The sequence below is a fragment of the Pyricularia pennisetigena genome, chromosome 6 (genome assembly GCF_004337985.1).
Source record: "Pyricularia pennisetigena strain Br36 chromosome 6, whole genome shotgun sequence".
Classification (NCBI taxonomy): domain Eukaryota; kingdom Fungi; phylum Ascomycota; class Sordariomycetes; order Magnaporthales; family Pyriculariaceae; genus Pyricularia; species Pyricularia pennisetigena.
The window spans coordinates 6443682-6515770 of NC_043744.1; the positions used below are offsets into that span (position 1 = coordinate 6443682).

General features: G+C 38.7%; 9 protein-coding genes across 9 annotated transcripts; 6 read left to right on the forward strand and 3 right to left on the reverse strand.

Annotated features, from left to right (window-relative positions):
* Nucleotides 1–22063: 22063 nt before the first annotated feature.
* Nucleotides 22064–22822, reverse strand: PpBr36_05564 (uncharacterized protein; the record flags this gene model as incomplete). The annotated part of the gene is made up of 1 exon (XM_029892718.1): nt 22064–22822. The coding sequence occupies one exon, from the start codon at nt 22820–22822 to the stop codon at nt 22064–22066; it is 759 nt and encodes a 252-aa protein (XP_029750036.1).
* An 830-nt stretch (nt 22823–23652) lies between these two features.
* Nucleotides 23653–24024, forward strand: PpBr36_05565 (uncharacterized protein; the record flags this gene model as incomplete). The annotated part of the gene is made up of 1 exon (XM_029892719.1): nt 23653–24024. The coding sequence occupies one exon, from the start codon at nt 23653–23655 to the stop codon at nt 24022–24024; it is 372 nt and encodes a 123-aa protein (XP_029750037.1).
* A 416-nt stretch (nt 24025–24440) lies between these two features.
* PpBr36_05566 (uncharacterized protein) lies at nt 24441–27000 on the forward strand (the record flags this gene model as incomplete). The annotated part of the gene is made up of 2 exons (XM_029892720.1): nt 24441–24485; nt 25825–27000. 2 exons carry the CDS (start codon nt 24441–24443, stop codon nt 26998–27000), a joined length of 1221 nt encoding a protein of 406 aa, XP_029750034.1.
* A 385-nt stretch (nt 27001–27385) lies between these two features.
* On the reverse strand, nt 27386–29291 carry PpBr36_05567 (uncharacterized protein; the record flags this gene model as incomplete). Its single annotated transcript, XM_029892721.1, has 4 exons — nt 27386–27770; nt 27870–28413; nt 28556–28952; nt 29028–29291. The coding sequence occupies 4 exons, from the start codon at nt 29289–29291 to the stop codon at nt 27386–27388; spliced, it is 1590 nt and encodes a 529-aa protein (XP_029750035.1).
* Nucleotides 29292–30718: 1427 nt separating this feature from the next.
* Nucleotides 30719–33036, forward strand: PpBr36_05568 (uncharacterized protein; the record flags this gene model as incomplete). Its single annotated transcript, XM_029892722.1, has 4 exons — nt 30719–30942; nt 31039–31468; nt 31537–31798; nt 32561–33036. The coding sequence occupies 4 exons, from the start codon at nt 30719–30721 to the stop codon at nt 33034–33036; spliced, it is 1392 nt and encodes a 463-aa protein (XP_029750038.1).
* Nucleotides 33037–35701: 2665 nt separating this feature from the next.
* PpBr36_05569 (uncharacterized protein) lies at nt 35702–36805 on the forward strand (the record flags this gene model as incomplete). Its single annotated transcript, XM_029892723.1, has 1 exon — nt 35702–36805. The coding sequence occupies one exon, from the start codon at nt 35702–35704 to the stop codon at nt 36803–36805; it is 1104 nt and encodes a 367-aa protein (XP_029750039.1).
* A 1026-nt stretch (nt 36806–37831) lies between these two features.
* Nucleotides 37832–39485, reverse strand: PpBr36_05570 (uncharacterized protein; the record flags this gene model as incomplete). The annotated part of the gene is made up of 4 exons (XM_029892724.1): nt 37832–38344; nt 38440–38757; nt 38842–39345; nt 39462–39485. 4 exons carry the CDS (start codon nt 39483–39485, stop codon nt 37832–37834), a joined length of 1359 nt encoding a protein of 452 aa, XP_029749257.1.
* Nucleotides 39486–40256: 771 nt separating this feature from the next.
* On the forward strand, nt 40257–41996 carry PpBr36_05571 (uncharacterized protein; the record flags this gene model as incomplete). Its single annotated transcript, XM_029892725.1, has 1 exon — nt 40257–41996. The coding sequence occupies one exon, from the start codon at nt 40257–40259 to the stop codon at nt 41994–41996; it is 1740 nt and encodes a 579-aa protein (XP_029749256.1).
* A 5325-nt stretch (nt 41997–47321) lies between these two features.
* PpBr36_05572 (uncharacterized protein) lies at nt 47322–48579 on the forward strand (the record flags this gene model as incomplete). The annotated part of the gene is made up of 4 exons (XM_029892726.1): nt 47322–47422; nt 47527–47680; nt 47759–48339; nt 48432–48579. The coding sequence occupies 4 exons, from the start codon at nt 47322–47324 to the stop codon at nt 48577–48579; spliced, it is 984 nt and encodes a 327-aa protein (XP_029749259.1).
* Between the last annotated feature and the right edge of the window lie 23510 nt (nt 48580–72089).

A 72089-nucleotide genomic window follows, 5' to 3' on the forward strand; every position in this document is an offset into this window, starting at 1 on the left:
AAAGGAAAGGCTTAAACGCCTATTTTGGTTCCATTAAAGTTAATATATAAAGGAAATATTAGCAACGTTCGGATTAGCTAATTGCAAACCTATACTTGTTTTTTTACAACCGGGTGTGTTAAAATATAGCGGGGGTAAGCCCGTAAATGCGTTAAAAATTCAATTATTACAGCGTATTATTGGCACTTTTATGTATTTAATGCTATTAACGCGCCCGTATATTGGTTTTATGGTTAAATGGTTTTGACGTTTTTTAATAAAAACTATTCTAATCCATTTAACGGCAGTTAAAAGCTTATTACGTTGATTAGCGGGTATTAGAGATTTATTTGTTACGGAAATAAAGTATTTAAAGCCGAATTACTACCAAATTTATTAGTAAAGGGTTTTAAGAACCTAAAATTATTGGGTTTTAATAATGACGATTCTGCCGGGGCTAGGGAAAATTTGAAATCCATTTACGGATAATTGTATACCTTATTTGGGGGCCTTATAACGTGGAAATGCAAAAAGGTTAGTATTATAGTTTTAAATGTTCCAAAAGCCGAAACCCAATGCTTTAACGGAAGTCCTGCGTAAAATACAATGGTTTACGAACTTAGTTATGAAAAATTGGACTATGTATAAATGGTTTTATTGCAATATTTGGAAATAAGACAGGTTTTATAATTAACGTATATAACCCTACGCACCACTAACGTACTAAATATACGTTATTAAATCTCACTACGTACGGGAGTTAATTACAAAAGGATTAGTGACTTGAAAATACCTTGAATCCAAACAAATGCCCGTTAATGGCCTAATAAAACCCCAAACGCTTCCAATTTATAAGGTTTTTATAGAATTTATAGAGATTATACTCTTAAAAGCTTAGTTCTTACCTATCAAATCTTAGGGTATTTAATTAATTCGTTAATTAGTTACCTAGTATAATTTTTTTATTTGCAAACATTGGATTTTTATTAGCCTGATATTGGCCGTATTACCCGAGCTCACCCTGTACAGGTTAATTAATAAACAGTTTATACCGACCTTATACCAAAAGTTGAATTAAAATTGAAAAAGCTCGTGTTTTGGGCGATTCACGCATTCGAAATACCTTATGTAATATATTTAATCTGGATTATTACCAACGAACAGCCAAATTAGCTACCTGGTTTAAGAGTTAATTCCGTGGGTTAATATTATATAAGTCAGGGGTTCGAATCCGGGGGTTATTATAAGTTTGGGGGCTTTTTCCAACTCGGGGGTTCGTCCATTTCGGGGGTTATAGGTCGGTATAAAAGGTTTAATCATTTAGGGGGTTTATATTGGGACATAAGGGGGATTTTCTTTGGGGGTTTTATTTTTTATTTTTTATGTATTTCTTTGTCGATTTTATATAAGTAATAGCAGAAAAAAGGGGGTGTTAGTTATATGCGTTATTAAGAATATAATAGGTCCATTTTTATTTGTATATAAATTATAGTAAATAATACCGTAATGAGGCTGTTGGGGCTGTCGGATTTTCTATTATATTTTGTATATTGCAGGAATTGCGATTTAAAATTAGCGAATGGGGTTTCTCCCTGTACCGGGTTTAATACCTATTTTGCATTCACGAATCAATTACCCTATACTGGGTTGAAATTTTCACCAAATTAGCAAATTAGTGCGAACCTAGAAATGGTTTGTATGGAAATGAGGGTGTTTTTTCAATAACGCACACAAAATAATTTTTCGGAAAATCGCGTACGGTACCGGAACCTTTTGCGGGGTGCGGACCCCCATTTCAATGTGGGAAAATATGTAAGGGAAATAAAGCAAAGTTTCCCCCACCAATAAATTAAATTTATTAATCCCAAAATTAGTGAACCATTTTAATGATCTTGAGTGTATTTAAGCCCTGTAATTACAGGTTTTTACAGCGCAATTAGCACTACGCCGCACCTAAGTTAATACCTTAACCCCCGTACCAACCCATATTGTTAATAACCGGTGATCCGGTTTTCACCCGGTTAAATTTCGTTGCAACGATTTTAGTAAATGGTTTTCAATTTACAGGTTAATTTGGCGGTAAATTAATATATTTTTATTTGTTTTAACGGTATTGGTAAATGGTTTTTACGATTAGCTACGTAATAAAGGGTTTCCAAAATATAGGTTTATTTCCTGTCGACGGTATGAGAATATTCGCTAAATTATGTGGTTACGCCGCAGCAACGAATACACCGCATTGTCCGGACTGTTTTCCTACCGTTACCCGATTTTTGCGGGTTAAATATGCTGTAAACCGTATAATAGTTAAAACGCATTATTTTAATTTAAATATTATTAGTGCTATTTTTAATTTATAAACCGTTACCAATAAGGCGATAATCTTACGCTAACGTATTGCCAAGAAACAAAAAAGTAAAGAAAAACGACTTAAACGCATTTTACGGTATAAAATTAAAATAATTTTGAAATGAAAAAAACAAGTAACTCCAAACCGTTAATACGTTAAAAAAGATGCGGGCCGTATAGGAAATTAATCAAATGTAAGTCGAAAAAACAATTTAATATTGGTAAAAACAATTCGTTAAAAATATATAATATGGGGATAAAAATTAGGTTATATAACGTTGGCGAAAAACGCAGGGTATATTTTATGGGATTAAAATATTAAAAAAAGATTTCAAAGGATTTTGGTTTTACGTCGGGAAACCTTCCGGTGGTTAGGGAACGTTTTAAAAAAAGAAAAAAAACCAATTTACAAATTTTATAACCATAATTCGTTAATAAAGGGCCAATTTCAATTAGAATTATTATTATTTAAATTAATATTACCGTAAATACCGATTTTATAAATTTTTTCCATATTGACGTGTTAATAAAATGGGTTGCTAATAGGGGCTTAGATTTTAGCTTCAGTGCGGCGTGGTGCTAATTGCGTTATGAAAACCTGTAATTACAGGGTTAAAATACACTAAATTCATTAAAATGGTTCACGAATTTTGGGATTAATAAATTTAATTCATTGGTGGGGGAAACTTTGCTTTATTTCCCTTACATATTTTCCGACATCGAAATGGGGGTCCGCACCACGCAAAGGGTTCCGGTACCGCACACGATTTTCCGAAAAATTATTTTATATACGTTGTTGAAAAAACACCCTTATTTCTATACAAACCATTTTTGGGTTCGCACTTATTTGCTAATTTGGTGAAAACTTTAACCCTGTATAAATTAATTAACTGGTAAGTGCAAGGTGGGTATTAAACCCGGTACAGGGTAAAACCTTATTCGCTAATTTCAAATCGCAATTCTGTAATATATAAAATATAATAGAAAGTCCGACAGCCCCAATAGCCCCATTTCGGCACTATTTATTGTAATTAATAAGTAAATAAACGTGGACCCATTATATGCTAAGTAACGCAAATAATTAATACCCCCTTGTTTTTGCTACTATTTACATGAAGTCGGAAAAGAAAAATATATAAAAAATAAAAAAAAAAACCCCCAAAAAAAAGATCCTTTTTATATCCCAAGCCGACTCGAACTCCCAATTCAAACCCCCTGGATAATTAAGTCTTTTATACCGACTTATAACCCCCGAAATGGACGAACCCCCGAATTGGAAAAAACCCCCAAAATTGTAAGAACCCCCGGATTCGACCCCCCGATTTACATGATATTAACCCACGGGATTAATTATTAAACCAAATAACTAATTTAACTGTTCGTTGGTAACCGTCCAAATTAAACATATTTTATAAAGTATTTCGAATGCGTAAATCGCCCAAAATACGAGGTTTTTCAATTTTAATTAAATTTCTGGTATCAAATCGGTATAAATTGCTGATTAATTAACCTATAAAGGGTAGATTCGGGTAATACGGCTGGTATTGGGCTAGCAAAAATCCAATATTTCCTAATAAAGGAAGTGTAATAAATAATTAGCGAACGAATTAATTAAATGCCCTAGAATTCAGTAGGTAAAGAGTAAGCTTTTTAGGGCTTAAACCTTATAAATTCTAAAAAACCCTTGTGAATTGGAAGCGTTAGGGACTTTATTAGGCGATTAACGGGTTTTTGTTGAAACTCCAGGTATGTTAGGGTTATTAATCGTTTTGTAATTAATTCCCGTACGTAATGAAATTTTAGTAACCTATATTTAACACGTTAATGGTACGTAAAGTTATATACGTTAGTTATAAAACCTGTATTATTTCCAAATGTTGCAATAAGGCTTTTTATAGGTGATCCAATTTTTATAAATAGGTTTTTAAACCAATGTGCTTTACGCAGGGTTTCCGCTAAAATATCGGTTTCGGTTTTTGGAATGCTTAAAACTATAATATTAACCTTGTTACATTTCCACGTTATAGGGCCCCCAAATAAGGTATACAAATATCCGAAAATGGATTTTGAATTTTCCCTAACCCCGGCAAAATCGCTATCATTGAAACCCAGTAATTTTAGGTTTTTAAAACCCCCTATTAATAAAATGGGTGGTAATTCGGCTTTAAATATTTTATTTCCGTAATAAATATATAAGGACTTAATACCCGTTAAGTAACGTAGTAGGTTTTTAACTGCCGTGAAATAAATTATAATAGCTTTTATTTAAAAACGTGAAAGCTATTAAACCGTAAAACCAATATCCCTGTGCGTTAATAGCATTAAATATATAAAGGTACCGATAAACGCTGTAATAATTTGATTTTTAGCGCATTTACGGGTTTACCCCCGCTATATTTTAGTATACCCGGTTATAAAGGAACAAATATAAGTTTGCAATTAGTTAGTCCGAACGTTGCGCATATTTCCTTTATATATTAATTTTAATGGAGCCAAAATAGGCGTTTGGACCAATCCTTTATGATTTGAGCCTTTAAAAAATAAATTATAGGGCCCTTGTTTTTAAACGCGTATACCTTATTGAAACGGGTTTTTAAATCCTGAATATATTGCAATTTAGGACCTATTAGCAGGCAATCGTTTACGAAAGTAACGATAAAATGTTTGGATTGCACGTTATACAAAATAGTGGGATTAGAGATTAATGGTTTAAACCCTTTTTCAAAAAGTAGGGGTTTGAATTTGTTTTACCATTTTTTTTGGACCCTGTTTCAAACCGTATAGCGCCTTTTCCAACTGTATAACCTGCAGTCTTTTCGGACTATAACCCATTTCCACTAAGATTTTAGCGGTGGTAAAGTTACAAATTTTAGCCCATTCGTTAAAACCGTTTGGAATTTGCAAATATATATTTACGTCGGTAAACTCAGTTTTTAGAAACGCACGGATAAAATCGATTTGTTTTATTTCCCAATTTTATGCTTTAGCTATAATTAAAAATATACGCCAGGTAAATGGTATATTAATATTCGCAAAGATTTCCATATGATTCAAGCCTTTAACCTGTAAAAAAAACCCCTAACAACAAACCTAATTTTATATTTTATAGGTTTATTATTTTTATCCTTTTTTAATTTAAATATCGGCCGGGTAAAAATGAATCACGGCCTTTAGGCATTTTAATTTTAGGGATAAAACCAAACGTTCTTGCAGTAACGATTCGGTCGAATTTAAACGTTAAAACAGTTAACCATTTAGCATTTTTAGGGTTATTTAAGGCCTGTTGATAGCTATTTAGTTTACCGTTTTTAGTGGGTTTTTCTTTATTTTTTGGGTTTAAAAACAAAAATAATGCACGTTATTTATTTCTATTAAATTTGGTTTTTCGAATTGCGAATTTAACTCCATGCTCTGTGTTTCAAATGCTGAAAACACCGGAATTTCCGTTATTTTAGGTACTGGATTAGGTACCGCTACCGTTATAAGCTCTGGAGGGCGAACAGTAGGTTATACAGGCTTAGCGGGCACTGTATTCTTAGGGTTTAAATACCCTATAACGGGTGGTAATTGCCCTATAATAGGTAATAAATACCCTATATTTTCAGGGTTTTTTAGGGGATAATTATCCGTTGGAACGCTGTTAGTTTCGTTTTCAGGTTCAAAATTAAAATCCCCTTTTAAATTTGTATTTTCCCCCTTTAAAATTTGTAGCGTTTCCCCTTAAATAGCCAAATCTTTAGCGGTTATTCCCTTTATGATTTTTACGGTAAAGGTTTTTGTAAGCAATATGGGTTGCTAACAGGGGGTTAGGTATTAGCCTAGGTGCGGCGTGGTGCTAGTTGCGTTGTAAAAATCTATAATTACAGGGTTTAAATATATTAAAATCACTAGTTTGACATTTATAAATTTAATTCATTGGTGGGGAAAATTTTGCTTTATCTCCTTTGTATATTTGCCGACATCGAAATGGGGGTCCGCACCACCCAAAGGGTTCCGGTACCGCACACGATTTTCCGAAAATTTATTTTATATACGTTGTTGAAAAAACACCCTTATTTCCATACAAACCATCTCTGGGTTCGCACTGACTTGCTAACTTGGTGATAATTTCAGCCCGGTACAGGGTAGCTGACTTGTAAGTGCAGGGTGGGTATTAAACCCGGTACAGGGTGAAACCCCATTCGCTGACTTTGAATCGCAACTCCTGCAACACACAAAATATAACAGAAAATTTGACAACCTCAACAGCCCCACTTCGGCACTATCTCTTGTGGCTTATATACAAATAAACCTGGACCCATTACATGCTAAATAACGTACATAATTAACAGTTTTATATACGGCCCGTTTAACGGGTGCGTAAACCAACGCTGTAAAATTTGATAAATGGGTTGAAGATTTCACCGTTTCGGTGCGGGGAACCAATTTATTAAATTTTTGGCGTTTTTCCAGCGGTATAATAACCTGGTATACAGTACCAATAAGCCGAAAATACCCTACCTTGGGCTTGTGCGGTATTCCAAATTCGAATTCGGAATAGAATTCCTTGTAAAATGTTAAGTCCCTATTAATTACCGCTGTACGGTTAATTAAATTAGTTACGGTAAGTACTAAATAAAATTATAAATGTAATAGTAAACCCGCCGCTATAATGGTAGTCCAAAACTTATCTAAAATAACCATAACGGACCGTTCCGTTAATCCGTTTTGGCCGTGGTTATAAGGATTCGAATTACTAAAATTAATACTTTTGCTTCTAAACCAATTTTAACATGTTAATTAGATGCGTTATTTAGCATATAATGGGTCCAGTTATATTTGTATATAAGCCACAATAAGTAATGCCGAAGTGGGGCTGTTGGGGCTGTCGGATTTTCTATTATATTTTATATATTACAGGAATTCCGATTCAAAATTAGCGAGTGCGGTTTCACCCTATACCGGGTTTAATACCCACCCTGCACTTACGAATTAACAACCCTATACCGGGTTGAAATTTTCACCAAATTAGCAAATTAGTGCGAACCCAAAAATGGTTTATATCGAAATAAGGGTGTTTTTTCAATAACGTATACAAAATAATTTTTCGGAAAATCGTATACGGTACCAGAACCTTTTACGGGGTGCGGACCCCCATTTCAGTATCGGAAAATATGTAAGGGAGACAAAGCAAAATCTCCCCCACCAATAAACAAAATTTATTAATCCCAAATTTAGTAAATAATTTAATGTATTTAAACCCTGTAATTACAGGTTTTTGTAACGTAATCAGCATTACGCCGCATTTAAGCTAATGCTTTAAACCCCCGTTAGCAACCAATATTACTAACAAATTATAAACCCGGAAAGGCTTTAGTTTGTGTATTAAAATGCATTTTGAATCGCTGGAAAACCTGAAATTTAGGTTTTATTTTAATTATTATCGCATTTTTATACCACGTATATTAACGAAAATATTGCTGTTTTTGTGCGAAATTGTTGGTTTTAGGCGCTAATTCAGCATTTACCTCCCTGTAGTTACAATGGGGATCCCTAAAAATTAGCGTTCGATTTAGGCCCTTTTAAATATTGCAGCGATCGTTTGCATTGTAAATCCAAAATTTTTGGTGTGGTTTTTATAAATCGTGCACGTTATTATAATTGGTCCAAATTTTTAACAGGGCTTACGCTAGCGAATGAGGGCCAAAAACCCCTGTATTCGTTCGCTAATAGCCCATTAAATTTTAATAGGTTTAATAAAATTTACAATAACTCATAAACCCATTGACGGAATTACGTTAGTGGTTATTTTATTTTGCACGATACCCCGCAATTTACCCTGCACGATATCCTGCAATTTACCTGGCACGATACTCTGCAGTCTACCCTGCACGATATCCTGCAATTTACCTTGCACGATACCCTGCAGTCTACCCTAATTAATTATCGCTGTACGGTTAATTAAATCAATTACGGTAAGTAGTAAATAATTGCAAATTCATATTTATTCCTTTACAACCGGGTATATTAAAATATAGCGGGGGTAAACCCGTAAATGCGTTGAAAGGTAACTCATTTTAACGAATTATCGGCACTTTTATGTATTTAATGCTATTAACGAGCCCGGATATCGGTTTTACGGTTTAATGGTTTTCACGTTTTTTAACAAAAGCTATTATAATTTATTTAACGGCAATTAACAGCTTACTACGTTATTTAACGGGTATTAAATCCTTATTTATTTGTTACGGAAATAAAGTATTCAAAACCGAATTATTACCCAGTTTTTTAATAAAGGGTTTTAAAGGCCTTAAATTACTGGGTTTTAATAATAGCGATTTTGCCGGGGCTAGGGAAGATTCAAAATCCATTCACGGATATTTGTATACCTTATTTGGGGGCCCTATAACGTGGAAATGCAAAAAAGTTAATAACATAGTTTTAAGTATTCTAAAAACCGAAACCAATGTTTTAACGGAAACCCTGCGTGAAGCAAAATGGTTTAAAGACTTATTTATAAAAATTGGACTATTTATAAAAGGCTTTATTGCAATATTTGGAAGTAATACAGGCTTTATAGCTAACGCATATAATTTTACGCACCATTAACGTGTTAAATATACGTTATTAAAATTTTATTACGTACGGGAATTAATTATAAAAGAATTAATAGCCTTAAAATACCTAAATTCCAAACAAATACCCGCTAATAGCCTAATAAAACCCCAAACGCTTCCAATTTACAAAAACTTTTTAAAGTTTATAAGGTTTAAACTCCTAAAAATTTAGTTTTTACCTATTAAATTTTAGGGTATTCAATTAGTTCGCTAATCAATTACCCATTATAGTTCCTTTATTAGCAAATACTGGACTTTTGTCAGCCTAATACCGGCCGTATTACCCGAATTTACCCTGCACAGGTTAATTAATAAGCATTTTATACACACTTTATACCAAAAGTTGAATTAAAATTGAAAAGGCTCGTGTTTTGGGCGATTTACGCATTCGGTATACCCTATATAATATGCTTAATTTGGACTGTTACCAACGAATAATCAAATTAGCTACCTGGTTTAATAGTTAATTCCGTGGGTTAATATTATGTATATCGGGGGTTTAAATCCGGGGGTTATTATAATTTTGGGGGTTTTTTCCAATTCGGGGGTTCGTCCATTTTGGGTGTTATAGGTCGGTATAACAGGTTTAATTATCCAGGGGGTTTATATTGGGAGTTCGAGTCGGGTTAGGACAACAGGGGGATCTTTTTTTTGGGGGTTTTATTTTTTTCATTCTTTTTTTTATATACTTTTCTTTTCCGATTGTATGTAAATAAGAGCAAAAAAAGGGAGTATTAATCATATACGTCATTTAGCATATAATATGCCCACTTTTATTTATACATAAAGCATAATAAATAGTGCCGAAATGGGGCTATTAGGGCTGTTAAATTTTCTATTATATTTTGTATATTACAGGAATTGCGATTTAAAGTTAGCGGATGGGGTTTCACCGTATACCGGGTTTCATACCCACCCTGCATTTACAAATCAATCACCTTATACCGGGTTGAAATTTTCACCAAATTAACAAATTATTGCGAACCCAAAAATGGTTTATATGGAATCAAGGGTGTTTTTTCAACAACGTATACAAAATAATTCTTCGGAAAATCGTATGCGGTACCGGAACCTTTTGCGGGGTGCGGACCCCCATTTCGATGTCGGAGAGTATGTAAGGGAAATAAAGCAAAACTTCCCCCACCAATGAATTAAATCTATTAATCCCAAATTTAGTGAACAATTTAGCGCATTTAAGCCCTGTAATTACAGGTTTTTACAGCGTAACTAGCACCACGCCGCACCTAGGCTAATGCCTAAACCCCTGTTAGCAACCAATATTGTTAATATAAAGGTTTGTATTAACCTCGTGCCCCCCGTCGAAGTGAGAATTTAGGGGGTAGCGCCCGTACGTAGCTTTTAAAACCCTAAAAAAGCTTTTAATAACCACTTAAACCGTAGGTCCGGTTTTACTTTTTTAATGGGATAAACCACTGAAAACGTGATTTTCGGTCCACTAATAGTAAAAATACGGGCTTTTTATTGTAAGGATTAGGTTTAAAGGTCACTGTATTACATTTTATAAAATCGAAAATATTAGAGGGTGTAAAAAGTGCGACTTTATTTGTACGCTTAACAAAAATAGCTTTAACGCAAGCAATACAGGTAATTGCCCTAATTTTGTCAAAGTTAGGTAAATTCTTTATAATTTTAGCGGTTTCTTTTAGCAATAATAACGCTATATGCCCCAATCGCCTGTGCTATAACAGGGTTTTTTGGGCCTGGATTTCGTTATAATTACTTATAATTCTGTTTCCTTCAAGGGTTAACCAGCCGTCCGTAATTCGTTTAAACCCTAAAAAAAGGTAATTTTCAGCGGTTTGCTCTAAATCCGATAATCAAAGAGGTTTTAACAACGGATTTCTTGTACTGGAGACCCCTTTTTTTTCGGAAATAGTCCCTTTTATATTAGGTTATACAAAAGGGTCACCTAGCGGTGTACCGGGTTTACGGGGCCCCATTTTACGTGGATTTTCGGGGTTTTTACCGTTAAATTTCTGCGTTACAGGTGAATTCACGGATTTTTCCGTATTTTGTTCGGGATTTAGCTTTTCCGTTACCCTATTTTCTTCCCGTCCCGAATCGGTGTAAATTTTATAATCTTCGTAATTTTCGGGTTTTATATTATTTAATTTTACTTCCAACGGGGCTGCGTAGTCCTTTGTAACCCCTTATAAGGTCATGTTAAAAGCGGTGCTATATTTACCTATTATACAGGCGTAATTCGAAATTGTTAATATATTTCGAATAAGGATATCGCATTTTTCAACCTTCAAATACAACGAATGTTTAACGGTATTTAAACGTCCCCACGCTTTGCGATCTTTGTCGAACAGGGTATTTTTTAATAATACGCCCTTTATATTATAATGTATAAAACCAATAACGATATTTATTCCAAACGAGGGGATATATAAAACGTTATTTAACGTAAACTTTTTAAGTTCGTCAGTTTTTTAACCGTAACGGACCTGTATTTTCACAGTCCTGGTATTTACAAGCCTAATAGGGCCACCTCCTGTACAGGTTTCGATTGTAAAACCGGGGGTATAATCGGTAAAAAATTGCTTATTTGCAAAAATATAGTGCGTATTACCTGTATCGCACAGGATAAGGTAACCTAATTTCCAAAGTTTAGGGGTCTTTTTTACGCCGCGTCTAGGTTTCGTTTTAACTTTAAAATTAGCTGCTAAAACCTGTGGTTTTAGCGTTTTACCGGTATCGGTTTCCGAATCCGAATCCGAACGTAATTTTATAATTCCGCTAATAACGGAATTAACCTCCTGTTCCAGGGCGTTATACGTTGCGCATTTGTTAACGTTACCTGGAATTGAACCCGTAAATAGCTCGAAATTTATAAAAATTATAAACGTTCCAGCGGTTAATTCGCTGGAATTGGAGGATTTAGTATTTTTTGCAAAAGCAGAATCCGAATTAAAGTTTTTACTTTTTTTTCGTGATTTAAAGGTGTTTTCCTGCCCATTATTTTCCTTTCTAGCGCCTTTTTTAGCGTTTATTTTACCCTTTTTTGCTTTCAAACTTATAATCAGCGGTTTCAACCGTTGTGGAGTTTAAAATCGAATTTTCGGATATAAAGTCCGTTATAAGGTATTGCAAATTTAACTTTTCCAAATTTCGGCCTATTACCTGCAGGTCCAATTGGGTATTGCGTTGGCGTTCGGTCCAAAAAGGGAATATCCCCTCCAGGGCCCGTAAATACTAATATCGTACATTTACGGGGTTAATTTGTACGTTAATATTCGTTAATTTAGCTTCCAATAAATTAAAACGGTTGTTGAATTCAGGTATCAATCCTATAAATTTCGAGAAATTTAAAGCGTGGAATTCCCGATATAGTAAATTTCGATTAAATTCGGGTGCAACGGAATAGCTATTTTCCAAGGTTTTATAAACCGTTACAGGGTTGGAATGCCATATAATAGATTTTAAAGGTTTTTCAATTCAATTGTTTTTTATAAGTAATAATAGGATTAGTTGCTTTTGTTCCGGTAGGGTATAACCAATTTAGGGTTGGAAATAAATTCCGCTGCTTTTTAAGCCTTAAATTGTACTATTAACGCCTGTTTCCACATATTATAATTGCTAACCTTTATTAATTTACAATTTTTGGGGAAGGAAAATACCCGTTTCGATGGTTTTTTACCTATCTCGTCACCTAAAATTAGGTTACCGGGTGGATTAGGGGGTGCGGTAGCGGGTCTATTTTCCAAATTACCATTAAAATTAGAGGATTTACCGCTTTTTAGGGCCAATAGGGCAATTAACTGTTAAATTATCCTTTAAGATTAATCCATTTGCGTAATTAACGCTTTTAATTGCAGGTTTTGGGCCTGTAATCTAGCGGTTAGAACTTCGTTTGGGCTGGGTTCAGTGTTACGACCAGACAAGATGGGTCGGTACCAATGAGGCCAGGCGGGGTCACACCCCTCCTAACGACACTCGACCAGAGAAAACACCGACCGACAGGAAACAGAATAACATAAGAGATCACGTAACCCCACGTAATCGCCAAAAAAACGATATAATTAATATATCACATATTAATTATAGCAAAACAAATAATATGCGGGCTATGGGATATATTAAGTATATTACACCCAGGACAACGGATTATATAAAATACGCTTATTACCATGTAAATAAATTCGATTTTAAGATTGTTTAGCAGCAATTAAACTTTAATTAACCTTAATATTTACTTAAAAACGATTATAATTTTACCCCAATTATTAAAAACCCCAATTACCCAATTAAAACGCTCAATTGCTTTAACCCACTATATTTTACCCTAAAAACAGGTTACCCGATACCTTAATCGTAATATTTTAATTGTTTTTATTTAATATTTTACCTTAAAATATACCGAATAATATCGCCGAAATAATGTTTTCCAACAAAACCACCCTTTAAACCCCCTTTACTATTAACGCTCCGGCCAGCGTTAACGCTTTACGTTAAATAATCGCGACGTTTTAAACAAAAAATCGACAATTCCAGGAACAAATGACCGAATAAATTAATCGGGCCAATAGGAATTATATTAAATACTTTTTACTATTACCCTATAATAACACCCCAGGTATTTTGTAGGGATTTTTTACGGGAACCCGGGTTTATTTTCACTTTAACGAGGATAATTTCGATAATAACGCAGAAAAGGTTATTTACGCAGTTTCGCTGTTAAAAGGCGATACGTTTACCTGGTTCGAACCAATTTTACGAAATTATTTGGACCACAATAAGGAAAAAAACCGTAAAACCGAAATTAACCGCATTTTCGACGATTACAAAAATTTCGAAAAATATTTTAGGGGAGCATTCGGTAGCCCAAACGAGGAACGCATAATTAAACGTAAATTGGTACGCCTTATTTAAACCAAATCGGTATCCAAATATACCAGTAAATTTCGACAAATTACCGTTAAACTATTATGGGGCCCCGAAACCCTAATAGCACGTTTTTATGCGGGATTTAAAAAAAAAGTTAAAAACAAATTTGTTAAAGAAAAACGACCCGACACCTTAACCGAATACGTAAAGCTAGCAGTTAAAATCGATAACCGATTTTACGTACGGAAATTGGAACGACGCGAAAAACGCAGCGTATGGGGGCCAACTTTGCGATAAACCAATACGGGACGCAAATATTAATACCCCAAACCGTTTCGCTAATATAATATTTTTTACGGAATATATAACGGATTTATGGACTTTAACGCGACCTAATATAAAAAACCGCGTAAAGATCCTAAAAATGGTAAATGCTTTAAATGCGAAAAATTAGGATATATAACCAAATTTTATCCCCAAAGCACTCCGGATTTATACCCCGATTTTAAAAAACCACGAAAATTAAATACCACCACCCACTAATAAATACCACCGGATTAATATAGTTTGAAAAATTGGACCATATGTTACGACGATAATTATATAATCCATAATAACGCAAAAATGGACGCAGGATAATACTTACAAAAATTTAAAGGCATTTGGACCCTAATAGTAGGAAACCGTATATTTATTAAAACCAAACCACCGGTATAATTACGCAGGTAAAACGCCAAATTACCCGAACCTACGGAATTAAATACTTTAAAAAAATCCGAATTAAAATTAGAATTATTGGGACAAACCCACCGTATCCGGATAATCTAATAAGCCCCAACGAACGAATTTAATAACGAGTTAAAAAACGAATTTAGCGAAAAAAAAACTATATTTTCAGATTTATACAATGCAGTAAAGGAAAATAACCCCTATATATATAAGAAGAAATTTATCGATTTATACCGAAACGACCAATTAGTGCAATTTCCCGGAATATTATTTCGAATACAAATATAAAATTTTATAGGATTAATCGATCCAATTTTCGGAAATTACCCAATTTTGGATACCAAATATCCCAAATATACAGAAATTTTTTGGGTAAAATATTTTCGAAATAATTGCGGATTACATTTTAGTAAAAAAATAATCCACGATTTTTTTCCACGACGACGTAAAACAATAGGTATCCACGAAATATATATTACCATTAAATTACCCAATTGGGAAATTAAAATAAGATTTAATACTGAGCCAGCGGTAATTTTTACCCTTTGTGACGATTACCCTATGGTATGTTATAACCAAAGATAATTCCTATGGTATAAATGCACCCGAAATATTTGCAAAATATATATATTAATTAAAGTACAAATATAGTACGAAACGAAGTTACGATAACCAGGACCCGCACCTATAACCAAAATTGTATGGAACCTTAACGTTAAAAATAACGAAATACCCATAAACGCACGAAAAACGCCTGCACCAACAGGGTACCGATTTAATAAAATTAACGTTAAAAACAGTTATACGCCCCGAAATAAAAAGAATAAAAACCCACGACGCGAATCCAGTAAATTAAAAAATTAGGACAGCCAAACGGTACAGGGTATTAAACGGTAATAATAAAAACGGAATAAAGAACCTTAAACGCCACGTAAACCACGAAAATAGCACACAAACATATATTCCTAAATATACGATTTAATGGAAAACCTATACAAGCGCTCCTTAATAGCGGAGCATAAAGTAATTACATTTTTCCAAAAATCGTGAAAAAACGACGAATATTTTAGCGATAAAAGGAAAAACTATATCGATTATAAACCGTAAAAGGAAAGGCAGTTTTATACGGGAACGGTATTATCGAAATAGAAACCGTATATTTTTAAATGGAAAGCTATGGACGAAAAAAACAAATTACTTTGGATATTACGGAAATAGGGAACAAAAACATAATTTTAAAAATTCCCTGGTTTAAAAGGAATAACCCCCGGATAAATTGGATTACAGGCCAAATTTAATGGGAAAAGCACCTAATTATTAAACGACCTCCAGCACAGTAGGGTTTATATAGGAAATATAGGGTACGGAAGGATTAAATAAAACAAATAGCGTACCTATAGGAAGGACGATTAACCCCGGAGCTAATATCGGAAAAAAAGCGATTATTTATAGGTTAAAACCGATCCAATTATATAATATAAACCACGAAGGAACAGACTAAAAACGGCAAAATCCTAGAAAAATACCAAAATTATATACGATTATTTAACCAAAAATTCGAGATAGGATTACCCGAATACAGTCCGTTCGACCACGAAATACCATTAAAAAAAGGAACCCAACCAAAATTCCATAAAATATACGGTTTAAATCCGACACAAATGGAGGTTTTAGACGAATATTTCGCGGAAAATTTTAAAAAAAGCTATATTAAATTATCGATATTACCAGCAGGATACCCAATCCTTTTCGTACCAAAAAAGAACGGAAAATTACGATTATGCGTGGATTACAGACAATTAAACGACATTATAATAAAAAATTGCTACCCGCTCCCACTAATAGGAAAATTTCGAAACATGCTTTACTAAATATAATGGTTTACGACATTAAACCTTAAAAAAATATATAATTTAATCCGTATAAAGGAAGGCGAGGAATGGAAAACAGTATTTCGCACCAGACGAAAATATTACGAATACCTGGTAATATTTTTCGGTTTTATTAACGCCCCCGTAACCTTTTAAACCATAATTAACCACGTTTTTAAGGAATGTTTAAACATTTTTATCGTTATTTACCTGGACGATATTTTTATTTTTTCTAAAACGTTGGAAAAATATAAGAAATACGTTTATATAGTTTTATAAAAGCTACAAAACGTTAACCTTTTAATTAAGCCCGAAAAATGCATTTTTTACAGCAAATAAATCAATTTCCTAGGATATATTATCGCCTTTGGAGAAATTAGGATGGAAAAATCGAAGATCCAAGCAGTAAAGGAATGGCCCCAACCATAAAACGTAAAAAACGTTCGGGCATTTTTTGGATTCGTGAACTTTTACAAAAAATTTATTAAAAATTACGGCGCGATTGCCACCCTATTAACCAATATAATTAAAAAGGATTTAAAATTCCAATAAACGGAACAAATACAGCAAGTTTTCGAACAATTACGAAAGGTAATAGTATAAAAACCGATTTTTAAAATATTAAACCCAACGAAATTTTTCGAAATCGAAACCGACGTATCCGATTACGCAATCGGAGGATAATTTAACCAACGAAACGAAAAAAAACGCCTGCACTTTTGCGCCTTTTTTTTACAAAAGTTATATGGACCAGAATTTAATTACCAAATCCACGATAAAAAATTTATGGCTATTATCCGAGTATTTGAAAAATGGAAACCACAATTATCCGGAATTAAATACGAAGTATTAGTTTATACGGATTATAAAAACTTAACCTATTTTACCATTAGTAAGGTGTTAAATAAACGATAAATTAAATGGGCAAAATTCCTATTAAAATTCCATTTTAAAATTATTTACCGAAAAGGAATAAAAAATGGTAAGGCCGACGCCTTTAATAAAAAACCAGACCATGAAAATATAATATCCGAGGAAATACGGAAAATCTTTACGGTAAACGACAACGGAAACCTTTTACCAATTTACCGAAGTTTTATAACGACCAATACGGTAATTAAACCAGAAAAAATACGGAAAATCCACGAAAGTAAAGCTTACGGACACCAAAGGATTTCCAAAATATGGAAACGGCTAAAACAGCATTATAATTTTAAAGGAATACGACAAAAAGTACGAAAAGCTATTAAAAACTGCGAATTTTGCGCAAAAAGCAAATCCGCCAAACATAAGCCTTACGGGCTTTTACAGCGTTTACCAGCCCCTAATAAGGCCTGGCAAACCATTATAATGGATTTTATCGTCAAATTACCACTTTCCGAAAAATTATTTACTAAAATTAAATATAACAATATATTAATTATAATGGACAAATTTACTAAATACGCCTATTTCCTATTTTATAAGGAAAGTAGCAACGCCGAAAAAATCGTTTATACATTTTTACGAATAATTATTAGTAACCACGGACTTCCAAAAAACATTATTACGGATAAAAATAAATTTTTTACATTAAAATTCTGGAAATTTTTAATAAAATAGCTAAAAACCGATTATAAATTATTTATAACATTCCACCCACAAATAAATGGATAAACAAAACGAACAAATTAAATATTAAAACAATACCTAAAATGTTATGTAAACTATAAATAGGATAATTGGGTACGGTTATTATCCACAGTATAATTCGCATATAACAGTTTAGAAAATGAAAATATTAAAATAACCCCGTTTTATACCAATTACGGATTTAACCCTACGGTATATAAAGAATTAAAAACCACGATTACGGCCCTACGAACCGATAAATAAACAAACGAATTACGAAAATTCCACCAAAAACTCCAACAGGAATTGGAATTCGTACGAAAAAAAAATGACCAAATACGTTAACCAATATCGGATAAAAGGACCATTTTTCCAGGAGGGAAATAGCGTTTATTTTATTCGACGCAATATTAAAATACAACGACCAAATAGCAAATTTAATTATAAAAAGTTTGGATTTTTTAAAATCGATAAAAAAATTAACGAAATTAATTACAAATTATTATTACCAGGAAATATAAAAATCCACCCAACGTTCCACGTATTACTATTGGAACCAGCATTACCCGGTTCCAATATATAAAAAATAATCGAAATTAACGAGGAAAAAACATACGACGTCGAACGAATATTGGACCATAAACGCAACCACGGTAAAACAAAATATTTTGTTAAATGGGAAAACTACGGATACGAAAAAAATATTTGGGAATTTTTTAACCATTTCCAAAATTGCCAGGAATTACTCCGTTAATATTACCAGGAATTGAATTTGCAAACAAATTAGCCAAAAAAAAAGGACGATTTAAAAAAGCACCACCTACCATTCCCAAAAACTAAAAATCGACCAGGATTCGAAATTATATTATTAAACGAATTTATAAAAAAACGATTAACACATATTAACAAATTAAAATATACGGATAAAAACAATTTACCGACCGAATACTGCGTAAAAACATTTATTTTATCCAGCAAAAAAGGATTTAAAAAATTTATTGGGAAAGATAAATTTTAAACGAAATTGGAATCCGGAAAAAGCGATTTTAGAGACATTTTAGGAAAAATTTCGGTTAATCGCCGCCGTTTTTCCTGTTCCGCCTCCTCGCGTTTTACCCGATCCAATTCCTCCAGGCTGTCGATACCGCGACGAACCGCTTTTATTATTTTTTTAAACCACATTTCTTTTTATTTATATAATCGAAAAACTTTTTCCTCCGCCGTTTCCAATTTAAATTTAAATTTTAAATATTGGGCCGCGATTTTATACAATTATTTTCGGGAAATATTTATAATATCGCATCGCGAGCGACCCAGGCGAATATATTCGATACAACGAAAGAAATCCCGAGGCGATATAGCGCATTTCGCGATCCCCTGCGATTCGTAAATAAAATAAAAAAATATTTCGACCGCCGAAAAAAAAAGTATAAAAAATAAGTCGTTACGACGAACGGTGGACGTGCGACCACGGGTTTTAATTACGCGATTGGATATAGCGTAAAAAGGTTAGCAAGGAAGGAATATGGAAATAAAAACAAAAATTAAAAAAATATAAACTATTTAAAAGCCAAAGGGATTTGGTTAAAAAAGGGGAAATTTAATATTACAACCAAATAAAATGGGTCGGTACCAACCCAAGGCCAGGCGGGGTTACACCCCTCCTAACGATATTCGACCAGAAAAAACACCGACCGATAGGAAATCGAATAATATAAAAAATTACGTAACCCCACGTAATCGCCAAAAAAACGATATAATTGATATATTATATATTAATTATAGCAGAATAAGTGATATGCGGGTTATGGGATATATTAAGTATATTATACCCAGGATAACGGATTATATAAAATACGTTTATTATTATGTAAATAAATTCGATTTTAGGATTGTTTAGCAGCAATTAAATTTTAGTTAACCTTAATATTTATTTGAAAACGATTATAATTTCACCCCAATTATTAAGAACCCCAGTTACCCAGTTAAGACGTTCAGTTGCTTTAACCCACTGTATTTTACCCTAAGAACAGGTTACCCGATACCTTGATCGTAATATTCAGGCCCCCTATTTGTTGGAATTGGGCCTGGAAGGCCCGATATAGGGTTGTTTTCCATGGTAGGGTAACCTGAATTATTGTTGCAATTCGCTAATTTATAGCTATAATCAATTAACCTAATTGTTTAAAGGTATATAAATACCCTATTAAATCTAGGATTTGCTATACCGTTTGCCTTTTAACGGGTATAAGCCTGTAATTGCCAATTACAGGGTTTATTGCTATTTTTAATGGTTAAAATCCATTAAAATACAGGGTTGGAATCGTTAAAATCCGCAATCAATGGGTGCCCTGGTATTTGTACCAATCCAGGTGCACGTAACGAATTTAATTCGTTAAGTGGGTGCAGGGTAAATTGCAGGGTATCGTGCAGGGTAGATTGCAGGGTATTGTGCGGAGTAAATTAACCATTAACGTAATTCCGCTAATGGGTTTGTGGGTTATTTTAAACCCTATTAAATGCACTAGGATTTAGTGGGTTTGTGGGCTATCGTAAACCCTATTAAACGCATTAAAAGAATTTAGTGGGCTATTAGCGAACGAATACAGCGGGTTTTTAGCCCTGATTCGCTAGCGTAAACCCTATTAAAATTTGAGCCAATTACAGTGGCGTGCACGATCCACAAAAACCATACCAAAAACTTTGGATTTGCAATGCAAGCGATCGCTGCAATATTTAAAAGCGCCTAAATCGAACGCTAATTTTTAGCGATCCCCATTGTAAATACAATGGGTTAAATGTTAAATTAGCGTTTAAAACCAACATTTTCGCACAAAAACAGCAATATTTTCGTCAATGTACGTGCTGTAAAAATGCGATAATAATTAAAATAAAACTTAAATTTTAAGCTTTCCAGCGATGCAAAATGCATTTTAATGCACAAGCTAAAACCTTTCCGGGCTTATAATTTGTTAACAAAATGGGTTATTAACAGGGGTTTAGGTATTAGCTTAAGTGCGGCGTGGTATTAATTGCGTTGTAAAAACCTGTAATTACAGGGTTTAAATACACTAAATTTATTAATTTTGGGTTTAATAAATTTGATTTATTGGTGGGGGAAATTTTGTTTTGTTTCCGTTACATATTTTCCGACATCGAAATGGGGGTCCGCACCCCGTAAAGGGTTCCGGTACCGCATACGATTTTCCGAAAAATTATTTTGTATACGTTGTTAAAAAAACACCTTTATTTCCATATAAACCATTTCTGGGTTTGCACTGATTTGTTAATTTGGTGAAAATTTCAACCCGGTATAGGGTAATTAACTCGTAAATGCAGGGTCGATATTAAACCCGGTACAGGGTAAAACCCCATTCGCTGATTTTAAATCGCAATTCCTGCCACACACAAAATATAATAGAAAGTCCGACAGCCCTAACAGCCCCATTTCGGCACTATCTATTGTGGCTTATATACAGATAAAAGTGGACCCATTACATGCTAAATAACGCATATAATTAACATTACGTATTACGATTTTCGCAATTAACCTCGTTTTCTGCCCCAAATAAGTTTTTTTAACCGTTCCCAAATTATATAGTATTAATTATACCCTTTCCCCGTTAATATAATAATGCGGAACCATTTGAAAATCGTTTTTCGCCGCTAATACCGGGTGGTAAAAAAGATGAGTCGGAAATAACCGAATCGCTTTGTGGCCGTTTGGGCGACCGGAAACGGGCAATTGAGTAAAATTCCAAAAATAGGGATTTACAACGCAATTCGCGGTTTTAATTTACATATAAATTTTGACCTTTTTCGTGGTTATGGTGTTTACGAACGTGAAATGAATTTTTATGAGTTATTTTGTTAGCAGATCTGCTAATGAATATGCTGGCCCACGGTTTTGTCGAAAATCATGGTTATGTAACCCCCTCTTTGAGGGGGCCCACAACGCACAGCCCCCAAGTACTAATTTATTTACCATTCCAGCCGGAGATAGCCTTTTTGCCACCTTATTCACGACTGATACGGATCTCGAATTTTTGTTCATGTTATCATATGACCCTTCGATTCCTAGTCTTGTAGGTCCCATCCAGCTGGAGGGATGGCCATATGACGGCCTTTCCCGTTGAACCATTTGGATTGCGATTCGAAAACGCGCGCGACAACGGCTCGTCGCACTCTTTCCTTCCAGGCGTCTGTGAGCGTCGAATCGTACCTGACCCACAGCTTTGGTAGGAACTGCACGTCTTGCGAGCAGTAATGGCGAATCTCGTCGGGCAGTGGCCTGATGTTGAAAACGGCATAGGATCCACCATGTTCCGGGGCAAAGAGAGCCTTGCCTTGGTTTTTGTTCTTGATCCACAGGGACAGTTCACTGGGCTCAAGACCGGCATCGAGCTCGATGCACTTGGCGAGGCCTGAGAGGAATCTTCGCCCCAACCGATCACGCGAGGCGATCTCCATCAACTGCAGATCCTCCACGCCTTGAAGGCCAACTTGGAAATGTGCAAAGAGAGCATCGGAGTCGTTTCGTACGTCGAAAAAGACTTTGGGTATTGACGGGGACTCGAGGATTTGCTTTAGCGTCTGGCCTGTAGATCCGCAAGACTTTGTGGTGAAGGTATCGGAGCCCAGGGTGTGGACGTCGATGAGGTACACATGGTCGAGAGGAGCAGCATAGATTTGCAGGATTGATATGGTTCCCATGCGGCTGAGGTTGATTCCCTCGAGATCTACGTATAGAGATGGTGGCTTGGTAGAGAGCGGTAGCAGCGAGTCCAGGACGTCAGCCAGCCGTTTTGTTGTATCGACTAGCTCCACTCGAGACATGTCTGGCGAATATTGTTGCGTGCGTCAAATGATGGCTGTCGTTCTGGGATTTGGAGAGAAATATTTTGTCGATTGATTTAAACTTTTTAAAGAAGCTAGACGAAACCAAACTACAGCAAAGCTTATAAGGGAGGGGGAGGTAAGTGGACATATATATATATATATATATATTTCCCAAATAGGTAGGTGGCGTGTTAAAAAGCTCGGGTCATGCATGAATTGATGGCACCAATTACAGTAAACTCGCGACTAGCTGTCGCGACTAAAAACGCCCGCGCCGCTTGAAATAGCTTTCCTCGCCTCCTTCAGCTACCCTCTCGGGCCTCTCCCCAGCCAACACGGCGGCTTCCGTGTATCCCATCCACTCAAAAGCCGTCTCGCCATCAGCAAAACCAGAAGATACGGTACCACTACATTGAAACCAATAATCCTTCAGCCTAAACCCAGAAACCCCTGCAAGGGGCAACTTCATTGCCTGCCTGTCAATGGCCTTCTACCACGTGTACAAATATTATGTGTCAGGCTGTTAATTAAGCTTGCCAATCTATCTTGCTTTGTTCTTTTTTGAGCTTCTTGGCTTCTTCTCTTCAACCCAGACACTGAATATCCGGTTCCGGTTCTCGCCCCTTCTTTTTGTTCAATCAAGCCCCCGGCTCGTCTTCCCAGACGTCCGTTCGCTTCTTATTCCAAATAAATAAACACCAGCCAAGGGAAAACCCTGGCCTGCATCACAGGCAAACCAAAGCGATGGTTCCGCAAATCGAACCCCCTTCTCTCCCAGCTTTTTTCTTTTCTCCCTGTCCGTCCTCGCCGCAACAGCTGCAACCATCATGGCCTCTGACGATGCTGCCGCCGCCCGCGCAGAGGTCATGAAGCAGCTCGATGCGCCCGGCAAGCCTGACGTCGTCCTCGTCAGTCACTCGTACGGCGGCATCGTCATCTCCAATGCCGTCAAGGGCCTGTCGGTGGCTGACCGCAAGGCTGCCGGCAGGAACAACGGCTTCAACGTCGTCTACATCCACGCCGAGCTGGACAAGGCCATCGTGCTCCCCGTGCAGCAAGTCATGGCCAGCGCTTTCCCCGCCGGCTCGTACGTCGCCACCCTCAACACCAGCCATTCGCCTTTCCTGTCGCAGCCCAAGAACACGGCCGACAAGATCCACGAGGCTGTTGTGCACTTTGTCAAGAAGAAGACTGCGTAGAGAGGTTGTGTGTGTGTGGTGCTCAGCTTGTGTAATGTCTTCTGACGCTGTTCCCCTTGGTCATGTTTGTTTGAATTTTTATTATTTCTTCTTTTTCTTAATGCTTTTTCTTAATGCTTTTTTTAGCAGTACATTTGCGTCATCAATGACTGAAATTTGCTGCCCGAGGATATATTAGGCGGAATAGGCATAAACGGAACGACAGACAACAAAGCATGTGTATCACCTCGGGTTAATTAGTATTTGGCTCTCACTGCGCTGTACTGCACCGCCTTTTTGGACAAAAGAAAAGGGTGGAGTGTTTGTTCGCTAGCCTGCACCGTGGGCGCTATTTGAAACGCGGAGGCGGCCTGAAGTCTCACGCTTTGATCGGAGCTTCAAAGATATTTAATGTCAAGTTTTGCATTTCCTACTCCATGGCCGCAATAGAGTGCTTTTCTTTTGGTATTCCAGCAGCTGAGGTTCTCATTTGAAAGGATGTACACATTAAACAGCAAACTAGACAGACTTTGAATCTGACTGATTTCAAGGTGCTATGTCATTCAGTCGGCTCTAGAATGCAGGCTGGTTGGTTCAGGTCCAGCGAAGGCTGACTTGGAAAGGTTCAACCACATCATTTCATGCGGGTTTATCAGCTAATCTCTCCAATCTTGGGTCTGGTTTCCAGACTTTTCTTTCTGCTGATCTTGGACACTTTCGGACAACACACCATGTGCTCAATATGGTAGTCGGTATCAAGCATAAACCAATGAGATATTTGTACCATGCAAACCGGCCAGAATTCACAGAATTTTAAACTGACATGGAAAACCCTCTTCTGCTAACTGCTCTTGACTTGCTGCACAATCATGCCCTCGGAGTTCTTTTATTGCTGACCGACATGATTTGGAGACAAATGAAAAATTTGAAATTTCAACTAATATTTGCCCGGCTATATTCATGACTCGACGTCTGTACGAGGTCGGGCAGCCCGACCATGTTGTGAACTTCAGGGAATATGAATCTCACCTCTAATAGTGCTGCTTTTAAAGGCGCATTGCCTTGACTAGAGCATATCCTTCGTAGATATTTACCTAGATTCCAGGTAGATGCTTACTTGGATCCGTGTGCACTTGTAATGGTAAGTTGAAGCGAATATATGTCTGCACCAAACCCCATTACATCATCGTGTTCTAACAAATAGACCAAAAAAACAGCGTCTGTGACTTGTGCCGGCTCTGAAAGAAAAAAAAAAAAAAAAAAAGAAAAAACGAGTTGGGCAAAGCCATTCCAATGACAAAATTCTTCCCTTCGGTTTTCTCTCTTTTAAAAAAAAAAAAAAAAAAAAAAAAAAAAAAAATTGAAATCTCGGACACTCCGACCTTTGCTCTTTTGGAATTGTAGTCAACAAACCAGGTATCCCATAGTCGGCGCTTGCGCGGGCACAACGAAATAGTCGAGTCAAGCTTTGCAGGTGTAATTAAACGCCCACGAGAGCCGCGCTATTAATAGCATTTGATCTTGTTATGTTTAGAAGTATACTATTTTGGAACAACGGGATCTTGCGAGATGACAATGCGCAGTGTCATACTCGAAGGCGATACCGACGACTAATATAATTTTTTTTCATTTGTTTTGTTTTTCTTTTTTTTTTCCCCTTGCAAGCGCCCTCAGCATCAAAGTATAGAAGACACGTATCCTGCCTTCGACGATGGTGCATAATTCTCCTCTTCTCCTCATCCGGCTTTGGGCCTGTCAATCCTTTCTTTTTGCATTGGTCTTTATTTCTTCCTTCTCTTTTACTCTTTTTCACTTTTACAGCAAGCTACAATGCGTTTTCTCAACTTAGCCGCGGTCCTCGCAGTCGCAGCCTCGGGTGCCCAGGCCCTGGCAGTTGCCCGCGATGGCCTAGACAGCCGAGAGGTCCACATCAACTCCCGCCGCGATGCAGCCAATCTCAAGCTCATGGCTCGCACGAACGACGGAGAGGAGGCTTTCGGCCTCCCAACCCCCGTCCCGCCTGTACAGACGGGTGGCGGCTCGGCTGCACCGGCCAGTCGCAGGGAGAAGTTCCGCGCAACGATTGCTGATCACAAGCGAAAATTGGCCACCAAGTGGCCCGACCAATACAACCGATGCAAATGTATCGCGGACAGCGTGGGCAAGGCTCTCGACCAGTGCAAGTGCGCCGCACAGGAATTTATTGAAAAGCACTCGCAAAAGCCGAATGCCGCCGCCGCCGCCGCGGGCGACGCAGGTGCAAGCGCAGAACCGAAGCCCAAGTTATTGGACCAGTGCAAAACCTACTTCAATCATTATGGCCAAGTTGCAAAGGACCAGGCGTGCAAGCTGAAGGATATGGCCCTCGAGAGACTCCCTGGGCGGCGCAAGCCCACCGAACAAGGTTCTTCTGTCATACACTCAACCCCCATTGTAAACACCCAGGCGACCCGCGTACAAAAGCGAGAGCCCTCCGATGGAACCAAGGCACCCGGGGAGGCCGTGAAGCCGATTCCAAGGACCAAAAACAGCTCAAACCTGGTCAAGTACTTTGAGGACGGATGCAATGCCGTCGCGCAAAAGCTGACACAGGGCGGGTGTGCCTTGGGTGCTACTGGCAACGCTCACTCATACCAGCGACTCCCGAAAGATGCCCCCCTCATGCCATCCAACAGCCCATCGGGCTCACCAGCCAACAGCCCATCGGGCTCACCAGCCAACAGCCCACCGGGCTCACCAACCCACCGTTATCAGTCGCTGCCGCAGGAGGACCCTGACTCGCCGAGGAAGCATTCCAAGAGGTCCAACCATGGCGCTTACGCCGCCCAACCCGCCCAGTTGCCGGATCCTGCAAAGCGTCCCGGATATGACAGTGCCTCAAACGCTCACAAGAAAATGTTTCGAGATATGACGACCACTGCCAAGGGCCTCCTGCGCAAAATGTGGCCCAACAAGGCGCCGCACGGCCAGACGCAGCCGCCCCGATCTACAGCATGAATGCAGCTTCCAATTACGGCTTTGAATTAGACGATACGAACTCATATAGCTGCATATTCACTCTTGGGCGAGGGACGAATCGCAAGCCAGAAAATCCGAAGCAGCATCTTTTTTTAAAAGATGGGACTCGATTGAGTTGGCCGCATTGGTTTAGAGGTTTAAACGCTATCTATTAATATATATGATTCACACTGTAACATGTTAAATGCTTTTTTTCTTGGATTATAAACATTTGATTGACCAAGTCCTATTTATGCAGCTCAGAAGCCTCAGATGTTAACATTGCATGCAGTATCACTCGGGTGATTCGTATAAACAAGTTTCCAAACCCCACAGACACACACGCACACACACACAGCTAATCTACCCCATTCATCAGAACAAGCTAATAAACGTATGTAAAATTGGGATTCTCTCCATCAGTCAGATCCGTAAAAGCCGTCTGATCCTCCCCGGCCAGCAACCCGCCACCCTCGGCCCTCAGCCTCTCCCTCTGGCGCTCCTTCTTCTTGTTCTCCCAGATGAAGGCGTAGCGAAACACAAAAAACAGAGCCAGCTCGGCGCAGTTGGCCACCAGCAGGCTGCCGATGCCGAGCGGGTACTTGGGTGCCTGGTCGGAGCGGTAGAAGAAGGGGCCGGCGATGTTGCCAACGCAGGCGCCAAACCAGATCATGCCCGACACGATCATCTTCTTGGATTGCCCGCCCGTGTTTGAGGTGATGAGGGACAGGGATATGACAAACGAGGCTTGGTAGGAGCCGGTGAGGTAACTGGTATTTTTTTTTTTTTTTTTTTTTTCGGTGTGGGTAGTAGTAGTTAGCTGAGAACCATTTCTTCCGAGACCTGGGACACAAGACGACACAACTCACAAGCACACCAAACGCCCAACATAGGCATCAGCAGGCGCTAGCAGGAACCCAAGCGCGCCTGCAATGGTCGGGACCATGAACAAGGCACAGACCAGAGTGCGGCAGTTGTTGGGCATGAACCTGTTGGCCAAGGCACCCAGCCCGATCCAAACGACCACCAGCACGCCCTGCGGGATGCCCAAGAGCGCCGTCTGGAACGTGTCGAAGCCCAGCCCCTGGATGACCAGCGTCGAGAAGTTGGATATGCCGCCGTTTGGTATGTTTGCCAGGAACCCGAGCAGCGTGAACAGCCAAGTCTTGTAGTCGAGGTACGCCTCGCGGATCTGGGCCCAGTTGATGCGGCGCTGCTCGATGCCCGTCTGATTGCGCCGCATGCGCGCGATCATGAGGAGCTTCTCGTCGTGGCTGAAGCCCCATATTGTGCGCGGGGAGTTGGGCAGCAGGAACAGGAGCACCACGGCCCAGGCGGAGCAAAATGCTCCGACCACGATGAACTCGTACCGCCACGACGAGAGGGAGCCTTTGATGTGGCCGATGCCGTAGCCTTTTGAGAAATAGTTTTTAGGTTAGTGTGTGTGTGTGTGTGTGTGTGTGTGTGTGTGTGTGTGTGTGTGTGTGTGTATGGGCTGTAAGTATGGAGAATTATGGGTAAAATAGAAAAAAAAAAAAAAAAGATTCGGACAAACCGATCAGTCCCCCACCCGCAACACCAATCCCATTCCACGCATACCACGCCGAAATTCGGCTAGGCTGCTCGGCGCGGGTGTAAAACATGGACGTGATCAACATAAAGGCCGGGTCGGCGATGGCCTCGAATGCGCCCGACAGAATTCGCAAAGCCAATAGCCCCGCGAAATTGAAGGCCGCCGCCTGAGCCATGAGAAGAGCCCCCCACATGAAGATGTTAAAGGCAAGGTAGTAGGCCGGCGGGCTTCGCTGCATGATGAGGTTGGACGGGATGGCCCAGATCAGCCAGCCAAAGTAGAAGCTCGAGGACAACCAGGCGTACTCCTCCCCTTTGAGTCCGAGGCCCTCCTTCAGGCCAAAGATTGCAGCGTACGAAAGGGTCGTCTTGTCGACGTACTTTTTTTCCATGAGAGGTTGGTTAGTCTTGGTAGGCAAGCCAAAATCTTCTAGAATGCCGGCTTTGTTTCATACGTAGAAAAAGTAGCAGACGCCCAGCAGCGGCAGAATGTGCATGTCCAGCTTTCGCACAAGGCGCTTTTCGTCTGCCTGGTCGATAGACTCGTCGTTGGGATACCGCATCAGTGCTTGCATGTAGATCTCTGGATGCGCCTGGTTGACAAGTTGGGGCGGAAGCTGCGCCTTGAGATTGTCGCCGTCATTCTCGGCATGCTGGGCTGTATCGGCCTTTGCAACGTCCTCTGGGGAAGAGGGCACTGGTGGTATTTGGTCTGTCATGTATTTTCTTTTCTGCACCGACATCAATGTGTTGTGCAAGCTGAATCTTGTTGTGGCATTTGATGGATTTGTGATCTTTTTTTTTTTTTTTCTGGTTTTAAATGAAAGCGGCTGACAGCTATGGTCGTAATGTGACATGACTGGTGCTGTAAAATGGAGTCGGTTCCGTTATCGCCCAAGACCACGGATCTCTCAACAAGGGGTTGATAGGCTAGGCAGATAAATTGCTTCCCCACGGGGAATCAAGGTGAGGAGATCATGGGTCCGACCCACCGATTGTCGGCATTAAATAGGCAAAATCGGGCAGTGCTCCGGCCGGAAAGCCGCACCAACTAGACACCCCTCGACACAAGGAACTTTGATCGATTATTTCCTCTTTAAATCCTATGTATGGCATCGGTTACGGCACAAAGTTCTGGGTATGTCGTCCAAGTAGGCATTTAATTGGGCCTGCCTCAGTAGTACCTTGCATGTTCATATTTCGTATTGTTCGTTATTATGTGGTAGCACAAAGGCACAAATGATGTGCACACATCTGTTCGGAGATTATCCCGACAGGGCTATGGACGTCTTGTGTCCTGAACAACTCACGTGATATTGACAATTAATTTCAAGTACCCACCTACCTACCTACCGACCTACTTACCTGTTCGTATTTAGACAATAAATTAACGTGTCTGTCATTCTTCCACATGTTAGCATGTCGGGGACATTCAAGTTCTCCCACCTAATTTGCCACCGTCATGCTACAGTTGGCTAACTGTTCCTGAGTTTTACTAACAACTTGTTGGTTGTTGCGAGGTGATGAAAATATAATGAAGCGGTAACAACAACTCCCAACTATAAATGGTTGCCAGGCAAGGGATCATGTACCCAATAGAAGTATCAATATAGATGCAGGCAAAGCACTATCAGATGCACATCAAAACTCAAAAATTGGAAAGCAGAATATGAACCTTGCCCCGTATTGGGAATCGCCTCACGGCCAAACCAAGAGCATTTCAAAGTAGCAGGTTCCCTCAATGTGGAAGCAATCCCAGACTTGATATTCAGCAAACAGGATTTCAAGCAGCGGAAGCCAGCGGCAGGCTCGTATCACCTATCAGTACATACCTGCACCTAGCTGTCGGGCTAGAATCCTATGCATTACGTATCATGCATCAAGATAACTCTAATTGTGAAAAAAAAAAAAAAAAAAAAAAAAAAAAAAAAAGAATCAACAACATACTGTTCGGGCAACCGCAACCTTGACGGCATGCTCCAACATTTTAAATACCGGGAGGTTTTTCTCTTCCACATTTTTTCTCTTTCAGATTTCTTTCCTTCCTTTCCATCCTTTTCTCTTCTGACACCTTCAGCACATTGTCATTCGACTTGCCAGCTAAAGCAGGTTTTTAGTGATTCAGAAACAGTCGACAAGACTCGAAATGAAAGGTTTTTGGAGAGTAGTTTTGGCTGCCGGCCTCGCCTTTGGCCTGCCGCAACCACCCCTACCCACTGCTGGTACCGGATTCATCGGAACATACCAGTGTGCCCAGGACAACTGCCTCCGTGCCGTGCTTGCAACCAACGTCAACCCCAGGGAGCAGGCTAGACGAAAGAGGGAATGTAGCGCGCTACTCAAGACTACTGTGCTTGGCACTCCAACGTCGTGAGTAAAGATGGAAAGATACTGACCAATCAACAAACACATCAGGCATATGCTCCCCTTGGCTAACAAACTGTGCTCTCGGTACTCCCATCAAAGAGTTGTCACTCAAACATGCCGAGCTACGACTTACACCGAGACTGTCCAAGTCACCGTCTACCAGCCCACGGCAACCAGTGTCAGGCTTGAGGATGCCACCACTGCTAGAAGCAACTCTTCTCAGATTGTGTGGCATAATACTTTGTCCGCCTTGGAAATGGCAACCCTGACCAAGCCCACCCCTGCACTGACGACAAATGTCCAATACAAGCGCGACGCGGATGCGTACTGCTCACGGTGCCTAGAAGAAAACCAGCGAGCACGTAGCAGCGGCCATCTCGACAAGCGTCAGCTCTTGCCCGGTTGCACGTTCTGCTCTACACAGTCGACTTTTATAGTGACGCAGACAAGCACACAGACAATCACTCAGAGCGCACCAGGGCCGAGCGTGACGGTCATTCCGCCCTCAAGCACGGCACAGAGCACTGGGGTAAGCTGGCTTTTGGTTCACAGTTTCAGTAGACATGCTGATATTCTAACTACGAGAACTTACATCAGATCCCTTCTGTCACCATTACAACAACATTTACCACCACTCAGTCGGACCTGACAGAAACACACACTAGCACCGTGGTGCCTCCATCACCGGATGTGCCTATTCCGGCGCCTTCAATCCCGGCCCCACTGCCTACGGCTCCAATCCCGACACCGTCGGCCCCGAACCAGGTGCCCACGATCGTCCCGGTGCCCACTGAGCCGATCCCTATTCCAACCTTGCCTACTCCAGTGCCCCCGTCGATCCCAGCACCTACAATTCCCGGTCTGGTCCCGGTACCGACTTTACCCATTCCAATACCATCAATTCCTATCCCGGTCCCGACTCTGCCAATCCCGACTGTTCCTGTCCCCATACCTAACATCCCAATTCCACTACCCACTATACCGGTTCCGATACCAACACTTCCCATCCCATTGCCGACTATACCAATACCGACAATCCCAATCCCTATTCCTACTATTCCTACCATTCCAATTCCAAAAATCCCAATCCCCATCCCTAGTATTCCACTGCCTTCAATCCCAATCCCTATCCCTACTATCCCTACTATTCCACTGCCTTCAATCCCAATCCCCATCCCTAGTATTCCAGTGCCAACGATACCGATTCCCATTCCCACTATTCCAATTCCCATTCCCACTATTCCAGTACCAACTGTACCAATTCCAATACCGACAATCCCAATCCCCATCCCTAGTATTCCAGTCCCAACAATCCCTGTGCCAATTCCTACTATCCCGGTGCCAACGATACCAATCCCAATCCCATTGCCGACGGTACCTATACCGACAATCCCAATTCCCATCCCTACCATCCCAGTGCCGACAATCCCAGTTCCTGTCCCTACCACATCTACACCCATTATACCGATACCAACCCAAACTAGCAGTGAGACATCCACAGTACACGAGACAACAACCCAAACTGTGATTCCAGGTAAGTTTTGTTCCTAGTGCCCGCTGGTTCTTCGTGCACATCAATAACTTGGATTTGAGAAACAAAACTGACTTGCCACGCTACAAGGCCCTTCGGACTCCCCGACAACCCCTATTCCCAGCTCTCCGACCGTTACTCGGACCGTAACGGCTACACAGACGAGCAGCACTCAGACTCCTCCAGTTCCGACCATCACTCCGCCAGTGCCGACAATCACTCCACCGGCGCCGACACCGCAGCCTCCCCCGCCCCCTCCGACCAACACGCCGACACCGCAGCCCACGCCGCCGCCAACCGACGAGGGCAACGAGTTCGCCCTGCTGGCGATCCCAGGCTACGCGACTGGGCTCTGCGCCAAACCCGAGGACTACGTGTCGGCGTGCGAGTGCTACGGCGTGCGGCCGCAGGTGTCGACCAGGCCGCCGGTGCAGGCTGTAAGCACCCACTGGGTATACAACACCGTTACCACCACCGCCACCGTCACGATGCCGGGGACGCCCTGTCGGCGAAAGAGGGAGGTTTGCGCCCCCTTTGCTACTGAGGCGGTTGCGTCGTTGAAATGATGCAGAGGGACAGTGAAAGGGAGGAGCACTGACGGAGAAAACAAAAGAGGATAATCACTAAGGAGATTGAACGGAAAGGTCAATCCACTGGTCATCATCATCATCCCGAAGGCGGATCGTGTCTTGGGAATGTTCCGGATCTTCGTTTTGCGACGTTTGCTCAACCATCTCCCGGGGACTAGTTTAAACTAAAAAGTTTTAGTTGTCCGCACGCCCCTTAATTTTTGCTCTTCGCATTAGGGCAGAAAGAAAGAATCTACTTCCGACTTGCACATCGATCGTTGTCATGTACGACGCCACTCCATGCTTTGGAAATGTTTTAATTGGTGGCCTGTAAGGCTGATTCACATCAAAAGAGTAAGCTGCGTTCATTTGTTTTCACGGGAGGGCGGCTCATGCTCCCCAGACACGCTGCATCATGTGGCTTGAAGTGGGCCCCGCTGGCAAAATGGAGAAGCTTGATGAGGCTGCAGACTCGCTTTGTTTGGCACCCCCCCTTGGACCACCAGCTTTTGCTGCAGCCGATGGATGAAAAAAGCACCTTTTCTCTTCTGGACTTTAGGTGCTTCGTCCGCGTCAACGTGACCACGGGATGACGCCCCCTTGACATCATTGGTCGGGCCCGTCGACCGAAAACCAACATTACAAAAAAAAAAAAAAAAAAAGAAAAAAAAAAACCGGGCAACAGCGTAAGCATAAGGCACAGCATTGTACAGTACGTGATAGCAGAACTTAAATCAGGAAGCTGTCGTTGTGATAACACTGAGCAAAACACATGTGTGCTCATAAAAAGAAAATCTAAAAATATTGTGATTTAGTCTAATGTTAAAAATCAGCTCACAATTTCCGCCGGTTTGCTGCCCTAGTTGCCGAAATGTTGCTGGACTGGCGTGCCTTCCTACTGCGACCGAGCCGGATGAATTACCGGATCGTTTCAGCTGGCACTTTAGCGGGAACACGATTTTAATTCGTGCTGCGAGGCCCTTCGACTTTGACGCTGGACATAATTTTTTTTTTGTGGAATCGCAATTGGCCCAAGAACAAAAAGGGATTCGGCGGCCCTGGCACTCTTGGCCTAATCGGTGTTCCTGGCCTAAGCCGCCCTGCATGCACAAGCAGTGCGAATTTGAAAGAAAAATGCGGCTTTGGGACCGAACGGAAGCGGGGTGACGTGGTGGTGGGGCTGGCGACTGTTTGTTTATTGCTTGTGCTTTTATGCCTTTGAGGAATCTACCCGTCCTGCATTTGCTGCAAATTCAAGATTGTATTTACAATGATCATATTAGAGCAAGTCACTCTTCACTAATATACCACCTTGGGATGACATTTTACCAACGAGAGAACTAAAAGTCCCCAAATGAAGGCGACAACGGACGGTGGCTTGGCAAAACTTAGCCATCACGTGGACGCCAAAGCCCGTCCCTCACCTGGGCAGCCAGCAGGGATGGTCCTTGGTCAAGTAAAGGGTTGATCCGCTGACAAACAGTTCGAGTTCGGACGATGGCATCCATGGGATTTACATGTACCTCGCAGGTAATTAGGGTACGGACAAAAAACGGCGTGCACGGGTGAGATGCATGAATGAATGCACAGACATAGTGGCGTCTGCATTTCCACTGAAGAAAAAGTAATAAAAACAATGTCTAGAGACATGGATGACTACGATAGAAAGCGACAGTCATCGACCAACAAGATCGAATTTGAAGCTGGAACCAAAAGGAATGAATTGACAAAGATGCCATACAAACCAATTCGTGTTAGAGGACGCTTGAGAAAAAAATGTTACAGGGGTTTAACACAATACGGGGAGCGCGGTTAAAGTGGCTCCAGTTAGAAAGAGATGGAGGGAAAGAGAGGGCACAGGAAGCTAGTTGGTAGGCTTGGCTCTGCAATACCCGGCCGGACCCAAGTGGATTCCCCCACTGCTCACAAATCTCGTGCCTGTTCGTACTTGGTACTTGGTGCCGTGCTGTGCCCATCAAATCTCTCCAGCCCAGGGGGTCGCCCTCATTTCGATCCCTGAACGCTTCCTTTTCACGACCCCAGACCCAGACCCAGACAGACCCTTTTTCTCCTTTGTTCCTTTTACTAATCTTTTTGTTTTCCCACGTCTAACCAAAATACACGATTGGATTGACGTCCGAATGATTAGGAAAGAAAAGTAGCATCTTGTTTTCATTGTTGCTTGATTATCATCCTCCCGCTCATCCCTTTTATTTTATTTCTTTATTATTCTGAGCTGCATTCTTGTGTTTGTTGCTTCTGTGTTTTGCGTCACCGTTCAGTGGACACTTTCGGGTCGCGACATCCTCTCGTTAATACAACATACACAAGCCACCTCTCGCCGACGATAATCTGCAGCATTCCGTTCGATTCCTTTTCGACTGTTTGCCGCTCAGTCAGTCCACGAGGCATTACCAATCAGCAGGCGAAACCCTTTTGCCCGGTATTGTCGATCAAATCAACATCAATATTCAATCGTTTCGAAATCCGAGTACGACCAGGAGACCCACGATCCCTCCCATTCAACCATTTGAAACAAATTGGGCGATCTACCTGTCGCGCTAGGTCGCCCACAGCAACAAACGGACTCGACACCACCCACCGCAGACGTCGGGGCGCGAACGACAGACCATTCTCGACGACCACCCAACAGACAATCACGATGAGGTCGACACGGTTATTAGGGGCCGTTTTGCTGATGCTTGGCACGGCGGCAGCCCAGGCTCAGCCGACACCCACTGACGCTGCGACCACGACGTCCCAGCCGTCACAATCGCCTTCACAGACATCGACGACGAGTAGCAGAGGCAGCAGCCAAACTATGTCCCTGCCGCCCATCACCAGCGCAAGTATAGCACCAGGTGCGACGGGACTTCCGACCCTATCAAGGACCACGGACGCCGTTCCGACATATCCACCTCCGGCCGTGCCACCGACCTCGCAAGCGCCCTTCATGCAGCGCTCCAATCTGCCCCAAGGCACCGTTTTCATTGCCGTCGGAGCCATCCTGGGCGCATTCGGGCTGACGGTCCTCATGTGGCGCGCCGTCATAGCCTGCCTGCTTCACCGCGACGTCGAGCGAGCCGCCGCCGCCCAGCACATGGCCACCACCAACAAGGCTGCGGCCTTCCCTGCGCCGCCACCGCCCTTTTACAAGTCGTACAACGACAGCGGCTCGAACCCGAACCTCTTGTCCAGCAACACCGGTCTCAATAGTGCCGGCCCCGGCCCCGGCGCTCCCGGCCAGTTTTCCTCGGCGTCGCTGGGCAGGGGCGTCCGCCGCACGAACCGCGGGCCCACGCCCTCTGCTACGCCATCTGCTTCGAACCTCTTCTTCTCTCCGACGGCGGCGCCTGGTCAGGCCGGCAGTGGGAGCAACCGGGACAGCCGATTCCTTCCCTCGGGCTTCTACGCCGCGGGTGCGGGACAGTCGTCGCCTGGCGGGCCGCGCCACGAGCACAACATCTCGCTCTCCAACTTGCGGCCGGATAGCCGCGGGCACGCGCGCGCCGTTACACCGCCCGACGACTCGCCTCAGTTTGGACCATCGGGAAGCCCCTCGCACATGCCGCAGCCGCACCATCACCACCACCAGCAGAGGAACGTCAGTACTAGTACCATCAACCTCAACAACCCGGCTCAGGGGCGCACGCCAAGTGCTTACCTCGAGGACATGCTCGACGACCCAAATTCGCAGTTGCACTACCTCCCCGGTGGCGCCAGGGCATCGGGGCAGAACCAGCCGCTTAACGGTGGGAGGGCTTAAGCCTGATTTGCTTGGTTGATTCCGACTGTTCTAATATTGTTGTCTGTTTCTCGTCATGATCTCGGTTTATCCGGGGGCTGATTTCTCCTGGCCTTTCCCCTCCATAGTTTCTTTTATTAATCATATTCACGATTATATTCGAAAGATATTCGCATGGGTATACCACTTGGCCAATGCTCGTTCGGAATGTTTTGGGCGGTTTGATACCGACTGGAAAGCATTTGTTGAACATGGAGGGTCGTTGGATTTTATGCGTCTGATCCACGATCTGCCAAGCTTTAAATCGAGGATCCATCCTGCTCGTCTTCCTTTTCTCTCAGGCTTCTAGAAATAAGGTTCTGATCTCTACCAAATCATACCTGTCATTCCATTATTCATGAGACGAATTCCTTTGGAGGTCTTGTGTTTTCTCTATTGGTTACGGTAGGGCGCTCTGTATTTCGTCTCATCAATTCAGGTCAAGGAGATTCAGAACTCTCCTGTTTTGTTCCCCTGTCGGTTTTTAATCTGACTCTTAGTCTTGGTTACCTCTTTGGTACCTGCTCTTTGCTACCTGCTTACGGAATGTACAAGGGCTTTACTTTTAGTACAAAAAATCACGGCTGTTGAAAATACTGAGTTGTTATTAGAAGGAAATTAAATCGAAAATACCACGCTAATCAGTAGCCTGGTAGAATGGGCGCGTATTGGTCATGATCATCTTGTAATGTTGCACAGACCTGGGGAATTAATGTCCCAAGAGCCTGGCTGGTACAACACCACGTACAGAGTCCCCCGGGGTCAACCACGCTGCATGCATGCGCTTTGTAGGAGCGAGAGATATTCACGGGACAGGAAGAGGAGCGCGGCTATGGGGGGTATTTTTGAGGCGGTTTGTACTACGGGCCAAGTGGGATCAGTTCAAGTTATGGGGATGGCATCAGCGGTTCCTTCATCCTATAAAAATTACTTTTGTCACAAAAGGTTTCCCATAGATAAACACACATGTATATATAGTTTAAAAACATCCCGCCAGCCAACAGTCGCTCACAGCTTGGCCTTTCTAGTAATGCCACTCCCGGGCTCCGACCTCTCGACCTTCCACTGTTTCAGGAGCTCCTCTGTCCGCTTCCTCTGCCTTTCAATCTCCTCTGCGACTTCCTTGCCTCTCTTGTTCTCGTTCCGGCCCATCTGCTGCAGGTGGACCTCGTCGGGCCCGTCGGCGAGCCTGAGGGTCCTGATCTGGGCCCACATGTTCGCGAGCGGGGTGTCCTGGCTGACGCCGGCGCCGCCAAAGGCCTGGACGGCGCGGTCGATGACGGTCAGAGCCATGGAGGGGACCAGGACCTTGGCCTGGGCGATCTCGGCCAGCGCGGCCTTGGGGCCCAGCTCGTCCATCTTGATGGCGGCGTTGAGGACGACAAGGCGGGCGGCGTCGATCTCGAGCCTCGACTTGGCCACCCACTCAAGGATCACGCCGTGCTCGCGCAGCTGCTTGCCAAAGGTGGTCTTGCGAGGGTCGTTGATGCGCATCAGCATCCAGTCGAGGGCGCGTTCGGCCTATTTGTTGTTATTATTGTGGGGGGAAGAGTTCGTTAGTATACCACGCTGTGCAGACCAGGGGAAGTTTAAGGGGGGGGGGCAAAGGTACATACAGCGCCGATGGCACGCATGCAGTGGTGGATACGACCGGGTCCCAGGCGTCCCTGGATAATCTCAAAACCGCGGCCTTCGCCGAGCACCATGTTACCGACAGGGACGCGGACGTTGCTGAAGGTGATGTGGCCGTGGCCATGCGGGGCATCGTCGTAGCCGTAGACGCTCAACATGCGGTGGATGGTAATGCCGGGTGTGTCGGCAGGCACAAGAACAACAGACTGCTGGCGGTAGGGGTCCTTGTTGTTGCGGCTCGACTTGCCCATGACGATGTAGATGGCGCACCGGGGGTCGCCTGCACCGGAAGACCACCATTTCTGTAAGATATCAGTCAGTACTGCGTCGCGCTGCTTGGGTAAAAAAAAAAAAAAAAAAAAAAAATGTAGCACAGCCAAACTCACCTGTCCATTGAGCACATACTCGTTCCCCTCCCTCCGGATGTCCATCTCAATGTTCCTCGCATCACTGCTGGCTACCTGCGGCTCCGTCATGAGAAAGGCACTCCTGATCTCACCCTCCATCAAGGGTTTCAGCCACCTCGCCTTCTGCTCCTCGTTGCCGTACTTGGCCAAGACCTCCATGTTGCCCGTGTCAGGAGCGGCGCAGTTGACGGCCTCGGAGGCGACGCGGGACCTGCCCAGCTGCTCGGCCATGAGGCCATACTCGAGGTTCGTGAAGCCTGGCGACTCCTTGTAGTGGCCAGCGGGCAGGAACATGTTCCACAGGCCCAGGGCGCGGGCCTTGCGCTTAAGGTCGTCGACGATGGGCGGGTGGGCCTCCCAGCGGCCGGAGCCCTGGCCGAGCTGGGCTTCGAGGACGGGGTCGGCCGGTAGGCATTCTTCCTTGACGAACTTGGTTACGATGTCGAGGGTTTGTTGGGCGCGGGGGCTGACGCGGTCGCGGCACTGTTGTGTGTGTGTGTGTTTGAGTTTTTATGATTAGTTATGGGAGCTTCGGTGCAGAAGGCGAGCTTGGGAGAGAGGGAGGGAGGGAGCTGTTAGCGAAGTGAGCTGATGCTTACAATGGCGGGAATCTTGGCGGCCATGATTGCTGGTTGTTGTTGTCGGGGGCAATCAATTGGGCAAGGATTATGTGGGAAAGTGTTGGCAAAGGTTCAATCGTACACCGGCGTACGATGGATGGGCGAATAACTAAAGATGGAGGTCGGCAGTCTAGCGATAGCTTCGGCTTCCGCTCAAAAGGCGTCCCAGTCGGCTGTTCTGCTCCTTCGGAGCCCCGACCCTTTGCGTCCTGCCGAGGTTCATTCAGCGGGGGTGGGCCGATTCGCTGCAGGGATCAGGCCCGCTAATCAAATTGTCAAAACTTTGACACCTGGCGAGCTGGTCCAAGCTCTTTTTTTTAATTGTTTATTTTTTATTTCTTTACTTCTTTTGGGAGTCTTGATTGGCTTCAATTTAAGCCATAACAGATATCTAATGAGGCATTAAAACTACACTAGTGGCACTGCTCGACGCAACGGTGCACTCAATTGAATGGTAAGGCTGAGTCTTTCCAATCATTCCAACCATCTTGCTGACATGATGCCTAGAAATCTCAGCATTGGACCAACCAGACCGAGCCGTTGGAAATTAAACCACCTGGTAACCCCGGTGAGATGCTGTTGTGAGATAATGTAGTAAGACGACCATCTAGTCAGATCAAAGGGCGCAAAACTTTTTTGGGGACCAGATTTCGAGGAACTTGTATATGAAGAGGAAGAGACAAAAAGATAAAAATGATCGCCATCCATTTCTTTTGTTGTGAATCGTTCTTAATGCCGCCCATCATCACTATTGTTTGACCACAGTGACCAATCATGGAGGACAGAACAGCAGTTAGTATGATCCCCAAAGAAGATAAGACGTTCGGTTCTGGGCTCACACTCCTCGGGGTCGATCGACCGCACAATCAACTCAATGCCCCCGAGGCAATACCAAACGTCACAAAATATGGGGGGAGTGAAGCCCCGACGGGTTTGGAGATGTACCAGGCCGAGGTTACAGAAAAACGGACCATAGCAGAAAGCTACTGTGCGATCTCGACGTTGGACGATGCCTCGTCGTACCCAGAGGTCGTCAGCGGTCCCTGGCCCATCCCAACTTATTACACACCGTCCGTTTCGGCCGAGGAGAACAAGCAGCCAGAGCTAGAAAACCAGTCGCCACTGAAGCTGCCGTGGTGGCAGAGGAGGAGATGCATAATTGTTGCTGCTGCTACCGTGGCTGTTTTCATCGTCATCGCTACAGCCGTTGGCGTCGGCGTCGGTGTCCATGCCTCTCGAAGCCAACCTAATTCTGATTCTCGACCCCTAAACCCAAATAATGAAGACCAGGGGGCAGTTAAACCCGAGATACCAACAGGCAAGAGCATTTGCGTCAACGCACCATGCCTCGAGGCCCTCGCCGCCGTGGTCGACGCGCCCGATGAGCATCTCGAGCAGGCCACAGTGCATCTTTTCGCCCGCCGCCGGGCAGATGGCATGCTGATGCAAACTTCGTCCAGTTCATCTGGTGTATACCACGGTGAAAACTGGACGAACCGCGGCGGTCCCATCGCCGGCCCCGGCCCCTCAGCCATTATTTGGCAGGCGCCCAAGTACCCCACCGAAGTGCAGGGCGGCGGCGCCGTCGTGACGGTCCTGGGCATCTCCGAATCTGCCGCTTCGTCTGGCGACATCTTCCTCCGACACATCGGGCAAGGCGGCGCCGGCACAGTAGGCGTGCCCATTCCATTCAAGTCCCGAATCGAAATGCTCGGGGCGCCGGCGGCCTGTGCCATCCAACAGGAGCAGCGGTTTGACTTTTGGCTGCAGGCGCGCAACGGGTCCGACGCCAACGGGTCCGCGACGCTATACCACCAGCTCTCTGCCAACGGGGTCTGGTTCTACGACGGCAGGTGGGAAACCGACGTGGTGCTGCAGCCATCACCCAGTAGGCCGGCAGTGATGGCGTCGCGGCCGGGCGTGCTGTGCCGCAACGGACGCTGGAAAGCCTGGGAGCAGCACCTGGTTGTATACGACGGCGACGGCGCCGCGTGGTACCGCGAGTGGAGGCAGGAGCCCGGTCCCCCGCAATGGGGTCCCTGGCTAAACCTCGGGGGCAAATACGCCAGAGGCACGTATCCGGTCCTCGTTGAGACCAACGCCGCGAGGTTCGACTTTTTTGGGCTCGGCAGCGACGAGCAAATGTATTCCATGACGTGGACTTCGGCTCTGGGGTTCGGCACTAAGAGTAGCCTTGGCGGGGGAACGTTTGCCAGCGTGCCTGCCGTCGCTGTGAGCGTAGGGCCTGAGCGGATCGACCTGGTTGCGGTAAGCAAGGAGGATGGGAGGTTGAAGCATAAAGCCATCGGAATCGGAGCTTCCTTGGATGAGCAGTGGGAAGACCTTGGGTTCGCATCTAACAGCGCCCCAACACTAGCAAAAGTGGGCGCCGCAAACTTTGATATTTTTACCACTGCCGTCGACGGGTCGATATGGTATGCACCAGCGCGCATCTCGGAGAGGACCAAGAGCAGCTGGGGCGACTTGAGCTGGGCGCCTATCAAGGGGCTGTAGTGGTAAACACCTGTAATAAAACTCAGAAATCCCCCCACCCCCCACCTCCCAAAGATTTTCCACGCACTATTTATTACTGGGTCAGGGGGGCTTTACATGCAGTTGAGATTTTCAATCCTACTTACAGCTTGCGGCAAAAGAGGCGATGCAGCTATGTCAAGGGGTTGGTATCACTGCTTTGGTCGATTGCATGAAGGAAGAATAAAAAAGAATCCAAATAAAATACCCGACGGCGAATTGACTTGTATGTAAACGAAAGGTAATACTGCCGTTTCAAACGAGCCCGCCTTTTCACAGTGTTTTAACTACTGCAAGGGGAAAGCTGGCCAAATAGTCAAATGATACAAACATCAAACGATACAAACATCAAACAAATCGTCAAACAAACCCATGCCCCATATCCCGAGGCTCTTCCAATTACCACTAATTATAAGCTGTTTCTAACGACTCGAATGGGAAGACCTGATTAAGCGGTAATTAACAACAAACAATTAAACTTTATATTGTAATTCGGAACTATATTTCGTATTCTCCCGAATCCCTATACTTCTACAAAAAACGTTTAATTTTTAAAAACCCATTAAAGTAATGCCAAATATTGAGAACTTTGATATTTTGGAATTAAACATGTCTTACCACATTATTGCTTACAATTCCCTAGTTTTTCAAGTTTTGATTTTCATAGTAAAAATTTTGCGAATTTTATTTTTTGCTGCAATGCTTAGTCTCAGTGCTCAGACTAGACCCCCCTGCTTCGCAGTGGGGACCGAGCGCTCCATGTACCTTTCAACCACATGGTTTTTCGACCAATTACATTGGCCGAAAAGATCGCGCTCGTTCTAGTTTGAGGACATTTTGTCGCATTTCGCCGTTCATGGCGGTACTACCAACGATAATTTGTCGCATTTCGCCGTTTATAACGGGTATATATATTATATTATAAAAAAGCCTTATAAACGCCCTGCGACCACATGTTTAATATAATAAATTGCATTTTTTATACGCGTAACCAATTGAATAGCCGTATATTTAAAATATTATATTTAAAATATAATAGCAAAAGAAACGGTATAATTACGGTATGCAATTGAATATACGAATAAATTATTGAATAAAAAATATAAAAATATACAATGACCTGCGTTAAATTAATTGGAGCTTAAGGAATTTAGTACTAAAAACTGCGTCCTTATATTTAATTTATTTGGAAAGAAATTGCAATATTTAGTTACACTTATATTTTATGATTATATTTAATTATTGTTTTGAATAATAATATATAATATGGGTTTAAAACCAAATATTATTATTGATAATTGAGCGGACTTAAAACTACAAAGTGCATGCAATTAACGTTTAAAACAAAGCTTTTATTAATATTTTAATATTATTTATTAGTTTGTCGAAAAACTGAATATTTTACGCAAATAGGTTTAAAATGAAATGAAATTTTGGTATTTTCGTTCTGTTGTAAGCCTTTATATAATCGCTAATAAACCTCACTTTTATAAATTTTATTTAATCAAATAAAGCAAAAAATAGAAAAAAAGGACATATTTAATATTTCCTTTTATACAAAAATAATATAAATGGGTATTATAAGTCGGACTTCACGCCGACGTTCCTATATATATTTCACTCAACTCCTGAAATTTTGGTTGAATTATTGTAAGAATTGGTAAAAATATAAAAGCGTTTCGATTGTAAATTATATATTAAATTACATATATATTACCTATCCGCCTATTTAACGGCTTATATAATTCGATTTGTATACCAAATTGGAATATTATATTATTTATATACGTACCATCCCCCACGTGGAAAATGCATATCATTTGGCCGCAAAATAAAACAATATAAAATCAATTCAATAATGCAAAAAATCGATTAGAAATATATATTTAGCATTTCTTTTTATAAACGATTCTTCAAGGCGAATATTCTAGATTTCTTTTAACGTGGACGTTTGTTTATATGATATCCAATTCCTGTAACTTTGGTTCCATTACCATAAAAATCGGTAAAAATATAAGCGAGTTTCGATTGTAAATTATACATAAAAATGTGTTTATTTTATCTATTTGTTTATTTAACTGCTTATATTATGCGATAAATACACCAAAGCTTAATACAATGGTATATATGTATATACGACCCTCCACGTGCAAAAAGTATAAAATTTGGTTGAAAATTAAAAATGATACTAACAAAAATCGAAAATCGAAAAAAAAATCGAGAAAACAATACCGCCATAAACGGATTAAGGGCAGGTGGTATCCAATTCGGCCATTATAATAAATAAAAGAATAAATTAAATCGCTGCTAATAGCGGTATTAAACACTATTTTCAACGACATTTTCTTTTTTCAATATTTTGCGTGGTTGTGGAATAATAAAGGAGTGTCGGTCGAAAAAAGGCCAAAACTACCGCCATAAACGGCGAAAATCGACAAGTTGTCCTCAGACCTGAACCAGAGCGTTCTTTGCATGGACCCACAGGTACATTGCAAAGCCGCAATTGAGCCACGCTCAATTGTGGAGCTCTGGGCTTCAGGGATGAGCCCTGAGACTAGGATTTTGGGCCATACCAACTTTCGAAGTTATATTCCTTATTTAACGTCGGTCACCCCCTGCTCGGCTCCCCCACTGTTCGGCACCCAAAAATAACTGTGTAACCACGTTCACCTCTCATGTTCTTTTATAAATATCTCGACCAATTTTTCACTTTTGGATTTACTTTTTTCTATTTTTCATTTTCCGTTTTCCAATCACGCAGTATACCAAGAATCAGCTTATATTTGCAATTAACGACGTTAATAATGGCGATTTAATTGCAAAAACCTCCCAAAAATAGGGAATATCTAAATCTACACTTCAAAATCGCTTTAAAAGTTCTTAACCTTATAAACAAATACAAAACCCTTTTTAAAAGCTTTTTACAAAATAGGGAGAACATTTAATTAATTGGGTATTTACCCAAATAATGTTAAGGCTTCCGCCAACGCATTAAAAATTACGTTTTTTTACCGAACGAATTTTTTAAGCCGCCGGAAAAACAAAAGGTTTTGGGGAACGTTGGATAACCCGTTTTTTGGTTCGTTATCCAATTTTTAAAACCCAAAAACCCCGTGGAATAAAAAACGCCCGGGCTAATAGGGTTATTACGGAAATAATTAAATTTTGGTGGCTTTATATTATTAACCCCGTTATTAACGATATTAAAACCGGAAAATCGGTGGAATTTAGACGAAACCAATATAAAAAAAGGTAAATGATTTAACGGCCTAATATTAGGTTTCAACGGAATTCGGCCGTTATGACGAAAAAAACCTGGAACGCGGGATTGGAGAACTATAATCGAATATATATCGGTTACGGGTATTACCTTCCCTCCCCTCGTTATATTAAAAGGAAAAAACTTATAATAATAATACGATCCAATGGATTTAATATTTTTTAATAATTGGTAAATTTATACAACTGAAGACGGCTGGATAAATAACGAAACGGTTATTAAATAGTTAAAAAAATTGTTTATTCCGTATATTTAATCCAATACCCTTGAAAAACGGCTATTAGTTTTCGACGGCCACGGATTTTATACAACGGACGAATTTATATTTTTTTATTTGCAAAATAATATTTAACTCCTATATTTACCCCTTTATTCGTTATATGTTTCCCAAACATTGGATTTATTGGTTTTTGGGCCTTTAAATAGGTTTATCGATGTTAATTTGGATTTATTAACCAATTCTACTATTTAACAGTTATTGGAAACCGAAATTCTTTTTTTTGCTATAACAAAACCAAATCAAAATTATTTATAATAAAAACTATTTAATTTGGGTAATATATAACGGGTTTATAGCCGGTTAATTTGGTTAACCATTTTTAGGTTTTTCTTGTTAAAAATAGCAGCGCCAACGTTATAAAAAATAAAAATAACAATTTATAAAGGGATAAAACACCGGAAATCCTAACCCAAACAATTAATGACGCGTTTTTATTTATTTGGAAAACCCCTAAAACGACCCGAAATATTCGATTTTAATTGCAAAAACTTTCCTAATCTAATAAAACCAACGCTATTTTACGTTTTTTATTTGCAAAAATTTAAAAAAACTTTAAAACCAAAAATATATTTTGGGTTGACGCCCAGCAAAATATCAATTTATTAGAAGCACAATTGGAGGTAATACGGCCGGTTAAAAAAAGGAGGGTAATTCCGGATCCAAACGAGTTTTTAATTAATAAATAAAGTATTATTAGATTGCAGGAAAATAATATGAAAAATTTGGAATTTTTAGCGGATGAAAAAGAGGTTAATAAACCGGAAACGCCTGAAAACGATTATATTTTTGTTCGTTGATAGTTTTATATTTAAATTAGTTTATAAAAGTAGGTATTTTATTATTAGATTTTCGGGGCGCCGAACAGGGGGGGGGGGCCGAGCAGGGGGTACCCGACGTTATATATGGTACTGTATATAAAATATAAGGGAGTTTGGCGAAAGCTAGCGGCAGCGGGATTTTATTAGCTTTATACCGGCTACCGGTCTATGATTTTACATAAAGCTCGGGAAATTACCTTAGTTACGGCTAGTCTAAACTGCTTATCCTAAAGAAACCCTTAATTATATATTTGTCCCTCGGTTAGAATATTGGGAGTTTTGCACTCCATTTGCAGTTGCCCTTCCGGAGCTGCTTATTAGCACCGCCTCTTAAATAACATTATTAAACCACCTTAGAGGTTTTTAAATTGGCCAATTCTGTAAAAGGTTAATTGGAAACATTCGCACCTTAAAACGTTTGTTTCTTTAGCGGGCCTATGCGTTAAACAGTTTTGCAGGGGCGTAAGGGTTGCCAACATCTCTACCGCATATGAAAATGTCGTGGGGATTTAACAGGAGGCTAATTATTAAAGAAATTGTGATTAAAATTAACTGAAACTCCCTTAAGGGATTGCAAGCCTCCGTGCTTCCCCATTCCCAACAAAAGCGAGGGCGAAACGAGGCACAGAATAATATAAATGTTTTTAGTTCGGGTAATACAGCGGTTTCACCTGAAGATCAAACATTTGATCAAGCAGATTTGGTACAGCTAAACTGCAAATAGATCTAATTTGCGTGTTTCAATTACCAACCATTCTTTGAAACTAGTCAGTGTTTGCCCAGTACCAACCGCGTGTCGGTTAATTATCGCTATAATATAAATTAGCTCTAGGTTTAACAGAAAAAGCCGTCTTAGTTATGCTTGATTTAATCGATTTTGTCTTTACTTTTGTTATCAATCCCGATAATCTAGCCCAGTTATCGCCACAATGAGTTTTATTAAAGTCGCCTGTTATTCCCTAATGGGGTGTTCGTTATTGCCCTTCGTGGCAGGCGAGCCCTGTACAAATCCTGGTCAAAGACGGGCATGGTAAAAGCAAACCCAGACACTTTCTAGTTAGGGTGGCATTCGATGCCCTGTAATAACTTTTCTCAAACGAAAATAACTAACATAAGCTTAACTTGCAAAAAAAGGCACACCCTTGACAACACCGAAAAAAAAGCCTATATAGACGCTGAGCTTTGCCTAATGGCCAAGCCCGCCACTTTAGGTCTCCCAGGAGCAAAAACCAGGTTTGACGAATTGCAGGCCAGCCATCAGTTGCAGGCGTTCGCAACACACAATGTCGTGAGTCTTACTGGAACCCGCCCGAGTTGTTGTTCGCACTATCACTAATGGAATCTTTTACAAAAACTTTTACAAAAGGCGGCATTTCTCCCCTTCCATCGTCTCTTATTATTCGCGCACGAAACAGCTATGCGTACAGAATGCGGCTATACCGGCTTCCAACCGTATTGGCAGGAGCAGCTCGATGCGGGAAAATTTAAATCCTCTATAATATTTGACCCAATAACCGGATTTGGAGGCGACGGCTCCGGACCTAATAACTGCATCACCACCGGGCCGTTTTCCAATTATACTAATAGCCTGGGGCCTGGATACGAAATTACAAACCATTGTATCGACCGAGCTATTGACGATGACATTTCTAAAGGCTCTTCTCAGCAAAATGTGGATAATTGTCTGCTCCAAACGACTTGGAAAGACGCATGGACCTGTATCGAATCCGCCCCGCATATAGGCGGCCACGCGGGTGTTGGAAAGCAAATGGGTAACGGCGTTAGCAGCCCCGGCGATCCTTTATTTTATATACACCATACGTGGTTGGATAAAATTTATGCCGACTGGCAAGCCAAAGATAAAGCGGTGCGTACCAGTTCTATTAGTGGTACTAATATTTCGCCGGATAACGTGCCGGGGTTCCCGCCAAGGCCTGCAAATATCCCGTAAGTTGATTTGTTTCCAGATTTGCAGACGTCGCTTCTTTGCGTGTGCAAAGAGCAAAGCTAATTATAGTTTTATTTCAAACGGTCTCCAGTAAGCCTACAGGCGCAGATGGTGATACAGGTACAGAAACCACCTTGGGCCATGTTATTAACATGTTCGGCATTATGCCCAATAAAACTATCGCCGATGTGCTCGACATTCAGGGAAGTCTTTTGTGCTACCAGTATATTGAGCCGTGAGAGAAACGATGCGATTAAGGTGTGGAAAGGAATAAGTCGTTAATTAGCGAGCTTTACTCCTAACGTCCACTTCTAAGTATATAAATAAATCATTCTTGGGCGAAATTGCCGAAATTTAGACTTGACTTCTTCTTAACTTTCCTAACACGACAGGATACATTTATCGCGATGTTTGTTAAAATTTCATTGCCGAGATTCTATATTCTCTCTGCATAAACTTATTTACCCAATCCTTATATAAAATTAGTACGTGGGTCAAATGGGTTAAATCCGGTTCCCCTTAGCGTGGAAGCTTGCTCGCAATGCAAAAGGACCGAGGGCAAATGTAGCATTTAAATACTCGCCGCCCTGGGCCCTTACCTTTTGCAATATTAGCTGTTAATATTGCTAGTCCGGTGATTCCGATACATTACAAAATAGCTTTTACGAAATGCTATTACTATAACGTAGACTTATAAGGGTTGTAAAGGGTAAAAGTTAGCACGACAGAAAAGGTGATATAAATTATTAACGCATACGAACGTACACGTGCAGTTTGAAGAAGTGGGATAAGAGCCATGTATTTAGGTAGGGTGCGCTAACTAGGCTAACGAGCGTGGCAGCGCTTTCATAGTGTGCATGGCGCTGATTAAACTCCTCTGTTTATGTAATGCCAAGATTTATCTACTGTAACAATTACAGAAATACGGTGTTTTTAAGGGTATAAGTATTGTTTCTTCATATAATGCTTATTTATAGAAATTTACATAATGGCCCGTGGCCAAATTATAAAAAAGCCTTTTGCAAATCTATCACAAAACGTGAGTATAACGGAATCATCGTAAAGAATAGATGCATATTATAATATTCGGCCCAGAAGAATTCAGAACGAGAATTCTAACGGCCCTTAAGTTTATATTTTGATTTTAGCTATATGTTACGGTTGCTACACGGGTAGCTTTTACTAACTAAATAAACTAACGTATACACACTTATTTCAGTATAAACAATATGCTTCACAGTTTAAGAATTTCCCAGTGTACTATCTGTGCAATCTTTACGCTTTACCCTAGCTAACCCCAGTAAAATAAACATTTACATAAGTAACTTTAAAGAACTCCCTTAGCTACTACATGAGATATTAACTTTAAACATTCTGCAAATAAGTTTCGTATATTATAGCTGGCGAGCCGACGCTTATACTAATATCGTTGTCCGATCTATTTTTTCTCAAATAAACTCCCCATTATAACCTTGGTTTATACTTTTACAAGGTAACGATAAAAAAACTTAACGTTGGGTATTCCCTGACCGCATTCCCCTAGCAACTGCACCCCCAAAAATCTAACAACAAAATTTCGCGTTTCGGAAATCGATTTAAAAATAAAACTAATAACGCATAAAAATACAATCGTTTCCAACTTGTTCCGGTTTATTAACCTCTTTTTCATCAGTTAAATATTCCAAGTTTCCTATATTATTTTCCTGCAATCCAATAATGTTTTATTTATTAACCAAAAGCTTATTTGGATCCGGAATTACCCTCCTTTAAACCGGCCGTACCTCCATGTTACGACTAAATAGTTGGGCCGGTACTAATAAGGCCAGGCGGGGTTACACCCCTCCTAACGACACCCGGTCAGAAAAGACACCGACCGATAGGAAAAAGGATTATATAAGAAAAGGATCACGTGACCCCACGTGACCCAACGTGACCGCCAAAAAAAATATAATTGATATATTATATATTAGTTATAACAAAACAAATAATATATTGGTTATAGGATATATTACACGTATTACACCCAGGACGACGGACTATATAAAAACACGCTTATTACTATATGAATAAAACTTAACTTAAAATTATTTAGCAGCAATTAATTTGTACCCAATTTATTATTTACCCCGGAATCGATTATAACTTCACCCCGATTATTAAAAACCCCAATTACCCAATTAAAACGTTTAATTGTTTTAACCCACTGTATTTTACCCTAAAAACAGGTTACCCGATATTATAATCGTAATATTTTAATTACTCCTATTTAATATTTTATTTTGGAGCGTACTAAATAATATCGCCGAAGTAATATTTTTTAATAAAACCACCCCTTAAACCCTTTTTACCATTAACGTTCCGGCCAACGCTAACGCCTTACGTTAAATAGTCGCGACGTTTTAAGCAAAAAATCGATAGTTCCACAAACGCATAACCGAGCAAATTAATCGAATTAATACGAATTACATTAAATATTTTTTACTATTACCCTACAATTACACCTTAAATGTTTGATAAAATTTTTTATAAGAACCCGGGCCTATTTTCATTTTAACGAAAATAATTTCGATTATAACGTAAATAAGGTTATTTACCCAGTTTCGCTATCAGAAAGCAATACGCTCGCCTGGTTCAAACTAATTTTACGAAATTATTTAAACCATAATAAGGAAAAAAACCGTAAAATTGAAATTAACCGCATTTTCGGCGATTACGAGAATTTCGAAAAATATTTTAAAGGAATATTCGGTAATTTAAACGAGGAACGCACGGTTAAACGCAAATTGGTACGTTTTACCCAAACCAAATCGGTATCCAAATATACCAGTTAATTTCGACAAATTACCGCCAAATTATTATAGGGCCACGAAACCTTTATAATACGCTTTTATACAGGATTTTAAAAAATATTAAAAATAAATTTATTAAAAAAAAACGACCCGATATTTTGACCGAATACGTAGAATTAACAATTGAAATCGATAACCGATTTTACGAACGAAAATTGGAACGACGCGAAAAACGCAGCGTATAAGGACTAGTTTTGCGATAAATAAATATAAGACGCAAATACTAATACCCTAAACCATTTCGCCAATATAGTATTTCATAAAGAATATATAACGGATTTATAAACTTTAACGCAATATAATATGAAGAACCTCGTAAAGTATTTAAAAATGGTAAATGTTTTAAATGTAACAAACTAAAATATATCGCCAAATTGTATCCCAAAAACTTTTTAAACCTATATCCCGATTTTATAGTTGGACACCAAAACAACACCCCCGACTCCAAAAAAGCACGAAAATTAAACGCCATTACCCATTAACAAATATAACCGGATAAATATAACCTAATAAACTGGACCATATATTACGACGACAATTATATAACCCACAATAGCGCAAAAATAGACGCAAAATGATACCCGCAAAAACTAAAAAAATACCCGGATTTTAGCAGTAGGAAACCATATATTTATTAAAATTAAACCACCAATATAATTACGCAAATAAAACGCCAAACCACCCGAATTTACGGAATTAAATATTTTAGAAAAATTAAAATTAAAACCATTGGGACAAACCCATTGCATCCGAATAGTCCAACAAACCCCAACGAACGAATCCAGTAACGAATTAAAAGGCGAATTTAACGAAAAAAAGGTTATACCCTTCAATTTATATAATATAGCAAAGGAAAATAACTTTTATATATACGAAAAAAACCCATTAATTTATACCGAAACAACCGATTAGTGCAATTCCCCGGAATGTTATTTCGAATATAAATACAAAACTTTATAGGACCAATTAATCCAATTTTCGGACACCACCCAATTTTAAATACTAAATATCCCACACATATAAAAATCTTTTAAACAAAATATTTTCGGGACAATTGCGAATTACACTTTAGCAGGAAAATAATCCACGATTTCTTCCCACGACGACGCAAAATAACAAATATCCATAAAGTATATACTATTATCAAATTACTTAATTGGGAAATTAAAATAAAGTTTAACACCGACCCAGCGGTAGTTTTCACCTGGAATAACGATTACCTTATAATATATTATAATTAAAAGCAATTTCCATGGTACGAATGCACCCGAAACATTTGTAAAATACATACATTAACCAAAACATAGGCATAATACGAAATAAAATTAAGATGACCAGGGCCCGCACCAATAATTAGAATCGTGTGGAACCCCAGCGTAAAGGACAACGAAATACCCACGAACGTACGAAAAACACCTACACCAATAAAACACCGCTTTAATGAAATTAAAGTTAAAAATAATTATACGCCCCGAAACAAAAAAAAATAAAAACCCACGACGCGAATCCAGTAAACCAAAAAACTAAAATGGCTAAACGGTATAAAACACCAAACGGTAGTAAAAAAACGGAATAAAAAGCCTTTAACAATACGCAAACCACGAAAACAGCACACGAGTATATATTCCTAAATATATAATTTAATGGAAAGCCCATATAACCGCTTTTTAACAGCGGAATATAAAGCAACTACATTTCCCCAAAGATCGTGAAAAAACAACGCATATTTTGGTAATAAAAAAAAGTTTATACCGACTGCAAACCGTAAAAAAAGGCAATTTTATATGGGAACAGCACCATCGAAACAGAAACCGTACACTTTTTAATGGAAAATTATAATTGAAAAAAACAAATGACCTTAAATATTACGGAAATAGGGAATAAAAACATAATTTTAAAAATTCCCTAATTTAAAACAAATAAAACCCGGATAAATTAAATTATTAATGAAATCCGATAGGAAAAACACTTAATTATTAAACGACCTTTAACATAATAACATTTATATAGGAAATAAAAAGTACGGAAAAACCAAATAAAACAAATGGTGTACCAATAGGATAGGCTACTAACCCCGGAATTAATATCGGAAAGAAGCGACTAGTAACAGGTTAAAACCGATCCAATTGCACAATACAAATTACGAAAAAACAGACTAAAAACGGCAAAATCCCAAAAAAATACCAAATTTATACACAATTATTTAACCAAAAACTCGAAACCTGATTACCCGAGCACAGCGCGTTCGACTATAAAATACTATTGAAAAAAGGAGCCCAATTAAAATTCTATAAAATATACGGTTTAAACCCGATACAAATGGAGGTTTTAAACGAATATTTCGCAGAAAGTCTTTAAAAAACTATATTAAACCATCGATATTACCAGCAAAATACCCAATCTTTTTTATACGAAAAAACGGAAAATTACGATTATACGTAAATTACAAATAATTAAAAAATATTACAATAAAAAATTGCTACCCGCTCCCACTAATAGCAAAGTTTCGAAATATGCTTTACCAAACATAATAATCCACAGTATTAATTTTACAGGAACATATAATTTAATCCGCATAAAGGAAAACGAGGAATGGAAAACAATATTCCGCACCAAACGGGGATATCAAATATATTTGGGAGTACCCTTCGGCTTTACGAACGCCCCCGCAACTTTTTAAACCATAATTAACCACGCTTTTAGGAAATGTTTGAATATTTTTATCGTTATTTATTTGGACGATATTTCTATTTTTTCCAAAGTGTTGGAAAAATATAAAAAACACGCTCATACAATCTAACGAAGACTATAAAACGCTAGACTCTGAATTAAACCCGAAAAATACATTTTTTACAATAAACAAATTAATTTCCTAAAATATGTTATCGCCCCTAAAAAAATCAGGATGGAAAAGTCGAAAATCCAAACAGTCAAAAAATGGCCCCAACCACAAAATGTAAAAAACGTTCGGGTATTCCTCGGATTTGTAAGTTTTTACAAAAACTGTATTAAAAGATACGGCGCAATCGCCACCCCATTAACCAATATAATTAAAAAAAACCTAAAATTTCAATAAACGGAATAAACACAGCAAATTTTCGAACAATTACAAAACGCGGTAACACGAAAACCAATTTTCAAAATACCAAATCCGACAAAACCTTTCGAAATCGAAACCGACGTATCCGACTATGCAATCGGAGGACAATTTAACCAGCGAAGGGAGAAAAAACGCCTAACCTTTGTGCCTTTTTTCACAAAAATTATATAAATGAGAACTTAATTACCAAATCCACGATAAAAGATTTATAACCATTATCCGAACATTCGAAAAATAAAAACCATCATTATCCGCAATTAAATACGAAATACTAATTTACACGGACCATAAAAACTTAACCCATTTTACCACCAGCAAAATATTGAATAAATAATCAATTGAATAAGCAAAATTCCTATTAAAATTCCATTTGAGGATTATTTATCGAAAAAAACAGAAAACGGTAAAGCCGTCGCTTTTAGCCGAAAACCAGATTACGAAAACATAAGATTTGAAAAAACACGGAAAATCTTTATAGTAAACGACAACGGAAACCTTTTACCAATTTATCGAAACCTTATAACGACCAATACGGTAATTACACGAAAAGAATACGGAAAATCCACGAAAATAAAGCCCACGGACACCAAAGATTTTCCAAAAATATGGAAACGGCTAAAATAGTACCATAATTTCAAAGGAATACGATAAAAAATACGAAAAACTATTCAAAATTGCGAGCTTTGCGCAGAAAGCAAATCCGCAAAATATAAGCTTTATAAATTTTTACAACTTTTACCAACCCCTAATAAAACCTGGTAAGCCATTACAATAAACTTTATTTTTAGATTACCACTTTCCGAAAAACCATTTACTAAAACCAAATATAATAGTATATTAATTATAATAAGTAAATTTACCAAATACGCCTATTTCCTACCCTTTAAAAAAAGTAGTAACGCCGAAAAAATCGCTTACACAATTTTACAAATGATTGTTAATAACCACGGACTTCAAAAAAAATTATTACGGATAGAAATAAATCTTTTACATTAAAGTTTTGGATATTTTCAATAAAATGGCTGAAAACCGATTACAAATTATTTACAATATTCCGCCCATGAATAAACGGATAAATAAAACGAGCGAACCAAATATCAAAATCATGCCTGAAATACTATATAAATTATAAATAGGATAATTGGGTACGATTATTACCCATTATATAATTCGCGTATAACAGTTTAAAAAATAAAGATTTCAAAACAGCCCCGTTTTATACCAATTACGGATTGGACCCTACGGTATATGGAAAGCCAAAAACCACGATTACGGCCCCTCGAACCGATAAACAAATAAACGAACTACGAAAATTCCACCAAAAGCTCCAGTAAAAATTAAAATTCGTACGAGAAAAAATAACCAAATACGCGAACCAATATCAGATAAAAGGACCATTTTTTTAAAAAGGAAATAACGTTTATTTTATTCGACGTAATACCAAAATAAAACGACCAAATAGCAAATTTAATTTTAAAAAATTAGGATTTTTTAAAATCGATAAAAAGATTAGCGAAACTAATTACAAATTATTATTGCCAAATATTATAAAAATCCATGTTACGTTCCATATATTATTATTGGAACCGGTACTGTACGGCACCAATATTTAAAAAACAATCGAAATTAACGTAAAAAAACGTACGACGTCGAACGAATATTGGACCATAAACGCAACCACGGTATAACAAAATATTTTATTAAATGGGAAAATTATGGATACGAAAAAAATATTTGGGAACCTTTTAACCATTTCCAAAATTGTTAGGAATTATTCCGCAAATATTATCAGGAATTGGATCTGCGAGCAGATTAGCCAAAAAAGGACGACTTAAAAAAGCACCATTTACCATTCCTAAAAACTAAAAATCGACCAAAATTTGAAATTATACCACTAAACGAATTTACAAAAAATCGATTAACATATATAACAAATTAAAATATACCAACAAAACAGTTTACCAATTAAGTACTGCGTGAAAACATTTATTTTATTTAATAAAAAAAGATTTAAAAGATATATTGGGAAAAACAAATCCCAGGCAAAATTGGAATCCGGAAAAAACGATTCCAAAAACATTTTAAAAAAGATTTTAACCGATCGCCGATGTTCTTTATATTTTATCTTTTTACGCTCCATTCGATTTAACTCCTTTAAACTATGGATATCAGGACCAACCGCTTTTATCATTTTGTTAAACCATATTTATTGTTATTTGCGTAAACGAAAAACTTTTTCCTCCGCCGCCTCCAATTGGGATTGAAATTTTGAATGTTAAACCGCGATACTAAATAGCTGTTTTCGGGAAATATCCATAATAACGCATCGCGAACGACCCAGGCGAATATATTCGATATAACGAAAAAAATCCCGAAGCGATATAGCGCATTTCGCAACCTTTTGCGATTCGTAAATAAAATGAAAAAACATTTCGACCGCCGAAAAAAAACACAAAAAACAAATCGTTGCGACGAACGGTGGACGCGCGAACACGAAATTTAATTACGCGATTGGATATAACCTAAAAAAATTAGCAAAAAGAAAATATGGAAATAAAAATAAGGATTAAAGGAATACAAATTATTAAAAAACTAAAGGGATTTGGCTAGAGGAAAGGAAACCTAATATTACGAGCAAATAATTAAACCGGTACCAATAAAGCCAGGCGGGGTTATACCCCTTCTAACAATACCCGGCCAAAAAAGACACCGACCAATAAAAAATAGGATTATATAAAAAAAGGATTACGTAACCGCACGTAACCGCCAAAAAAACGATATAATTAATATATTATATATTAATTATACCAAAAGAAGTAATATGCTGGCTATAGGATACATTACACATATTACACCTAAGACGATGGACTATATAAAAACACGTTTATTACTACGTAAATAAAATTTAGTCGAGGATTGCTTAGCAGTAATCAACTTATACCCAATTTATTATTTACCTTGGAATCGATTATAACTTCACCCCAATTATTAAAAACCCCAATTACCCAGTTAAGACGCTCAGCTGCTTTAACCCACTGTACTTTACCCTAAGAACAGGTTACCCGATACCTTGATCGTAACACTCCAATTGAATTTCCAATAAATTAGTTTTTTATTAAATTTTAACTAATAAAATATCTTTGGTTTCAAAGTTCTTTTTGGATTTTTGCAAACAAAAACCGTAAAATGGCGTTATTCTTTTCGGATCGGGAAATTTCCTGTAATTGAAATCGTATATTTCGCGTCGCTGTGGGGGGTTTTCCAAGTAAAAAAAAACGGGTCGTTCATTTTTTGGGTAAACCTTTCCGGTATTTTATCCTTTTCAAAACCGTTATTTTTATTTCTTTCGACGTTGGCGCTTCTTTTATTTAATAAAAAAGGGTTTAAAAGCGGTTTAGTTAAATTTACCGGCCATAAACCCGTCGTACGCCAACCAAATTGGATAATCTTTCCAAAGAATGTTTTTAATTTGGTTTTTAATAAAAAAAAGGGAATTTCGCTTTCCAATAACCGTTAAACAGCAAAATTGGGTTATAAATCCAGATGAACGTCAATAAGCTTTTTTTAACGGCCCAAAAACCAATAAATCCAATAATCGAAAAACTTGCGACGAAGAAAGGGGTAAGTATAGGAGTTAAATATTATTTTGGAGGTAAAACAATATAAATTCGTCTTTAACATGTAATTTATGGCCGTCGAAAACCAGTTACCGCTTTTCAGGAGTAATGGGCTAAATATACGGAATAAACACCTTTTTCGAACATTTTATAACCGTTTCGTTATTTGTTCACCTTTTCGGTGATATAAAACTAACAATTATCGAAAAGGCCTAAATCCGTCGTAAATTATTAATATGATACGTCTTTTCCCGTAAACCTTACGAGGGGAGGTATGGTAACCCTCGTTAGCGACATACATTCAATTATAATCGTCCAAACACGCGTTCCGGGTATTTTCTCACTATAACGGCCGGATCCCGTTAAACCTTTATACCGAATTATTAAACTTTTTACCTTCCATTATACCGGTTTAATCCATATTCCACTTAATTTCCAGTTTAATATCGTTAATAACGGGGTTAAAAATATAAAACCACCAAAGTTTAATTACCTCCGTAATAGCCCTATTAACCCGGGCGTTTTTAATTCGACGCGGTTCGTGGGTTTTAAGGATTGGGTAACAAACCAAAAACTAGGTTATCCAACGTTTTCTAAAGTCTTTTATCTTTCCGGCGGCCTGAAAAATTCGTTCGGTAAAAAAGCGTGATTTTTAATGCCTTAGCGGAAACCCCAAAACTATTTGGGTAAATACCTAATTAATTAAATGCTTTTCCTATTCCCTAAAAAACCTTCAAAACGGATTTTGTGCTTTTTAATAAGGTTAAAAACTTTATAAACGGTGAGGAAAGGTATTTTTAGGCATACCTTATTTTCGGGGGGCTTTTGCAATTAATTTACCATTATTAACGTTTTCAACGACAGAAGTAAGCTGGTTTTCGGTATATTGCTTTATTGGAAAATGGAAAATTAACCCAGAAAAAAGTAGGTCCAAAAGTGAAAGATTTATCGAGATATTTATGATAGAAGTTGGAGGATAAAAATGAAAGTTTTGTTATTTTTGGGTAGCTAACACGGGGAGTTTCCATTAGGGGGTGCCCGACGTTAATTAGTATTATTTCCGTTAAACACTTTTATCTTTTTTATAATATTACTGCAAGACTACTAATTTAACATACTGCTAAGGTGGGCGGTTTAAATTAATAATAGAAGATTTTTCTAATATTTAGAATGAACAAATCCATAAATATATATATATATATATATATAATTAGACAATATACACAAATAATAAACAAATACGTTTATATTACCGTTATACGTTCTCAAACTTCCGGCTTATGGCGCGATTATGCTAGCGTGAGGGCTTATCCTGGAACGAACGCTCCCCAATTGATCCACTTCGTGATTTGATTGCGGGGTTGGTTGTACCTGTGGGTTAGGTAGTCTCAGTGCTCAGACTAGACCCCCCTGCTTCGCAGTGGGGACCGAGCGCTCCATATACCTTTTAGCCAGATGGCTTTTCGACCAATTACATTGGCCGAAAAGATCGCGCTCGTTCTAGTCTGAGAACATTTTGTCGCATTTCGCCGTTTATAACGGTATTATTAAAAATATACCTAATGTTGCGATATCGCTAATTATTATTTTATTAATATAACGATAACTTATAGTATTTTGCCGTTTATAGCGGGTCTATACAAAATATTCGCATTACAATGGCAAAAGAAAATAGTATACCCATAGCATGCAATTAAATATTCGAATAAAAAAATGAATAAAAATTATAAAACTATATAGTATTTTGCGTTAAATTCATTGGAGTTTGTTGATTATTTGAAGGCCGGCCGCGTTAATATAGCCACTGTATTTGGAAAAATGTTAAAATATTAAATAAAATTTGTAATTCTTTATTATATTTAACTTTTGCTTGAAACAATGGTATATAATATTAGCTTTAGTCTAGTTTACAGTTTTTATAGCTTAGTCAACCTAATACTGCAAAATGCATGCAATTATCGATTCAAACAAAAGTCTTATTAATATTTTTATATAAATTAACAATTTGTTAAAAAATTAAATAATTTAGGCAAATATTGGGTAAATGAAGATATTTTTACTTAATACGTTCTTTAATCAATTTGTTAATAAATTTTATATAAGTTTTTTTTATAAATTTTATTTAATTAAATAAAGCAAAAAATACAGAACAACACAAATTCAGCATTTTTTTATATAAAAAATAAAAAGGGCCGGTATTGTAAATCGGGTTTTACGTTAACTTTTATTTATGAATATAATCCACTTTTTCAAACTTTGGTTTTATTAATTGTGGAATTGGTAAAAATGTAAAAGCATTTCGATTGTAAAATATATATAAAAATGAATATACTTTACCTATCCGCATATTTAACGGCTTATATAATTAGATATACGTACAAATATATGATATTATATAAAATATATATATGCCACCACCCACGTGCAAAAACGACAAAATTCGGCTGCAAAACAAAAATAATATAAAATTAATTAAATAAAGCAAAAAAATTGATAAAATACACATTTAGCATTTCTTTTTATAAAACAGTTTTCAAAGCCGATATTATAAGTAGGACTGGGTTTGGACGTTTGTTTATATACGCAATCGAATCTCTGAAGCTTTGGTTTTATTATCGTCAAAATTGGTAAAAATATAAACGAGTTTCGATTATAAATTACATATAAAAAATATATACTTTGCCTATCCGATTATTTAACTGCTTATATAATCTGGTACAAGCACCAAAATTTTTCATAACGATATATACATATATACAACCCTCCACGTGCAAAAAATATAAAATTTGGTCAAAAATTAAAAATAATATTAAAAAAAATCGAAAATCGAAAAAAAATCGAAAAAACAGTACCGCCATGAACGGATTAAGAGCAGGTGGTATCAAATTCGGCCATTATAACAGATAAAAGAATAAATCGAATCGCTGCTAATAGCGGTATTAAACGCTATTTTTAACGATATTTTATTTTTTCAATATTGTGCATGGTTGTGGAATAATAAAGGAGTTTCGGTTAAAAAAAGGCCAAAAATACCGCCATAAACGGCGAAAATCGACAAATTGTCCTCAGACCTGAATCAAAGCGTTTTTTGGATGGACCCACAGGTACATTGCAAAGCCGCAATTGAGCCACGAAGTGGAGCGAAGTGGATCAATTGTGGAGCTCTGGGCTTTAGGGATGAGCCCTGAGACTATGGGTTAGGTCCACCTCACGTCACGCTCATTTTAATCTGCGGACAACTTGTCGATTTTCGCCGTTTATCGCAGTATTTTCGGTATTTTGGCGTCCAAAACTCCGTAATGAAAAAGAGATAAAAGGCTCAAAAATAAGCGGATTGAACGTTAAATATGACATTTACTGAAATTATTAACAACAATTAAATTTATATTTGTGTTAATCCTAACGGTAGAACTGGATCCCACCTGCCCTTAATCCGTTCATGGCGGTACTATGTTTTCGAACCTTTGTCGATTTTCGTTTTTTTATATTCTTTTTTATCCAAATTTTAACGTTTTAGCACGTGTAGGATAATATCCATATATATAACGATTTGTACAGCTTCTATACATATATCATATTTTATATACCGTTAAATAATCGATTGGTTAGTATATATTTATTTATATATATATATATATATATATATATATATATATATATATATATATATATATTTATTTATGTTATTAGCCTCTTCGTAGTGCTGATCGTTTAAGAGAACGTTATTATACAAGTATAAAGATATATATGTTGATTGTGAGTTCTATGAAACTGTGTAGAGGTGAGCTTCTCAACGTCCTTCCGTCTTATACTCGCAATTGGGCGGGTGAGTCACGTGCAATTGGCCTATGCGGCATTGCACGTGATTTATCGCTCTCCTGTTAGTTTGACCGCGATTCCCTTTATTCCAATACCGGCAATTCTTTCGTTTTTGCACGCGGTTAATACCCTCTAATCCAATAGCAATAACAAATTATAAAGCGAAAACAACAGAAACAATTATACAAATTGCGGTACATTTTCTAAAAACGGTTCTGGTGCTTATTCGTTGCGCTTTTTCTTTTTACAACCCGTTATAAATTCCTATTATAATAATTGTTATTTACGTAACCTCCCTTGACAATAATAATTTTAAATAGTTTCGTTTAACGTTCCTATTATTGGCTTATTTTTTATTTCGATTGCAACGACATCGTTTATGAGTAATTATAAATATTTGGCGATTTTGTTACTTATAAAAAGGCTTTTTTCTGCCACGAATTCCAATACGTACCTGTAATAACTTTTCAAAACCTTTTTTCAACATTTTTTAAATCGTTTTTTAGCAATTATCTTTTTTGGCCGTTTTGCTGTTTATTTATGATTTTGTTTGCCTTTTTTATTAATCGGTTTAATTTTAATCTGATTTTTGACATTATAATTGCTTTTCCCGACGTTTCCGACGAAGGTAAACTCTTATTTTTAACTTTATCGTTATATTTAACACTATTAATCGTTATTTTTTAATTTTGCGCCTACTTTTTCTTTGACCTACTTTAACTCTTGTTTTGCGAACAAGCAAATTAAACAAACCCTTTCTTATGTATATTGAAATGTTATTTCGCCGTTTGGTCGTTCCAACGAATGCAAACAGGGTTATTTATGCAAACCAATATAAATTTATAATTTAAACCTCTTTTTTATTTGGTTATTTAATATAAACTACTCAGTCCCACTATCGCTTTCAAACCCGCGATGCTGTTCCTTCGTATTTATAATCTGCAAAATACCGGCGCGCAATTTAAAAACGAACCCAAAAAATCAGGTTTTTTGATTTACCATTAGCACTCCTAAAAAACGGAAGGCCTAAACGCCTCCCGTTCAAATCTTTATGGCGATTATTACCGTAAACCTATTTGAACGTTATTTATATGTTTTAATCCATTCATAACAGGTTTTAGGATTTTGATCGGTGGCGCACAATTATTAAAAATATACTAATAATCGCTTTTTATAAGAGCAATTTTACCGCGAACAATAATTTTAAATATTTGGCGTCGGAGGAACGCCGATTTGTTGCTTATGCTGCTGCTATTCGTTAATTCAATATTCTATAAATTCAAGGAATTATGCAAACCGTATATTATATTATGTTTAAAAAAAAGGATAAAAAAATAATAGCGAGCATATTTAACCTAATATAAAGCGTCAAGGTTTTATAACGCTGTTTTTTTTTACCATTGGTAAAAACGTTGCGGTATTTTTCGGCGTTTTTTATCGATACGTCTCACTTAGCGGGGGGCTTTGTCAATTACCAACGACGTATTATATCGTTTCGCCGTTCCCAATTAATTTAATGTATTTTATTAACTTTCTCGGTGTTACCGTTAAATTTTGCAATTTTTTAACCATTTTTCTAATGCGTATTATCATCCAATCAAAACTAATAAACTCGGTTAAAGCCCCAGTGGGCATTTCTTTTATTATAAAATTCGCCGGACTAGCTTTTCCTGAAATCCACCTAATTCTTTCAATTTTACGATTTCATATAACTGTTTTAAGCTTACAAAATCAATTATAAATTGTTTTCCCGCTATTATCCCTGTTAACAATATGGGTTGCTAATAGGGGGTCACGCATTAGCCTAGGTGCGGCGTGGTGCTAGTTGCGTTATAAAAGCCTGTAATTACAGGGTTTGTATGCACTAAATTCACTAATTTTGGGATTAATTGATTTAATTCATTAATGGGGGAAACTTTGCTTTGTCTCCCTTACATACTCTCCGACATCGAAGTGGGGGTCCGCACCCCGCAAAGGGTCCCGGTGCCGCACTCGATTTTCCGAAAAATTATTTTGTATGCGTTGTTGAAAAAACACCTTTATTTCCATATAACCCATTTTTGGGTTCGCACAAACTTGCTAATTTAGTGAAAATTTCAACCGGGTACAGGGTAGTTAATTCGTAAGTGCAGGGTGGGTATTAAACCCGGTACAGGGTGAAACCCCATTCGCTGACATTTTAAATCGCAATTCCTGCACCATACACAGAAAATGTAACAGAAAATCCGACAGCCCCAACAGCCCCACTTCGGCACTATCTATTGTGGCTTATATACAAATAAAGGTGGACCCATTACATGCAAAATAGCGCATATAATTAACAATCCCCAATTGTATTCAGCGTCCGTATAAAAATAGGCTGTTCGCGTACATTATTATAAGCGAAAAAAGTAAATTTAACCATTTCAAAATCGTTCCGATTATAGTTTTTAATATAAGCCTAATTTTAAATCCACTAACCATATTTTAAACAGCGTTTACTAACACGTCTTTTATAATTGTATAGCACTTGGTCGTTAACCAATATATGATATTACCGGTTATTTAAAAACCGGTTTCCCAATCCACGGAATATTCGTTCCCGTAAAATATTACGTATCCGCTTTGGGAATTAAAACCTTTATCATTAGTAAAAAACCCGTCGACAAATACATATAATTATGCTGTTTTAAAATCGATTTGGATATGGGAGAGCTTTTTTTGTGCCTTTGGGTGCTACCATTCGATTCGTTTATTCATTAAATTATAATTTTCGTTATCGGGTTTTATTATTTGCGCCGCCGCGGTATAGTCGAATACAACTTCCGGTTCATAAATCGATACCACGTACGCCCTTCCAGCTTGTTAAACGATGTATTAATATTTCACCCCAGGTTAATTTGTCGTTATAAACTGCAATTAGTCAAATCGTCCTTTTTAGCGCATATTTAAACTTCTGTTATAAATTTCAATTAAACAACCCTTAAAACTTTGTTTATTTTCTAATTATAAAATCATTCATAACTTAATTTAAAAACCTGTTTTTTCAAGCTTTTTTGCTCTTTTCGAATAAATTTTTCATTTCACAGATTTAACGTATCATTTGTTTGCATTTCTATAATACCCAAATTCTCATTTTGATTGGAAAGGAGTAAATACGGGTCGCAAAATGATAAAATGAAATTTAAACAATTTTTATCATAACGCTAATATATAACGAACCAATATGAACTTCCTTTTGCGAATCCGTAAAAAGGTTTAAAAAATTCAAATATTATATTAGCGAGATATTAATATTCAAGTTATCTCGGGATATGCACGAAAACGTCCTTTTATAATTTCGTAAAATTTTAAATATACCTTCGGCTAATATTCCTAAATATTAAGTCGTATCCGGATTATTTTGCAACCGGTGTAAAAACTAATATAAGTTTTGAACTGCACCGTATTATTATAGGTAATCCAGTAAACAATCTCTTTTTTTCGAAATCGTTATACCCCTGTATAATAAAACGTGAGTTTTTTATAGAATTGTTTTAATAAACTTTTAATTTCGTTTACAAATCATATTCAGAAAATTCTTTAATTATTAAACTGCTTTTTATTTACTGTGAATTATATGCGTTATTTAGTATATAATGTGTCCACTTTTACTTATTTATAAGTCACAATAAATAGTGCTGAAGTGGGGCTGTTGGGGCTGTCGGATTTTCTATTATATTTTGTGTGTATGGTGCAGGAGTTGCGATTCAAAGTCAGCGAATGGGGTTTTACCCTGTACCGGGTCTTATACCCACCCTGCACTTACGAGTCAGCTACCCTATATTTGGTTGAAATTTTCACCAAGTTAGCAAATTAGTGGGAACCCAGAAATGGTTTGTATGGAAATAAAGGTGTTTTTTCAACAACGTATACAAAATAATTTTTCGGAAAATCGTGCGTGGCACCGGAACGCTTTCTGGCGTACGGACCCCCACTTCGATATCGGAAAATATATAAAGGAGATAAAACAAAATCTCCCCCACCAATAAATCAAATCTATTAATCCAAAAATTAGTGAACAATATAATGCATTTAAACCCTGTAATTACAGGCTTTTACAACGCAATTAGCACCACGCCCCACTTAGGTCAATGTCTAACCCCCTAGTAGCAACCCATATTGTCAACAGGTTATAAGCCCGGAGAGGTTCTAGCTTGTGCATTAAAGTGCATTTTGCATCGCTAGAAAGCCTGAAATTTAGGTTTTATTTTGGTTATTGTCGCATCCTTACAGCACGTATATTGACGAAGATAATGCTGTTTTTGTGCAAAATTGTTGGTTTTAGGCGCTAATTCAGCACCGAACCCCCCTGTATTTTAATGGGGATCGCTAAAAATTAGCGTTCGATTTAGGCCCTTTTAGGTACTGCAGCGATCGCTTGCATTGCAAATCCAAAAAAAAAATTTTGGTGTGGTTTTTGTGGATCGTGCACGCCATTGTAATTGGTTCAAATTTTTAGTAGGGTTCACGCTAGCGAGTCAGGGCCAAAAACCCCTATATTCGTTCGCTAATAGCCCACTAAATCCTAATGCGTTTAATAGAGTTTACAATAGCCCACAAACCCATTAGCGGAATTACGTTAGTAATTAGTTTACCCTGCACGATACCCTGCAATTTGCCCTGCACGATACCCTGCAGTCTACCCTGAACCCATTTAACGAATTAAATTCGTTACGTGCACCTGGATTGGTACAAATACCAGGGCACCCATTAATTGGGGATTTCAAGAATTTAAACCCTGTATTTTAATGGACTTTAACCACTAAAAATAGCAATAAACCCTGTAATTAGCAATTACAGGTTTATACCCGTTAAAAGGCAAACGGTATAGCAAATTCTAAAGTAAATAGGGTATTTACCTTTAGGCAATTAGGTTAGTTAATTATAGCTATAAATTAGCGAATTGCAACTATAATTTAAATTACCTTACAATGGAAAATAACCCTATATCGGGCCTTCCAGGCCCAATTCTAATAGAGAGGGGGCCTAAACCCAGCCCAAACGAAGTTTTAACCGCTAAATTACAGGCCTAAAACCTGCAATTAAAAGCGTTAATTACGCAAATAAATTAATTTCAAAGGACAATTTAACAATTAATTACCCGATTAACCCTGAAAAACGGTAATTCCATTAATTTTAATAGCAATTCGGAAAATAAACCCGTTACCGCACCCTTTAATCCACCTGGTAACCTAATTTTAGGTGACGGGATAGGTAAACAATTATCGAAACGGGTATTTTCCTTCCCCGAAAATTATAAATTAATAAGGGTTAGCAATTACGATTTGTGGAAACCGGCGTTAATAATAGAATTTGGGTTTATAGAAGCAGCGGAATTTACTACCAACCCTAAATTTGGCTATACCCTACCGGAATACGGGCAATTAATCCGATTATTGCTTATAAAAAACAATTTAACCACGAAACCTTTAAAATCCATTGCATGGTATTCTAACCCCGTAACGGTTTATAAAACCTTGGAAAATAATTATTCCGTTGCACCCGAAATTAGTTGAAATTCACTATATCGGGAATTCCACGCTTTAAATTTTTCGAAATTTAAAGGAACAATACCTGAATTTAACAACCGTTTTACTTTACTGGTAACTAAATTAGCGAATACCAACGTATAAATTAACCCCGTAACTGTACGAAATTAGTACCTACGGGGCCTGGAAGGGATATTTCTTACCTGGACCGAACGCCAACGCAAGACCCAACGGGCCTTGCAAACAATAGGCCAAAATTCGGAAAAGTTAAATTTGGAATACCTTATGGCGGACCTTATATCCGAAAATTCAATTTCAAGTTTTATAACAGTTAAGGCCGTTAGTTATAGGTTTAAAAGCAAAAAGACGGGTACAAAATAACGCTTAAAAAAGCGCTAAAAAGGAAAATAATGGGCAGGAAAACACCTTTAAATTACGAAAAAAAAGTAAAAACTTTAATTCGCATTCTGCTTTTGCAAAAAATACTAAATCCTCCTCCAGGGAATTAACCGCTGGAACGTCCATAATGTTTATTGATTTCGAATTATTTATGGATTCGATTCCAGGTAACGTTGACGAAGGCGCAACGTATAACGTTTCGGAATAAGAGGTTAATTCCGCTATTAGCGGAATTATAAAATTATATTCGGATTCGGATTCGGAAACCAATACCGGTAAAACGTTAAAACTATAGATTTTAGCAGCTAATTCTAAAGTTAAAACGAAGCCTGGACGCGGCGTAAAAGGGACCCCTAAACTATGGAAGCTAAATTACCCTATCCTGTACGATACAGGTAGCACGCACCATATTTTTGCAAATAAGCAATTTTTTACCGATTATACCCCCGGTTTTACAGTCGAAATCGGTACAGGAGGTGGCCCTTTTAAGCCTGTAGGTACCGGAACTGTAAAAATACAGGTCCGTTACGGCCAAAAAACTAACGAATTCAAAAAGGTTACGTTAAATAACGTTTAGTATATCCCCTGGTTTGGAATAAATATCGTTAATGGTTTTATACATTATAATATAAGGGGCGTATTATTAAAAAATACCTTGTACGATAAGGATCGCAAGGGGTGGGGACGTTAAAATACCGTTAAACATTTGTTTTGTTCAAAGGTTAAAGGGTGCGATATCCTTATTCGAAATAACGTTATTTCGAATCACGCCTGTATAATAGGTGAATATAACACCGTTTTTAGCATGGCCTTACAGGGGGTTACAACGGCTTACGCAGCCCCGTTGGAAAAAAAATTAAATAATATAAACCCTAAAAGGGACTATAGAATTTATACCGATTCGGAACCGGAAAAAAATACGGTAACGGAAGAGCTAAATCCCGAACCAAATGCGGAAATAACCGTAAATTCACCTGTAACGCAGAAATGTAGCGGTAAAAGCCCCGAAAATCCACGCACGATTGGGCCCCGTAGGCCCGGCATACCGCTAAATAACCCTTTATGCAATTTGATACAAAAGGGACTATTTCCGAAAAAAAGGGGGTTTCCCATACAAAGAATCCTTTGTTAAAACCTTTTTTATTATCGGATTTAGAGCAGGCCCCTGTAAGTTACCTTTTTTTAAACCTAAAACGGACTACGGACGGTTGGTTAACCCCTAAAAAAAACCGAATTACAGGTAATTGTAACGAAATCCAAGTCCAAAAAACCTTATTATAGCATAGGCGTTTGGGGAATGTAGGGTTATTATTGCTAAAAAAAACCGCTAAAGTTACAAAAAATCTACCTAATTTCGACAAAATTAGGGCAATTACCTATATTGCTTATATTAAAACTATTTTTATTAAGCGTACAAATAAGGTCGCATTTTTTACACCCCTTAATATTTTCAATTTTATGTAAGGTAATATAGTGACTCTTAACCCTAATCCTTACAATAAAAAGCCCGTATTTTTGTTATTAGTGGACCAAAAATCACGTTTTGGGTAATTTATTCCACTAAAAAATAAAGCCGGACCTACGGTTTTAATGGTTATTAAAGGTTTTTTTTAGGGTTTTAAAGGCTATATACGGGCGCTACCCCCTAAATTTTCACTTCAATACGGGGTACGAAATTAATACAACCCTTTAAAATTGGTTTATAAATAAAGGTGTTAATTTTAGCATTTCGAATCCTTATAACCACGGCCAAAACGGATTAATGGAATAATCCGCTAGGGTTATCTTGGATAAATTTTGGTTTACCATTATAACGGCGGGTTTACCATTATATTTATAATATTATTTACTATTTGCCGTAATTAATTTAATTAACCGTATAGCGGTAACTAATAGGGATTTAACACCTTACGAGGAATTTTATTCCGAATCCCAACCTAAATTACCGTATAAACCCAATTTAGGGTATTTCCGGGTTATTGGTATTATATACCAGGCTATTGTTCCGCTGGCAAAACGCCAAAAATTTAACAAATTGGCTCCCCGCACCGAAACGGTAAAATTTTTAACCCATTTATCAAATTCTACAGCGTTGGTTTACGCACCCGCTAAACGGGCCGTATATAAAACCTTCACCGTAAAAATTATAAAGGATGTAACCGCTGAAAATTTGGTTATTCCGGGGGAAACGCTACAAATTTTAAAAGGGGAAACGCTACAAATTTTAAAAGGGGAAAATACAAATTTAAAAGGGGATTTTAATTTTGAACTTGAAAACGAAATTAACAACGTTCCAGCGAATAATTATCCCCTGAAAAACCCTGAAAATACAGGGCATTTACCACCAGTTACAGAGTAATTACCACCCGTTTCAGGGCATTTAAACCCTGAAAATACAATGCCCGCCAGGTTTGTACAACCTACCGTTCGCCCCCCAAAACCTATAACGGTAGCGGTATTTAATCCAGTATTTAAAACAACGGAAGTTCCGGTGTCTTTAGCATTTAGAATACAAATTATGGAGTTAGATTCGCAGTTCGAAAACCCAAATTTAATTGATATAAACTACGTACATTATTTTTGTGTTCAAGCCAAAAAGAAAATAAAAAAAAAGCCCATTAAAGATGGTAAACCTAATAATTACCAACAGGCCCTAACTAACCCTGAAAATGCTAAAAGGCTAACTGTTTCAACGTTTAAATTCGACCGAATCGTTACTGCAAAAACCTTCCGTTTTATTCCCAAAATTAAAGTACCTATAAGCCGTAAACTCGTTTCTACCCGGCCGGTATTTAAATTAAAAAAGGATAAAAATAATAAACCTATAAAGTATAAAACTAGGCTTATTATAGGGGTTTTTTACAGTTCGAAGACCTAAATTATATCGAAACTTTTGCTAATATTAATATACTACCTATTTGGCGTAAATTATTAATTATAATTAATGCATAAAATTGGGAAATAGAACAAATCGATTTTGTCGGTGCGTTTTTAAATAATAACCTTACCGACGTAAATATATATTTTCAAATTCCAAACGGTTTTAACGAATGGGTAAGAAATTGTAACCTTACCACCGTTCAAACTTTAGTGGAAATGGGTTATAACCCGAAAAAATTGCAGGTTATACAATTGGAAAAGGCGTTATATAGTTTGAAATAAGGTCCAGAAAAATGGTAAAACAAACTTAAAGCCCTATTATTTAAAAAAGGTTTTAAACCATTAATCTTTAATCCCGCTGTTTTTTATAACGTTAATTCCAAATACTTTATCGTTATTTTCGTAAACGATTGCCTGCTAATGAATCCTAATTGCAATATATTTAGGATTTAAAAGCCCGTTTTAATAAGGTATACGCGTTGGAAAACAGGGGCCTTGCAGCCTATTTTTTAAACGTTTAAATTATAAAGGATAGGCCTAAGCGCCTATTTTGGCTCCATTAAAGTTGATATATCAAGGAAATATTAGCAACGTTCGGATTATTTAATTACAAACTTATATTTATTCCTTTATAACCGAATGCTAAAATATAATGGGGGTAAACCCGTAAATTAGCTGGAAATTATGTTATTACAGCGTATTATCGGCACCCTTATGTATTTAATGCTATTAACGCGCCCGGATATCGGTTTTACGGTTTAATAGCTTTTAAGTTTTTTAATAAAAACCATTATAATCCACTTAACGGCAGCTAAAAACCTATTACGTTATTTAGCGGGTATTAAATCCTTATTTATTTGTTACGGGAATAAAGTATTTAAAGCCGAATTACCACCCAATTTATTAATAAAAGGTTTTAAAAACCTAAAATAACTGGGTTTTAGTAATAGCAATTTTACCGGGGTTAGGGAAAATTCAAAATCCATTTACGGATATTTGTATACCTTATTTGGGGGCCCTATACCGTGGAAGTGCAAAAAGGTTAATATTATAGTTTTAAATACTCCAAAAACCGAAACCGATGCCTTAACGGAAGCCTTGCGTGGAATACAGTGGTTTAAAAACTTATTTATAAAGATTGGATTACCTATAAAAGGCCCTATTGCAATATTTGGAAATAATACAGGTTTTATAGCTAAGGTATATAGCCCTACGTACTATTAACGTATTAAATATACGTTATTAAAATTTTATTACGTACGGGAATTAATTAGAAAAGGATTAGTGACCTTAAAATACCTGGAATCCAAACAAATGCCCGCTAATAACCTAATAAAGCACCTAACGTTTCCAATTTATAAGGTTTTTTTAAAATTTATAGGGTTTAAACCCCTAAAAACTTAGTTTTTACTTATTAAATTTTCGGCCATTTAATTAATTCGTTAATTAATTACCCATTACATTTCCTTTATTTGCAAATACTGGATTTTTGTTAGCCCAATACCGTTTATATTACGCGAATCTACCCTGCATAAGTTAATTAATAAGCAATTTATACCGACCTTATACAAAAAG